Source organism: Pipistrellus kuhlii, unplaced genomic scaffold, assembly GCF_014108245.1.
Source record: "Pipistrellus kuhlii isolate mPipKuh1 unplaced genomic scaffold, mPipKuh1.p scaffold_m20_p_13, whole genome shotgun sequence".
Taxonomy (NCBI): domain Eukaryota; kingdom Metazoa; phylum Chordata; class Mammalia; order Chiroptera; family Vespertilionidae; genus Pipistrellus; species Pipistrellus kuhlii.
This window is the reverse complement of record NW_023425438.1, coordinates 26,230,076-26,302,164: the sequence shown is the minus strand read 5'-3', so window position 1 is coordinate 26,302,164 and position 72,089 is coordinate 26,230,076. Positions and strand designations below refer to the sequence as shown.

General features: G+C 38.0%; 1 long non-coding RNA gene across 1 annotated transcript; it reads left to right on the top strand.

Annotated features, from left to right (window-relative positions):
• The first annotated feature begins 52,262 nt into the window (after positions 1–52,262).
• LOC118717382 lies at positions 52,263–63,664 on the top strand. The gene is made up of 3 exons (XR_004987453.1): positions 52,263–52,401; positions 61,865–61,967; positions 63,420–63,664. It is a non-coding gene; the product is annotated as an uncharacterized LOC118717382 (long non-coding RNA).
• Positions 63,665–72,089: the final 8,425 nt, after the last annotated feature.

Below are 72,089 nucleotides of genomic sequence, written 5' to 3'. Positions count from 1 at the left end.
GACACCCCCTAATTGCCTTTTCCCTCCCTGCTCCATGAGTGATCCCACCAAACAACCCCACAGAAAGTGTTCACACTGAGGCTCTTCATGAGGAAGAAGGAGTTCCCACCTCGCCTAAATCCAGCCCTCAGAGCTCAGCCCTGAGGAAGTTCTGTGCCCAAAAGGCCCCTCCACCTCTGAAACCTTAAAAATCCCCCTGGGAGGTGCATTTCCCGGCTTCCAGGTTTGCAAGTTCCCGTTTCTGATGGCACAGTTGTGCAGTGAACTTGGAACTGAATTCATGGTCCATACTTCAGAAGCTTGTTGCATTTTTAATTAAGTAGTTTAGCTGCTGTCAGCATTTCCACAATCATTTCTCATGCTTCTTCCTTCTGCATTTTACAGTGTAGCAGCAGTTCCCTAAAGATGATGCCAATAAAGCAGCAGAAAGCAGAAGGAGAGCATGGCCACAGTCTGGGGGGCCTGGGTTCAAATTCCAAGTTAGCAGCATATGGGCCACACGCAAATTATTCAATCTCCCCAACTTCTAGTGTCACGGGAATGAAATGGGGGTGATACAGGTACCTACCTCATGGAATAGCTATGAGGATTAAGTAAGAAAATGAACATAAATATTCATCCTGGGTTTGGAGCAGCACTACCCAATTGATATAAAATGTAAGCCACATATGTAATTCTAAATTTTCTGGTAGCTTCGGGGGTTTTTTTAATAAAAAAGGAAAAGAAGCAGGTGAACTTAATTTTACTTATATAACTATACCAATAAAGGGGTAATATGCTAATTAGATCTTCTGGACATCCTTCTGGAAGTCCTTCTGGAGAAAGCCCTGGTGTCAGGGGCCAAGGCAGAGGTGATTAGGAGTAACCAGGCCAGCAGGGGAGGGCAGTTAGGGGCAACCAAGCAAGAAGGCAGAGTGATTAGGGGCAATCAGGCAGACAGATAGGTGAGAGGTTAGGAGCCAGCGGTCCCAGATTGTGATAGGGATGTGGGATCAGGCCTAAACCAGCAGTCAGGTATCCCCTGAGGGGGGTGCAGGCTAGGCTGAGGAATGGAGAGCATGCAGATTGGGCTGAGGAATCCCCTCCCATGCATGAATTTTGTGCACCAGGCCTCTAGTTATAAAATATTATCATTACATAACACCAATATAAAATATATAAGTGAATCTATTTTTAAACTCTTTTGGTTGTACTAAATCTTTTGAAATCTCCCATGTGTTTTTAGATGGCCATGGTTATGAGAAACCTCTTTTAGAAGCTCCTTCTTCTCTGTACCTTCTATTTGTTGTCCTAATGACCAACCACTGGAGAGAGAACGGTCAAAGTTGTCCTCCATATGACAACTCTGCGAGTATTTTAAGTTGGCTCTCGGGTTCTCTCTAGTTCCCACTGGGTGGAGGATAACCAGCCCCAGTTATTTTCATGGTGGCCGATAGGACAGTATGTGAAAGCCCCTCTTCATGCTACGTGTATGTGGTACTTGTTACGTGTCCTTTGCAAAGGGCAGCCCTCAGAACTAAACATAAAATGTGCAATCTGGGCCTTCCAGAGAAATGATCCTGATGGTGGTCAACCTCCTCACCACTGCCGTCTTTGCCACAACCCCACTGTACCCTCAGCACCTGGTGGCAGGCAGCCTCTCAGCCTCAATGAAGCTCTGCATGCCCAGCTCCATGCCAGGTGCCAGGCACTCTTCACCTACCAGCTGGAGTGCCGCCCTGGGGCTGGCTTCTCTCTTTTCCAGCCCATTGCAAGGAGAACCAGTGTCACCGCTCCTCCCACACGCCAGGGTCTCTGAGCCCTCTCCAGCAATGTCACGGTTTCACACAGAGGCAGGGAGCCTGGAGCTGCCTCAAAGAGTCCCTTCTCTGGGGGCTTAAGGTCACATCCCTGCACTCCTCTGGCAGTGGGCAAGCCCATGGCCAGCTTCCTTTATGTGATAGAGAGATTCCTGCCTTACCAGGATCCCAGCACTGCAGATTTGGCCCCTCCTCTTTGCGGGGAGGGCGGGTCGGTCTCTAGGTAGCTCTCTGCCACCATTAAATTCACACCAAACTTCTAGGAAGGTCTAGTTCAAAGAGTGGGGTGAGCAACGTGCAGGGATGTTGGATGAAGCTAAACACACTTCTTCGGAGATGTGGAAGAAAAGGAGCAGCTGCAAGAGAAGATTAAACTCAGCCTCGCTCCCATCAATCAATAAATCAGTCAATCTTTATTGAGCTCCTCTGCCTGCACATGCTCATTAGCCAGCATGGGCCCAAGAGTTACAGCTCTGACTCTGGGATTTGAGGGGGAGGAGAAGGCCTCCAGTCAAAATATTTCCACTTCCCAAAGGTCAGTGGTTTCCCTGTAAGGTCATTAGTTAATTCATGCTAAGGTGTTAATGACTTATACGCTTTCATTCTTTCTAAAGGGCCTTCATCTAGGGGGTGAGGGGTCTGGGTAAGGATAAAGGATGGAAAAGTAAAAGCTAATAGCAAATGTCTCTTTCTTGCCATTTTCTCTGAGGCTTGGCATGCTGAATTTTAAGTAGCATCAGAAACAGAAAGTAGGATCTGGGCTCTGGTACCAGTACTGTTTTAATTTTCCAGCTCTTCCCTTACCACATGTGACTTACAGCTGGCTACTTAGATTTTTCAAGCCTCTGCCCCTAACCAGTATAAAGGGAGTGTCTGCCAAATAGAGTTGGGAGGATTAAGCACTTAGCACGCCTCTCAGTTTAAAATAAGATATAAATCATGGTGGTTACTTTTGTTCATATTGAATTGAACCCAGACTAACAAGAGCTATGACCTTCAGAAAAGGGGATGGATTTTGGATCTTCCCTGGCCTTCACCTATAATAATTCCTATCATCTAGGCCTCATTTGATAGCCTTTTGTGATACTGCCATTTGCAAAATTGTCCAAATCTTTTTTTATATTCATTCCCATTCATTTATACATCCTCCTTAGGTTGCCTCTTAATTAATGACTCGAAAGTTTATTGTTCTAAAATCAACTCCCTGAAATGTCAAAGGCAGTTTTCCCAGCCCAGTGTTTTGGGATTTGGTAACCAAACTGCAATTTTTAATTATTTATAATTTTATATATTCTGCCAGTGTCTTAGCTCAGGCTTTTCCCTTTGCAGAATTTCAATGTGCCTACTTTATATTACTTATTCTTCATTCAGTAAACATTTAACTGGGTTCCCTGATAAGGGAAGGACCATAAAGGCAGTCCCTTTCCTCAAAGTCATTACATACTAGTAGGCAAAGATAGATAAGAAATAGGTAACAAGCAAATGAATAAAATAATTGCAGTGTAATGAAGGGTAAAAAAGTATGATGAAGAGAACAAACAAAAGGCTGAGATGGAGCCCACTGGAGAGAAAGTTGTCCCCTCTAAGGAAGAGGTGAAAGAGCTCCGGAGACACTGTAACTCAAGGGCGTACATCCCGATGAACTTGGGGAAGGAAGACAGTGAGTGAGGTGAAGGAATGGGCTGAGGCCAGCTTCCAAACAGCTTTGTGTCCAGCTTCACTATTTATTTTTCAAAAGAAGCCTGAACTTTATTTTAAACATGTTGAAAAGTTATCCCACGTATAAATGAATGGAAATGAATATAAAAAAGATTTGGACAATTTTGCAAATGGCAGTATCACAAAAGGCTATCAAATGAGGCTTAGATGATAGGAATTATTATAGGTGAAGGCCAGGGAAGATCCAACATCCATCCCCTTTTCTGAAGGTCATAGCTCTTGTTAGTCTGGGTTCAATTCAATATGAACAAAAGTAACCACCATGATTTGTATTACTACCATGATTTCACTCATGGTAGTAATACAATCAGATCCGTGCTCTGAAAGATTAGCTTGGCCATCAACTGGAACACGGGTTAAGTTTGAAAAAAAGGAAAACATTGTAAATTTGGGGTGTGTAAATGAGAGATGATGGTGGCTGGGACCAGGGAAAATAGTAGGTAGCTTTCCAGGCGCACTCTGAATCAGGAGAAGACTGACAGGATTTGCTGATGGAAGGCCACCAAGCAAGTAGGATGAGGGGAAAATGATCAAGGATGAAGCAGGATGAGGGAACAAACTATCAAGGGTGATTTCTGAGTTTCTCCATGGAGTCAATGGATTAGTGTACGGCGGTGTTATTGATGAGATGGGAAAGATACAAAGCAGAGGATAGAGAATCAAGTGTCCTTTTACAGACACACGCTAATTTTGCAATCAAGGTGTGATGTGTCACAAAGGTGCATGGGTATGTGAGTCTGGTAAACATTTCAGCTCCTCTCCCTCCCGAAGACACAATCCAATGCTATTATATTTGTTGAGTGGCCATCAGGACTGGGCTTACAAACCTCAAGGTCTGACCAGGAAGTCTTGCTATTACTTAAAATCAGTTTAAATACCATATAAACCTTAAGTCTTTGTATTTTCCCTATGAATACGTTACTGTTTCTGTTAGAAAGATTTAACTTCTCATTTATTTCTTTGCATGTAATCTCTGCCCTTTAGATATTTTGTAGCTTCTGATGTTTGGTAAATTGCTTACTCTCTAAGAAGATTCCTAATACATGCCAATTTAATATAGAGATTTCTGATGTATTGATTTTCTAGTTAACACACAAAGAAAATGTGGGTGAAAGAGAGATTTCTTGATCTTTTTCTTATGGTAGTACATGTGCTTAAGCAAGCCAGAAGCTAAAATTAGAAATGTTCTCTGACTCCACAAAAAGCACACAAAGTCTATAAGAGGCCTGGGAATTGAACAGAATGGGAATAGAAAACTAACAAGCCATGATAAGGAAACATTTGATGGCCAGTTAGTTATCCATTTGTGGAGATAGTTGGGTTCACTCTAGTTGTGTATAAATCCCTCTTGCTCTCCTGGTTTCTATCTGAGATGTTGATTACAAAACAATAATCATAAAATGCAGGTGTCTCAACATAATTGCAGGCTTTTCATTTCAACTCCATTAGGGGAAGATTTTTTTTTTTTTTCACAGACAGAGAAGAAGGAAGCATACTATCTAAATCATCCAAAAGAAAAACAAACAAACCCTTTAAGAAATATCTCAAGAAACTTTTCTCAGAAATGCTTCTTGACACAAAACATTTAATAAGAATATCAATTCAATAGTGGGTCAGAGATAAAATGATGAAACGAAAGTATTAAGAAAAAGAAAATGAAGACCTATGGAAGCAAATTGAAAACCAAAGCAGTATAATTAAAGGAATAACCAATAGATTGGAAAAGCAAGGAGCTGTGTAAATACCACTGATAGTCAAATTATGGCAGAGAATAAAGGCTTGAGATAATTAGGGTGCATGCATATTTAAAAAGATAAAGCAATAAAAATGTAATTTATATAAAAGACATAGGATAACTGATATTACTGAAAAAGACTAATATGTGGACTAAATATTAAGCATTAAAAATACAAAATTAAAAAGAAAGTTTATCTGAGTTGAAGGAAAAAACTTTAAAGTTACCTATAGTTGGAAAGAACATGGGTTCTGAGAAAATGAAATACAAGACCCTCTTCACTAAGAAACATTCTGGTTAAGCTCCTGAATTTCAGGAATAAAACAATTTCAGGCATCTGTACAGCAAAAGAAAATAACGTACAAGGAAAGAAAATTAGGCTTCCTTTGATCAATCAAAGCTGTAAGGCAATGGAACAATTGTTCTGAGGTGAAAATAGCATGACCCAATAATGTTATACCCAAGATGAAAATCAAGTATAAAAGCATTATGAACTGTGAAAGGACTAAGGGAGCGTGCTGAAAAAATTTAGGTAATGAAAACCTGCCAATTCATTTGTAGTCAAAATTTAAAACTCATAAATAGAGGTCTGATTAAAAAAATACTAATGGTAAGCATTCAGTCCACCTAAATATTAACTAATAAACTAATAAACATAGGTAAATTAAAGTTACAGGGGAAAATGTAAAAATAATAAAACACAAAAATTTTAAAAAACCAGAAAAAATTGTGAAAATGTGTGATAATATTATTTTCCTATTCTTTCATTGCAAGGAGTAAATTTAAAATGTTGAAAATTAAAAATATGTAACTAATATTTTTTAATTCCAACATCATTATTTTTCATGTTTTCTTAACTTTAGAAAGACTTCTTGTGAAATATTTCTTGAGATGAGGGAATGAGTATTGTAAGTTCAATAATTTCTCTAGTCTTAATTTCTATAGATTTAAGTAACATTAAATTAAATAATTTTTATTTTAAAATAACATTTATAATTTTATAAAAATAATAAATTAATTTTATTTTTAAAATGACTGGAAGTGTATATGCCGAAACATTAATAATTCATCTTTTTAAGTAATAAAATAAAGATTATTTTATTTTATTTTGCCCTTCTTCTGTAATTTTTTTAATTAAAAAAAATTAAAGCAAGAGTTAGAACTATATCAAAAGTATCTGATAAAAATTTTCTCTGATTTTCCCAGTTCTAGGAGAATTTTTGTCTTGAGCAACTAAGGAACTTGTAAAGCTAATTATATACCTTATCATGCACATATTATAATATGTATGTATATTTATATAAATGTTTTTACTACTAGAAAAAATAATTTTTCATTTAATTTCTGTTCTTCCTACTCTCACCTGCTCTTCAAATCATGACTTATGCCTGTTCTTCCCTTTGTCCAGTGGATTGAAGGTTGGTTTCCTATTTCCTCACTTAGCCTTAAGTTAGTAGCGTCTCTTTCCAGGGGTTCTGCCTCATCTATAACAACGCCTGATAATAGGACTTCAGTAAACTACTCTGAAAAGACACTTGGGTTGGAATTGGGGAGCATGAAAAAGAATTGAATATTCTCAATCAAATTACATATCCAATCGGCCATAAGTGGGGCACCAAGACTATTGGTGAGTAGCTGACTTGTAGCTGAACCAAGATGCTACAAGATGAAGCCAACAGCACAAACACATTGGTTACTTTTTAAACTCTTAAATGTTCCTATTATTTTTCTTTCTTTTTTAACTTTAGTACTACACTTAATTTCCTATTCTTTTTGAAGAACTTACAAGGGGGTAAGACCGGGAGGGCATAGTACAGAAAGCAAGAAAGCATATTCCATAACTTCATTATTATGCAAAGAAAAGAGAATTTGGGGAGGGACAAAGGTGCAAAGTAGCCATTTGAGAGCTCATTCAGTAAAATATTAGCTCAGCTCAGGACTTCACCCCTGCACCTTCCTTTATCCTCATGACAAAGAGTTAAAGAGAAGTGTCATCATTGTGGTCCCCATTTTATGGTATAAATAACAGGGGCTCAGGCCAGTCAGGGATTTCTCCAAGGTCACTATGATAGTGAGCGAGATAGTAAGGATTCCAAGCCAGATCTACTTACACCAAATCTGATGCTCTTTCTTGTACTGCTGTCTTTCATAGATAAAGCCATTACAGCCCTAAGTTCATTTAGCAAATGAACAAAGCAAATGAAGAAATGCATGAAGAAAATTTTCCCAATTTCCTAGTCCCGTGTAGTGAAACCTCTCACTTCTGACTTGACCTGTACCTTTTTCTCCATGGAGAGCATTCCATCCACCTGCTGGGGAGTCCTCCACACGCAGTACACAGGACTCAGCTGGAGCTGATGCAGAGGAAGCGAAATCGCTTGTGGGGAGGCTGTGGAGTCGCACACATGAACTTGCCCCTGAGAACTTCATTCCCTATATCCTCTCATGTCCATATGTATATGACTTAATTGATCTGCTTGCAGCCTCGTCAGCTCACCAGTTGGTGCCATGGAATTGTTCTTACATCTAAAGAAAATTATAAAGTTTTTAGAAATATTGATGTGCTATCTATTTCTAGGATGCTGGGGAGACTTTAGTGCTCTGTCTTTCAAGTATCCCTTTTACACAGGGGTTTTTAATATTTAAAAAAAAAAAAAATAGATCCTAAGGCCACAATACCAAGCTTCACTCACACCATGGCTTTTGGAGATTAAAAACCAGATTAGATTAGATTAGATTAGACTCATTACAAATAAATTCTTTTAAGAAGTTAAATACCCATTATTTAATTTCTAGTTGGATCCCAGGTGAACAAATGAGCTTTGACCTTGATTTTAGCACCTCACCACCATAACACAACTAATTTAAATTGCACAATTTTAGAAGCTCAATTATGCTTCCTTATATTATGTAAGTACTTAAGAATCTGATCAGTAAAGACTTTTACTTATTGTCATTTCCTTCTCTCTCCCTTTTTCTATTATAATTGTTTCTAACTTGTGGCCTCATTTCTTAGCCAGCAAATGGTCTCATGTTCAGAAACACCTATCAACATTAAGATATTTTCTTTTAAATTTTTCTTTTGGTGCCCAATTGATAAGGAAAGGCCAGCTAGAAATAGTGATGAAAACAGAATGGAAAGAGGATTATACAATTCAAATTCAGGAAGGGTAAGTGTGAGACAAAAATCCAATGAAAGGCAGAAAGTTTGGGGTCCAGGTATAGCCAGCCCTTAAGCTCAGTGTACAGAATTAGCATCATCAGTAAATTGAGCTGAAGATGAAGTTAGCCACTTAAAAATCTATTCCAATCAACTTTTTTCCTTGGCCAGATAAGCACAAGCTGGTTGAGATTGCTATGAGGTTTCCTTCCCTCCATTTCTCATTTTCTACCTAATTTCTATCTTTGCCCAATATATTTCTGAGAATTGCTTTGGCCATTTTCAGATAGAGAGTGCTCCACTGGATCCTATTCAGCATTTCTCTGAGTGCTTTGAAAGAAAAGGAGCTGGTTCACAGGGCAGAGTCTGGATTGATCTGGAGACCTTGGACTCATAATTGTGATATTTTGCTCTTGGTGATGTCAGAGGAGACACTTTTTTCTGACACGACAAATAGAGCCTTTCTACCTTTAGTGGATTTTCAAATGTCAATTGTACATAAAGTGGCTAAAAACTAAGGCTGATAAACTCTTTATTTTCCCATAACAATAACAGAAGTAGAGTACTCATAATAAAAAACTTAAGCATTCAAATGTCATTTACTAAGAATACTATATCCTTATAAAAAAAAATTAAGAAATGAACAGTACACCAGATCTATTTCTTCTTCTTTCTTCAAATTTTCCAAATGTAATTAAAAAAGACTTTCATGTTTAGGTTTGCCTTCTTATAATCCTGAAATGATTCAGTCTGCCTGGTTTACACTCTCAACACCACCTTCTGGAACTCCCCCCCCCCGCCCCCCCCCCCCCCCCCCCCCCACCATAGAATGATTGAAAGGAAGTTCTGTTGCCTTTAATCTATTTAGAATGTTACATTTGGTCTCCAGATCTGCAGTATTGCATAGATGATTCCATATATGTGTGTCTAATACAAGAGACAAACCATAGAGCAACACCACTAGAAGTGTACCCCATATTGATAGGAAGCCAAACAAATCTCATTTCCTCTTTTACTTAACAAGTAAACATTTGACAAAGATGAAAGTTATTGTTCCCTTGGATGGCATCAGCAAGCTACATATTCAGGGAGGAATGCATTTGTATAATGTGTGGTTAGAGGTTAATCAATATTTCATTTCTATTTCATGGCAACCAAATACTCACATAGGTTATTTGGTTGTTCTTCAGCATTTTTTAGTTAAATGAAATTAATTTATTCCACAACTATGTATTAAGTGCCTACAACAGTCATTGTTACATAGTAGGCATTTAGTTGCTGTTGATTCATAGAGCATTTCTTGAGACCTTGCTAGATGCAGACTCAATACTGAGTTCCTTGGCTGAAATCATTCATAAGCAGGCATGGAAATGTTCCCCTGTCAGAGCCCAGAATCTATGACTATGAAATCATTTGCATATTGAGCTTTTCTGGCCTCTTCCTTCTTCTATCCATAGCGATTCTCACCACTGCTAATAAGACAAGTGATCTGATCGCTTGAGCAATGTGCCCGTAAATCCATCTCTAAGGCTCTGCTCTACTGTCTGTCCTCCCCTGGGCCCACTGCAGGAAAATAGGCACCATTTGAAACCTGAACCATCCGCTGCCATAGAAAAGCATATGAATCAAATGCCCACGGCAAAGTCTGATGCTCGCTGGCTCACTCTCTGTGTAAGTCCAATCATGGGTGTCACATTGGTTTGCTCAAGAAAGCAGACTCATCAAAAGCTACCACCCCAACAGCTCTTGTGCTACTGGGGAGCTTAGAGATGAAAATAAGCCTACTACTCCCCTCAAGGATCTCCTCACCTGGACGCCTTCCTGGACCCTCCTTTTCTTCAGCAGAAACCTATGAGTTCTTTGTGCCTCCCCCTGCACTTCAAAAAAACTCTCAGAAATACCAGTCATCACAGCCTAATAAAATTATTTGTTTGCATGCTTCTTCACAACAGGCACTTTGGCTTATTCATCTTTGAAGCTTCAGCACCTCACATGCATGGTTTTTAGATAGATTTTCTTTGTTCTCAATAAGCCAATGAACAAATATCTCTTAACCAGAGCCCGTGAGCCACATAGACATTGGAAGTATCTATTCAACCTGCCGCCTATCCACCTAACAATCCTAAAGGTCCTTGCTATCTCATCAAATTATGTAAAACCTAGAAAATATTTTGCTCAATTATGCTATTAAAATTAAACCACATAACTTTTGAACAGGCATGACCTTGGATCTACTACAAATCCCTTAACTGCACAAATGAGGAATCTGAAGACCCAAGAAGTTAAATTAAGGTCATACAGCTAATAGATGGCAGAGAGAGTATAGAATGCAATTCTCCCTGCTCCCTGCCCAGTGCTTGGCTTACGGTCCACAGTCCACAATCAGCCTGTTGAGGTTCCATTTCTGAGAGGCTTATGAAGGAGCTTGGGGAAGGCACTGGCAGTTCAGCTAGATTCGCAAAGAGGGAGACAACCTCCGCCTGCTTCTCTATTTGTTTTTCCTTCCCAAAGGCATAAACACTGGCCAAAAAACTGTCATGGTGCAAAGAATAAGAAAGAGGAGAAATCATGGAAATTTACATGATATGCAGCTAATGCACCTTAGGACAGTTTCAGATTTATAATCAAGGATCAAGATGGGCTGTCTCCGAGTCAGATAATCCGTAGTAACTGAGCTCCAGAAGAAAACTTTGGACCTGCCCTGTCACAAAGCTGTGTCCCTGCGATGGATCTAAAATGTAAATAGCCCATAAATTTTGAAAAGTGAGAAGGAAACACTTCCTGAGGCTTTCATCATACAATACTTCATCCCTCAACTAACCAACTGTTCATGGAGTACATACTAAATGCCAGGTAAGGAGCTGAGCACTCTGGCTACAAAGACGAATAAAACAGAATATCCCTCTGCTCTAGGGTGCTCATGATCTGTGATATCTCCCACCGAGAACCTTTTAGAGGCCTAGTGTAAGTCACACCTGTGCACTCACATGCAGTCACATACATATGCACACACCTGCACACACCTACACACACACACACACACACAATGTATTAGAAACACATTAGAGTCTCGCTCACAACTCACTATTTGATATTCAACACCTACACCCAGAACCTAAGCTTTCTGTCTCACTGCTTAGGCTTCTCCACATCTCCTGTCCTATGTCATCAAAAAAAAAAAGGCTAGTATGTCCGAATGCTGTGAAGGTTTATGGATTATGTCGCTGCAAAGGACGAAATGGACACTGCTTCAGAACAGAGGAGGATTTGAGCAGCGAAAGTTCTTAGGCAAGCGAAAAGGCAAGTTAATTCTCTTATCAAACCTTCCTTCTCAGACAGAATGAATGTGATCTTAACATAACTGAGAGGTACTGCTTCTCTTCCAGTACCAAATTGTGATTCTGGAGGTATTCACAATCAACACTGTATTTGCAATAGTCGCAGACGGAAGTTGAAGAATATTTCATAATATTAAGCAATGCTTGTTACTGTTGAATTTATCCTTATGTAGATATGGAAATAATACATATGAAGTATAATAAAAATTATATTGGCAACCAAATGAACATTATGGTGTTTTTATATTTACAAAAATAGCCAAATGTACCAGGACTGGTTTGGCTCAGTGGATAGAGCGTCGGCCTGCGGACTGAAAGGTCCCAGGTTCGATTCCAGACAAGGGCATGTACCTTGGTTGTGGGCACATCCCCAGTGGGGGGTGTGCAAGAGGCAGCTGATCGATGATTCTCTCTCATCGATGTTTCTAACTCTCTATCCCTCTCTCTTCCTCTCTGTGAAAAATCAATAAAAAAAAAATATTAAAAAAAATAGCCAAATGTACAAGTAAAATTTAAATGCCAGCTTTATCAAAAATTTGTTATTTTCCTTGGTTACAATTGGTTTTTACCTATTATTTTTAATAAATCTTGAATATTTTAGGGTGAATATAATTTTTAAAACATATGATAATTTTAATTTTTTATCTTTACAATTACTCTGATATTTATTCAAGATGTAATGAATGTTACACTTTTGAGGAAAAATATATTTTATCTCTAATCTTTTAGTTTATTTCTATAAATATAATTTTAATTATGAAAAATATTAAGTAAAACAATATAACTAGTGATTTTGCTATAAAGAGAAAGATATCTTACAGGATAAATACATTATAATTGATGAAATATGCATGTGTTTTATTCAATCAGACATCATTAGCCCATAATATAATACACAGTAATAATTAAATTTGATCATCTGTAACATCATGCCAACTTTTTTATTATATAGAAACCATGGCTTCACCCACAGTCACTTTATTCTGTCATTGTGAAGGTATATCTGTCAAAGTAGAAAGAACAAATTTCATTTCACAGCTTGTTAGCTTGATTTGGAACCTCTATGCATATATGGTTTGTGGGCCTCTGTTCTCCCGTCCCAAGTGCTGAAGTGTTAGGGCAGCCAGTGTATAAGTCACCAAAAGTTAACATGAAATGATTGAAGCTCCAAAGTAAGACAACAATGTCAGTAGGAAAACAAGCCTCTTTCCTCTTCTTGAAGTCAGGACTCCTTTTCTTGAATACTCAGCATCCCAGGTGGAACCTCACAGGCACGCAAGGCCACGGAGGCTGTCACGTCATGGAGCCAGGATCAGAGAAAGACTGACTGGCTTTGCCTAGTGTTCCTGGGAGGACTGCTCTCTGCGGACAGAGGTAGTGTGTGTGTGGTTTAAGGGTTCCACAAAGTACAAAAAAATGCAAATATAACTAAGGGATTTTCAGGTTTAGAGGCTCTGCCAGTGGTTGATGTGTCTGATTGCTCTGGGACTGAGGGGTGATCAGCCTGGAAATCCCCAGCTTGGCTCTAATTGGATGGTCATGGTGGGTCTGCTCCATTGTAGCGTTCACAATGATCTAAACAAGGCTATGGTGAAACACAATTATCCTATTTTTCAGTTTTCATTTCAGAAACCTTGGAGAGAAATACATTAATCTTCCATTCATAATGTCTTACACTTTCTGTACCTTTTATGAAGCTTTTGGTATGTTTCTTGACTTCTCCATTTAACCTCCCAAAACAACCTTACTCTTAGATTATACCTCATTCCTCAAAAAATAGACATGATTAAAGTCTGGTACATTTTTCTCTCTTTGGCAATTTTTATACAGTTATTTTAAAGTTAGTTAAACTGTCTCTCAATTGACACAGGGCTGCCTATGTCTGTCTTCATGCCTTAACCACCTTCCACATTACAGAATAGGATCTTAAATTATCAGACACCCACTGACCTTATGAAAAATTAAATAAACAAACAAAAGAGGAAGAGAATGGCAGCATGAGTAAAAGGAAACCCTATTTAAATAGTGCAGGCAACATCCACCACCTCCCCTCACCCCTTCCACACACACCCCTACTCTACCCCCAATCCGTACCACCCAAAGAACACATGCTTGAATGAGCCTGAGTTGGGAACCTTGAATCTGCCATGTCTCATGAACTGAATATGATTCTGGAAATTATTTCCAGACATTATCCTTAAATGCAAGCCAGCCACACATGAGAATCAACTGCAGAAGCATTATTCTGTTCCCAAGTTGGAGGAAAATGACCTGCGCTGAGGTAAACCTTTATGTAAGCCATGACGTATAGTTCTTTTTAAAATATATTTTACTATGTGTGATTTTTTACAGAGAGGAAGGAAGAGGGAGAAAAAGTTAGAAACATCAATGTGATGTGCCCGCAACCAAGGTACATGCCCTTGACTGGAATCGAACCTGGGACCCTTCAGTCCACAGGCCGACGCTCTATCCACTGAGCCAAACCAGTTAGGGCTGAAGTATAGTTTTAAGTGCAGCCCTACCTGCCTTTAGGTGCTTAGTGAATAGTATCTGTATTAGATCCATCCTTTGTGTCCCCTGCAGCTAAACACAGTGTCTTGAACTGAGAGGTGTGTGTTTAGAGAAACTGTTTTAAATGAATGAATAAAAAATAACTTTCCAAGTATTGAAATGTGTGCCTCTCTCCTGGCTTCAGTGATCCATGTAATGAAATGAAATGTTCATCAGATAGCTAATACAATATTGATACTATTTCTAAGATCCTGCTAAAAATAGTGTTTCTCCAAACGTGGCCACCAGATCACCTGCTTCAGAATGAGTCAGATACACTTAAAAGAAAATGCATGGGTTCCATCCTACGTCTCTTGATTAAGCATCTCTGGGAGTGAGGCCCAGAGTTTGCATCTCCTCACTCTTGCCAGGTGATTGTGGTGCACTGCAGAATGTGAAGCCCAATGTGTAGGTGGCTCTCAGCGGTGTCTGTGCCTTAGAATCACCTTGGGAGGTTTTGTTAATTGGCAATACCTGGCCCACCACAGACTAATAAATCAGAATTTCGGTGATGGGCCTGCTATCATCATCTGTTTAAAGCTTCTCAATGATTCTAACATGCAGTCAGGTCTGAGAGCCACAGCTTCAGATGCATTTTTCTTTCACTGCAGCCCACTTACAGTCTACAGTCTCAGCTACATTCAGCAAACAGTGGATCCTAGGAAAGAACCAGAGTGGAACAAGGAAAACAAAACCGACAAATGTCAGAGTCTGTGGGAAAGCTAAACTCTGCGGGAAATGCCTCCCAGCACAGGCTTTCAAAAACAGTCAGCAAGACAGTCAAAATCACTGTTTCTCACCAAGCCAGTAAGAGAGTGACATTTGATGGAAGCACCATAAAGAAGTTCTTTGATACTGTATGCATGTTACCTATTAATAATTAAATTGAATTCATGTCACTATTCTTTGGACTATTTCATGGTACATCTCATTGAAATTAGAAAAGAGGAAAATTTAATATATTTTGAAGAACAAAATGTTTAACTGTTCTCTGAAGAAAAGAATACTTATTTTACATAAGCAATTGGTATAAATCTATGTCTGTTGCTTCTTATGAATCTCCCAAATACTATAAAGAGGCTCATAAGAAGCAATTGGTATAGCAGTTGGTATAAATCTATGTATATTGCTTCTTATGAGCTGTAAGTAGGAAATTATTGCTGTCCTCATTTTAGACATAGTAAAACTCAAGTGGAAAAGGTTAAGTATCCTGCCCAAAGCCACATACTTAACAAGTGTAAGAGTCAGTATACAACCTATGCTTCTGACCCAAATCAGGTTATTACTTTATTCCATTCAAGTTCATCAATACTATCTTTCCACTAAAAAAAAAAAAAGGACTCAAATTATATAGAAAAATCCCACTTGCCTACATCACCCTTATAATACTTATTACTTTCTGTTTTGCATTTTATAATTACTTATAGAGCCAAATATGTCTTGCTGTTCTGCTTAAAGAGGAATGGTATATGTCTGATTCATATTTCTGTTTCCCCACAATACCTAGCTCTGAAAAATCATAGGTGTCAACACGTTTTTTCAGGTAGTGTCTTCATTCCAAGTAGGTTATGAGATCAAATATATGGAAATTATACTCCAAATTTAAAACAGAACTTTCATGCATATGAGTAAATGCTTCTTCTCTAAATTAAGATCTGGGGGAAGTTTTTGAATTTCAGATGGATGTTTTCCCTTTTGATATCAATGTCTGCCAGTAAATAAAAATTTGAGTTGCTCCAAATCAATATATTGGACCTAGAAAACATTTTACCTCCTTCTCTTTCTCAAACCTATTGAAAGGACAACGAAGATACACAAAAATAATAAAAACTATAAAAGTTATAAGAACTGAAGAATAAGACATAAGTGGGTCAAAGATGTGGTAAATTATCTTGAAGATGAATGGCATATGAGATTACACTAATGGAAAAAAACAGAAAGAGAAAAGGGTACAACTTGGAGAATAAGAAAAGGCATAAGAGAAGGTACAGTGAATGTGGGAGCTACTACTCCACAAAAGGACCTCTGAAATTGGAGGTCTGGAAGTGAGCAGGCACTAATGCAGCCGATTGAAGAATTTATGGTCTGGGCTTTTAGGTGGTGCATAATGAAGAAGGCTATCTTTCTGATGTCAACAAGAAAAATGAAAGGAAACAAGAAATTCCAATAAAAATAATATGCTGTACAAAACATCATGGCAAAAATATGAAGCACGATTACAAGACATTTGTAGAATCTAAGAAAAGATAATATTGAACTTGGAACTTGAAATATTCTACTTCAAACAGTCTTGACTTAGGAACATAAATTATATTGCCTCTCTAGCCACACTCTGATTCTGCAGTGAATTAAGTAATATTATAATGTTGTCAATGATGGTGATTGCTTTTTGGTTTTCAGAATCAATGTGTAGATAAAGCAGGAAACACTTATTTAAAGTTACCATTCAGAATGTAAATGTTGTCAACCTTGGCAATGTAAAGATAATGGAACTGACCGATGGTAGGTGTTGCAGGAGGGGAAGAGGTGGGAAAGAATGTAGACGTGATCCAATGCATCACATCTTACACCATGGATAGTTATTCAGTGATCTAAAGCTTATGGGAACAAGAAATGTATAAATAATAAAAGGGCAATATGCTAATTAGACTGGATATCATTCCAGGCGTCCTTCCTGACGGAGCCAGGGCAGGAGGAAAGCCACCTCGGGTCCCCGATGCCTGCAAACGGCCTGGGGAGAGCCATCCTGGGTCCCAAGTGCCTGCGGGTGGCCCCGAGGAGGGAAGCCAGGTCCCAGGTGCTAGAGGGAAGCTGGTGCCAGCACCGGGGTGAAGAAAGGCCTACTCTTGCATGAATTTTCATGCATCTGTCCTCTAGTAAAAGTATAAACAGTAAGAGATTAAAAAAAGGGGGGGGGGGGGAGAAGGTACAGTGAAAAGAAAAAGGATGATCAATGAGAGCTGATTACTCATTTTAGTTATTTTTTACAGCAAGGACTTAAAGGCAAGCTTGAATTTATAAGCTAAGAAATAGATATCTAAAGTTCCATGAAATAGATATTTAGAGATATAGTGGTAACCTCCAGAAGGCTAAAAACAGAAAATATCACAGCTGGTGGCCTCCTGGGAATTGGGCTATAGCTAATGGAAAGACATAGACATTTCATTAGGCAGCCTTATCTTAGATCAAAATTTTATTCCTGTGAGCACGTACTTTTAAGATTCTCATTCACATGCTGATTTATAACACCCAACGTTTTCCATTTTAAGGCCCTCAATCAATGAGAAAATGACTCCATACAATGATAGAAACCTGACAGCTGATAAAATTCCCATGGTCTTCAACTCCAAGGTCAATGGCCACCTCACTGGAATTCTCCAAGTCTGGTATGTGTAACTTTCTGGGGTGAAGGATCAGATCTTCTGAATATCACCAACTGCCTGCTTGTTTTTTCTGCCAGAATCAGCATTTTTCTATGGATGCCATCTTATCTTACAACCAAGCATCATAAATCTCTTGGTATTTCTCTTTAATAATGTGTGCTGTTCAAGTCCAGGAATTCCTCATTTTTGAACTACCAGAAAAGAAAAAGCTGCCAGAACTGACATCCTAAAAATAAGACATTACTGCTTGGAGCCCTAGCAGAGGTACACTTCTGGAGCACTCTTCAAAGCTTCTGAATCCTAATGACAAGGATAGGAAAATGGCTGTTAAATTCTAGAAATAGTCCCCCTACCTAGTATAAATGTGCTAAAGAACCAAAGGACAAAATGAAATGCTATGCAATCTGCTTCAGGAGATGAGAGGCTGCCCTATTTTTCCTCCACTCTCCATCTTCCTCCAGTCTCTAAGCATACCCCTAACTTCACTTGACCTTGCTTGGTTTAGCATACTCCTAGCACCACTTCACCCCCTTGGTTTAATTTGTCTTAGCATCACTTTATCTTATTTGAACTGAGAGAACAAATTAAATTATCAAAATTTCTTAAAAGAATAGACATTCAATTTGACAAAGTTGTTTCAAAGCACATAGAATTTTAAGGAATACAAACTTATTGTGGGGTTTCAAATTAGAAAGTTTAAATAAGTTGGGTAAGGGCACACAGCCTGCAAGTATTGGAGTGCAGCTTAGAATTGTTGTCTTAACTAAATAATGATTAGGCAAATGAAGAGATAATAATCTCTATACACCTCAAACCAATACATCTACAACAGACTTGGCGAGCATTGCCTGACCTGAAAATCGATGATGGTACCAAGTTTTTCTACATATTGGCAAATTTCTACTGAGGTTTATTCTAAGCTTTTAGGGTTTACTTAAGTTCAGGGAAATAAAAATATGTGTTTTTCCCCCCCTTCAGATAAATCACAAAGAGATTGGGACAAAAAAATCATTCCATCTGATTATATCAACCCCTGAGAAAATTAAACATCGAAGTGTTCTACTCTGGAATAAAAAGGATTTTTTAAAAAGGCTAACCTATTTTCATTCCAGTACTGCAGAATTAACATAAAATATATATTTTTTTCTAAAATGTGTCAACCTTTTAACCCAATTTTTCTTCTCTTTCTATGCTTAAATGTAAACACATAATGTCTTTATTACGGACAACAGTCAAAAATTTTAAGAACACTGCCTTAAATCTACACTGACCATTTTCATAATGTATCTCTCTCTATTTTACTTTAAACCTCATCTATATTACCTGGGAATTTATATTGCTTGCTAGAATTAATCTGAAAATAGATTACGTTTTACCAGGCAATACCAAGTGGTAATAATAGTTTGCTTGGAGCACTGTGTTAAGAAGGATTTTAATGTTCCAAGTTCAGTGGTAAGAAAGACCCTAATCAATTAATATATTTACTATGAAAGCAAAAAGAATAAAATGACATTATATGCTTGTTATTCTGTCAGGTGCTCAACACAGTTTTAAATGTGAGATAGTTTGTATTTTCTAAAATAGAATATAATTTCATAAGTTGAAATTCTATAATATAAAAATCTATACTGAGTCTTCAGAAATTACCAAAATTGTCAGTTATCTAACTGCCCCCAAAATAAAATGGAAGTAATCCAATATAAATATCAACTTGTCATTCAGAGTCCTGGAAGTTAAAGTCATAGGAATCATCTGACATAGTAACTTAAGTCCTCTAACTTAACACTGTCTTTTTCTAAATCTAGTTGATTTCTCTATGAATTATTACTATACATACACTAGAAATATTTTCTTTATTTTTAAAAAATATTTTCTTTTGAACAAATAGTGTTGCCTAGTAACAGACCCATGTAAACTACATATGATCAAGGAGATATCACAGATCAGTGAGAAAAGGGAGGATGATTCTGGGACAACTAATTAACTACTAGCATTTTTTAAATGTTTCAGTTAGATACTCATCTCACAAAAAAAATTATTCTGGACATTATGGACAACAGTCAAAAATGAGTGAGTCTGCAAGTTGATACTGAGACGGTTTGGGGGTTCACAGTGAGAGGAGAAACAATTTAAGATATAAGTAAAAATCCTAAAGACATACATGTGAATAATATGTATACATACAAATAAATAGCTCATATTTGATATTGTTTGTTTCTTCCCACTCAGGGTCCAGAACAGAAATTACTTAGTCAGTAATTCTGGCTTTTAATACAGTTCTTTAGAACAAGATAACCTAAATCCAATCCTAGTGGTGCTGGATACTTATCTACACCTAACTTGAAAGTTCTAGTCTATTTGTGTATATGGTAAATTCTACAGCCCGGCCAACTCAGAATTCATCAGAACCAAATTGTGAAGCACCAGATTTTGCTTTGCCTTTCTCTAAATGACTATCTGTGCAGTTCTTCATTCCCCACAACACCTTGTACTTTGTGTTTAGTTACAAAAAATATTTCTCCAGCAACTCCACGCGGGAGCCTTCTGATAGAAATTATTTTGGGTGGCTCTCCTGCTTCCACAACCTTTCGAGTACAGCAGACCCCGAGAGCCGGATGTCCAAATTATAACAGTTAAATCCACATGGCCGCAGGACTCATACAGCAGTGGCTTCCGTAAGCTCTTCAATAAAATATTAAATGTGTGCCTATTGTTTATGAGCTGTCCACCATCCCTTGTTCAGCTGGCTGGGGTTAAAGGGTATTTAGATTAGTTGGCAGCTGTTGGGTAATTGTCAAAGCCAGTTACTTGGTAACCCATAGAATACCGTTCTCTGGAGGTAGAGTCTTTGTTGCTAAGCAGTAAATCCAGGTAAAATAACCTTTCCCTAATTCTTATGTCCAGTTTTAAAACACAGGGTATAGGTTGGCTTGTCTACCCTACAGGCTGCCACCTCTTGTTTTTTTGCCATGAAATGAGTTCTGATAACTTGGTCAGCCCTCGTGTGCTGGAACTAGTTTACTGTTGGTGCAGGCTGAGAAGCAGGCAAATGGCAGGGGGCAGATTTTGAGGGTCATGGTATCTTCCCTGCCAGGTAAGTACGGCAGGGGACAGGTTTTATTCAGCTGTGCTCACAGGTTGCCACTGGAATAATGTACCTTCCAGATCTTGGTCTGTGATTGGCCAATATATCAGTCAGGTGGGCACAGAGAAGATCAAAACAATTACAGAGATTTAATGAAAAGAAAGGAAAGTGTGTGCCTGATGATAAAACAACTCTGTTGCTGTTGTTATTATTTGTTCCATTTTAAATAGCTATTGCCCTCAATACTTACATAAATGTTTTTTTTTTCTTCTTCTTCTTCTTTTAATAAGCAAGAGCATTGAGAAGGAGGGGACTCAGGCAGGAATCCCACACTTCAGCCTCCAGAGACTGAACCAATTTCCACCTCTAAGGGGTTAATTGCCTACGAGATAATCAACCCCCTTCCACAAAACAATGATACCTCTTACTACCTCAGAATTTTTGAGGAGGTCAGGAAATAATGTTACAGGTGAACATCTCAGGTAAATTCCACTATTTTTATTATCTCATCTGCAACATTTGAGTAGAAGAGATATGAGAAAGTGGTGTTTTGGTTTCCTTAATCAACTATGAATTCAAGGACATTATGTTAACTGAAATAAGTTAGATATATGTGGAATATAAAACAACAAAGTAATAAACTAACAATATATATTTAAAAAAAAAACCATCACTGATACAGACCAACAGAATGGTGGTTGGGGGATCAAATATATAGCAGCAGTTGGAAACTAGATTTTTTATTGTGAGCACACAATAGAGTACATATATATGTATATCTATGTATATGTATATGTATATGTTTATGTATATGTATATGTATGTATACTAGAGGCCCAATGCACAAAATTCATGCAAAAGTAGGCCTTCCTTCCGCCGACTGCTGGCACTGGCTTCCCTCTGGCACCCAGGACTTGGGCTTCCCTCAGAGCTCTGGCTTTGTCTGAAAAGTTATCCAGAAGGACGTCTGGAAGGGCGTCAGTTCTATTGATAATTAGCGTATTTTGCTTTTATTATTATAGATATCAAAATATAGTGCTGTATATCTGACATTTATATAATACTATTAACCAATGTTATCTCAATAAATTTAACTAAAATAAAACCTATGAATTCAGTTGAACATACTTGCCACTTACCTGGAAAGTCACTGTTCTCAAAGACAGTGTTTGGATGCTGCCTGAAATTCTCATTTGCTGGGGCCTTACCTTAGATAGATCCCATTCATTAGTACCAGACCTGTCCTAACAGATAATTTAATAGGCAAACATTTTCTTTCCCAAAAGTTACATTCATATTCAAAAGGATTCGCAAAAATTCCTTCCAATAGCAATTTCCACTAATAGGTTTAAAATGTGTTTCCTCTTTTTTTTTTTTTTTTTCATTATAAACTAAAATGTACACAAGGGTATGAAAATTATGGGCTTTCAACATAGTCAGGGTCAGTACAGAAGCCATTTCCACAGGGACAGCCTCTCTCAGGACACCCAGCTGGAAATGAAGGGCCTTTGCCAGCTGCCACTGTTACTCCACACTGGGTGACAAGTTAGAGTAATAGGTACTGAAATGCAATTCCCCCACTTATTACCTGGACGGCCTTGAGCAAGTTACTTGACCTCTCACCACCTCAATGTCTTCATCTTTAAAATGGGCATAAATGTTTTTATTTTTTATTTTATTTAAAAAACAGGTTGTTGTGAAAACTTCATGAAATAATGCATGTAACCCTCTCGCCACATAATAATTGTCAGCTTTGATTATAATTACTTCTCCTCTGGTGGCCACATTGTGCCAAACTAACACTAACAGATGCCTATTGGTGTGCACTGTGGGCAAGTCTCTGTGCTGGTCACTCAGAATTGTGCTAGAGTTAATGAAGATAAGACATTAAAACAAAGACTTCTTTGGCATTCATTACTTAGTGAAATTGCATTTTTTGTTGTTGTTGTTGTTGTTTTTTTGAGACATGGGACTGCAGAGAGCACAAAGGAGCAACACAGCAGAAGCCTCGTCGGTGAGTGACACTCCTCCAGCTGGGCAGCAGCAGCGTGGATGCCTGTGCTTGCTCAGCAAGTTCCCTGTACTGGGAGAGGGCACCAGCACTTAGCTTTGCAGCTTCCTCTCGCCCAGGAAATCACCAGCCCAGAGTAAGTGGTCAATAAACATTTGCTCAAGATGTTGAGTCAGGAAAAGATGAGGCGGAGAAAATGAAGAGGCCAGGTTCAAAGGTTTTCCTATAGCTTTTGCTGTTCTTTTCTTGTCTATTTCCCTTTAGGATCTAAAATGCCCACAGTCCTTTATGGACTCCTTTGCAATATGGGTAAGCAGAGAGGCATCTTACTATCCCCAGTGCATGGAGGTAAGATTATTGAGGCAACATGCAAATGGACTGAAGCCCCAAACTCTTAACTACCACATAAACAACAAAACATTAATTTTAAAAAAAATTCCAGGCAGTCCTCTTCCCATACTTCACACAGAGTTTCCTCTGAAATGGCAATTTACATAAACCAGTGCTTTGTGCAAAATAAATAAATAAATAAATAAATAAATAAATAAATAAATAAATCAAACTCATAGACTTTCAATAAAAGGATCTTAACCATAAGAAGGGAGAGAAGTATTTCTCTGAGCACAGAAGAGCCAAATGCCCAGATGGGCTGACCAAACTCCACGCGGACACGCCCCTTGCAGCTCCATTCTACAGAATCTTCTTTGGACAGACCCTATTAAAAACCTGGACCAAGGACAAGGGCCACAAAATAAAACTGACAGAGGAAAAAGTCAGAAAGAATTCCCAGCATAGAGTAGTTGTTTTGGGTTAAAAGGAATTATCCCAGCCACAAAGTAAGCTAAAGAAGCCATTGTACTTCTCATCTGCAATGGGTGCAGGGTGAATGGGATGGTTCATGACTCTACCTAGAACACAAATGAAAATATCCTGTCACCTGCATAACGTGCTCAATTGTTTTTGTTCCAAAACTTTTCCCTTTGTTAGATTGATAATCAATTGTCACATAGGATACAAAAAAAATTTTTTAAGGACTTTTACAGCCTTTTCATGCCTTATATTTGCATTATAACCTTCTTACAACAATTTACTCATTGTAACAATCTCTTTGTATATCGGGATGAACCTTTGAATAGCATTACCTCATAAAGAAGTCACTTCCCTATTTCAGGAATTAAAACTACCTTTGGATAGAGTCCAAGAGCCACTGCCACTTTAAAACAAATTGGTCTTTGTGACAAGCCATATATTAAGACTCCTGTGTGCTTTAACGTGCGTCCTAAAGAGCACTCTGTCTCTGAGGCTCCCAGGTCAGAATCCCAAACTAAGATGTTCACTTTTTGCTATGTCCTGTCTCCAAGCATTAAAAGCCACACTATCTTGACAGAGGAGGCACATTCTATATTTACAATTCGCACAAACAAGGCACATGTGCATGTTTTAACACAAAACAAACCTAGATAAATATCCCTTTCTGCCTTGTGCATGTCATTCAACCAGGAGGCATAATTTTTGTCTCCTTATGCTAGTTTTTTGAGCAAGTTGCATTTTCACTAAACTTTTTCCATTTTTTTTTTTTCCTGGAGTTAGCAGTGTCTCCTCACCCTGCACAGAGAGCATCCCCTTCTCTGTGTATCATTTCTACTTCCTGAACCTACAGCTCTTCAGAGCTGGGGACAATCCGTTCTTATTTTGAGACAGGGCATATTAAGAGACAGTAAAGGGCCTCCCAAAAGTGGGCTCTTTTTCAAACATGCGTACCCTTTGCATGTTACAAATCTGCCTGATTATTTTTACCTAAACAAAACTCTGATAAGGATATTTTTTGTGAGGTTTAGGTTTTTTGTTTTTCCTTTTTCTGTCTCACAAAAACCAAGTGTTCTCCAGCAATGAGGCAACGGAAAAAATCAATACTTGCCATGTACCATGTAACCAATAGAATAAGGGGAATGATTTATGTATGGATGGATGCAGCCTGAATCAGCTGGGGCCTCGCACAGAGAGTGAGAAAGAGAGAGAGAGAGACCGAGAAAGAGGATAGGGGGAGGTGGGGGGCGAGCCAAACTGCGGAGATTATTTCTACAGTGTGGCTAGATTTTTCCCCCCCCCTGCAGTAATAATCCCCCTTCTCCAGGTCTGCCGGACATAGGGAGCGCCTGCAATCTGTGGAATAGATGATGGTTCAGCTCTCCCTCCTTTCCTCAGAGTCCTGATGCCATGCTCATATTAAGGCACACTGAGAAGAAGAGCATAATGTATGGCCTGCAGCCCTTCAACCTTCCAGTCATCTCCACCCTAAGAAAGGCTAGTGATGGGTCACGAGCACTAGTTGACAGAGGCAAATTATCGAGAGGATTAAAGAAATGTTCCAGCACCGCTTCAGAAGAAGACCTGCGGGAAGAACTCACAGAGAACTACTCTCTACCCCTGGAGTTTCTGCTGGAGATAGAGTTTGAATAACTGGAAATCCAGGCGCTGCAGCATTTAAAGGTATTTCATCCTGAAGGTAACTTTTAGGGGAGCTGAGACTCTTGCTCAAAGCTTGGATATTAACTGAAGTTACATGCTTGTGGTCTGAATGTGCAAATAGCACCAAATCTAGCCACCTTCCAGTTGGATACATGGTACTAGTGTATATTATTCACTCTGTGGTTATGACTTTGAGCTAAACCTTTGCTTTAGAATTGAAATTGTGCATGTTTTTAAATGACAAAAATTCCTACTTCCTGCTTCAAACTCGGGTGAACCATATAAGATTTTGCAAAAGGCAAATTTGACCATTTCTTTGGAATAACTTTGCTTTCTTTTTTTAGATGTGTTTAAATAGATCTAAATGTATAAGTTACCCTTCTTTCTACATTGTACTTGAGACTACAGGAAGCCTGACAGCTTTGTATTTCCATCAGTCTGTTGAAGAAGACTGCATTACGTGCTTTGATGAGGAGGAGGATACTGTGTGATTTTTTTACAATGTTTCTGCATCCGTTTAGCCAGTTACAGTGTCAGTGTCACAGTTAGGCATTCCCCTAAAATATCCAGTGTTTCATATATGATTCATTACACTGTACATTATGCATAGAAATATATTACAAATATAGAGTGTGGCAAAATATGCCATCCCATTCATGAATGCTTATTCAGTACTGGTAGTGTTAATACCCATAAGCTATTAAAATAGCATTTCCTCCCCTTCAGTTGAAAGTGTCCATTCAACTCAACATTATTTGTAAACTTGCCTTACACAATGCTGTTATTTTAAAAATATGTATGTTAACCTTAAACAAAGTATTTTTGAACTCTCTTGATAAAATACCATCTTGTTTTTAAATATGTAGATTAACCCTATAAAAATTATCTTAAAGTCTCTTAACAAAATCTTTTTAGTACACATATTTAAAGTGTACTGGATGGTAATATTTAGCATTTTTCCTCATATATGTTCACTTTTTAACTTTTTCTTTCATTTAACACATAATTATCTTTTTTTGTTCCTGGCATATTTATTTAATTCCTTATTTACATTGCACATTTTGTCATTTTATTTAGTAGTTAAGTGTGCATACATAGGATTAAATGTAAAGTGTAGATAACTAAAAAATATATAAAGAGCTATTCTCTTCAGTCTGCATTTTTTAAAATGACTCTTCAGACTTTAATACATTTTTATAGCTGTTATTGAAGAGGGGTTAAGTTGAAGCACTATTAGTTACAAATGAGTAAATATTTTCATGTCTTCACCTAAATATCGAGTCAAACTTATTTTGGGAAGATTTCTATGGAAACTAAATAAACATATGATATCTTTCCTCTAAGTAAAAATAGAGTAATAAAAATGCACTCAACAAGTAAACTACATGTAGCAAAATAGCTTTCAATAGTTGTAATACAGAATAGATGTATTATAATACAAACCAGCAGACTCTACACAGAACCCTTTTGAAAAGGGGAGACCAAGTAGCTATCTGCTGCTTCCACTTAACAGACACAATTTTTTACCTTTTGATCTTGATATCATTTTCTCTCTCACTCTTCTATTGGCCCAAACAGGTAAAACAACAGAAACCCACTACCATCTTCACTTTTGGTCCTACTGCCTCCGACAAGCTGTCCAACGGAGGGTTAATAAACACAGGAAACCTGGAGATGGTCCAAAGAGAGTGAGGACCATGAAGACCAAGCTCAGCCCTTTGCCTGAAGGAATGTTCTTCTAGGTATGGGCTCACCGAAAAGCTGAAGGAAGAAGTGTGGTCCCAAGCAAGGTGCTCCCGAACTGTAAGGTAAGCACAAGCAAGACCTTTGTGCAGGTTCATTTTTAGAGAAGTGTTACTGCCATTAATGAAAAACTGTTAACTGTAGCAGAGAAAAAGGTTAAAAGCCTGCCAAAGACCACAAATAGTGCTTGATGAGTCCAGCTGCGACTGGTATATTATTTCAGGTGCGTTGTATGACTACCTGGCATGTTGGCAAACAGAGGGTCCTGGCCCTAACAATAGAAGAAATGCACAAAATGAGTGATAAACTAAGTGTAGGCAGGAGAGAGATAAATAAGAAGCATGGGAATTGTATTTCATTGGTAGTTAACAGAGTGTCAACATCATCTTTTTGTTTAAAAAGTTTAAGTCTATGAAACATAAGTTCCAAGTTCTAACAAAAGCCAAGTAATCCTTTCCCCAATATGAGATAAATTTCCTATAAATGTCTGGGGTTAAAATGTACAAATGAAACTCATGTTGGCATCTTCTGGCATGACAAAAAAAAAAGCAAACATTATTGTGAACAGGGTCTCCAGTGAACACCTGCTATGGTTTATTCTTTTCCATCGGTGGTTACAATTTCACTGATGAAACACCCATTAAAAAGAAAATCAATATCTGAGTTTAACCACCTGCTTTGTTTTAGTAACTCAAATTATTTTAAAAACTGATTAACATAAAGAACTCACTATTTAGGAAATATAAGTAAATGTTTCACAATGTTATCATTCCTTAAAAAGGAAGAAAAGATATGGTTATCATTTATTTAACAATTCATTCATTCACTTAATAAAAACAAATGAAAGAACTAATAAAAACATGTATATTTTTACCTCCCAAAGTCTAATTTCATCCTTGGATTAATATAAAATAAAAATGAACTAAAATGAATATACATAAAAATATTCTACTGTCAAAAACAGATATTATTACTTCTAAATGTGTCTGCTTATACGTAAGAGATAACTTGCAGGTTCTCCATTAAAAAAACAACAACACACATGCACACACTCACACACACACTCACACACACACACGCCTGCTTCCTACTCACTTTATTTCTTTTTCCTTCAATTAGTCTCTAGTAGCCAGAGCATTTGGTTGAGTGTAGTTTAATCTGAATATAATCGGATAGCAAGTTTCTATTTTCTAACCTAAATAAATTCACCTTAAAATGCATAGAATTTGGACTCTATTTAACAGAAAAGCTAAATAAGGACAACAAAATGTGACATTGCATTTCTATTCACGGATACACTGTTTAATATGACTCCCTGCACTTTCTAGACCTTACCCAAGCAGAGAAGCACAGACAACAATTTACTGACAATATTAACAGAAGGATTCCCAAGCCTGCACTTCAACCAGTAGCAGGACGTTTCTAGCCCCTTGGCCTGGCTGCTCGCATTTGCATCTTTATAGATTATATGGAGATATAGGTCCTTTCATCTCTCAAAAAGCTCTAGCCACAACTTACATGGTTTTCCTATATGGGCTGCCTCATGTATTCGAGCAGAATTTTTCTCTCATAAGATCTAAATGAGAACACATCTACCTCCTCCCCAGGGAATAATCCAAAAGAAAGGAGGTTCTTAATAAAACAATTAATTGTGATAAATTTCTGATTTTTGCTCCTTCGTCCAGAGCTATTTCCATGGCAACATCCTCTCATCCTATTGTTGGGTTGCTCTTCATTCACACAGCAGGTTAAGCCCAGGGCAGCCAGGGCAGGCCGATGGTCAGCCTTTATTTTCTCTGGCCCTTCAACAAAGGTTAGTTGAGGTCACCAGAAGCCAAAGGGTAATTACTTTTTCTCCACAGGGTTAAAGGTACACAGATTGCTATTGGGACAACTGTATGGATGACCTTCAGCTCCTAATGTTCAATCTTCTTTTCTTTCATCAGAGTGAATAAGTATGATATAACAGTGGCAATGCAACCCCCCTGTAATTTCTACGCCGTAATTCAGAATAGAAAGCCAAATGTCTTATTTTAGAAAGCTACTATGTATTAGCATAATATATTCTTGGAATCAATTGGAAAACTCGATGTATAAAAGGTTTCCTATCCCTGAAATAGAAAAGAAAAGAAAAAAAAAACATGGCAGAAAATTACAGCCATTTAGTGGTGTCCTTATTCAGTTAACCTGATATTCATAATTTCCCAGGTTTCAGTCATTTTCCTGAGAGCGTGTTCTTTAAGACTGAGAAGAAAATAGAAGCTTTCCTGGCTCCATGAGCACATGCGGCTCTAATTTTTTCCCTTTCAAACACAAACTGCGGCCTGTCCCTCTGAACTGATTAAGAGTTAAGTCAGATTAAAATTGGTTTTCTCCCTTTGCTTCTCTGTTCTCAGAGAAAGAAAGAAATTTAGGGCGGAGGGGATCTTTTGAAACTGAATACTTAAAACATTTTCCCCACTCAATTTGAAGAGCCATATGGAGATTTCAGTGCTTTAATTTAATCTGGGATCTTAAAAATGTAATCATTATAGGCTCCAAAAACAGAGTCAGCCACCAGCCCTATGGATGTATTTGCTATTGTTCTACCTGGACATCATGGCTTTGCTGGTGGTTCACTTCAACAGATGCTCTGAAGGGAGTATGAGCCCCTTCCTGAGGGAGGGACCAAGATGATTAGAAAGAGCCACATGAACCTAGCCAGCACAGCTCAAGTGGTTGAGCATTGACATATGAACCAGAAGGTCACTGTTCAATTCCAGGTCGGAGCATATGCCTAGGTTGCAGGCTTGATCCCCAGTGTGGGGCATGCAGAAGGCAGCTGATCAATGATTCTCTGTCATCATTGATATTTCTCTCTCTCTCTCTCCCTCTCCTTTCCTCCCTGAAATCAATTTAAAAAAAATTTTTTAAAGAAAGCCATGTGACCCATTCTACAGCTTTAGCCAGAGGGAACCATCCCCCTGAGTCTCATCATCTTTGCCTAAGAGGTTGCCTTGAATAAAGGAGCATAAGAGAAACTGAAGGAGACCCCTCATCCTGACCCTAAGAGATGGAGACATTGTTTCTGCCCATTTTTCAGATTCACCCATATGTGGTCTTAGAGCAACTGGATTCTGTTTCCTTCAGTCCTGTCTTCCTTAATCACACTGACCTCCCTGTCTCTCCAGCCCTTCCTTCACACTTCTGTGAAGTCATCTTTCTGCTTGTGAACTCACCAGGGACTCTCCAGATCCACTTCCCAAAGCTACCACTCCACATGTCACTTGTTCCCTCCCTTTTTCTTGAACTTAATGACTCAGTCTTCCCTGATAAGCTACTGGGACTAAATCAAGCAGTCTGTAGCCTCGTCTGTGAATTCACCTGCCCTGGGCTTATGCCATCCCCTGTAAGTGCCGATCCTCTCTTCATATTTCTGTTTCTTTTAAAAATTGTTCTAAAATTTAGTTCCTTCAGGAATCACTCCATAGTTTAACCTCTGCTGAATTTAAATAAATTAAATTAATACATTTAATGGAATATATATTCCATATTATATATCTATTGTTTATATCACATACATAAATGTACAATAGAGTGTAGAAAATGCATCTAAATATCTAACTAAATTAAATAGCAACTAATTAAATAGCAACTTTAAAAACCCAAAGCTTTAAATTACTCCCATATACAAATTCTGGGGCCTCTTATAACACTATTGTTTCACAAAAGACAATTTATTACATAGTGTCATCAGTATTTCAAAAATGTTTTTATTGATTTCAGAGAGGAAGGGAAATAGAGATAGAAACATCAATGATGGAAGAGAATAATTGATCAGCTGTCTCCTGCATGCCCCACACTGGGGAGTGTACCCAAAACCTGGGCATGTGCCCCGAACAGGAATAGAACCGAGACTTTCTGGTTCATGGGGTTGATACTCAACCACTGAATCTCACTAGCTGGGCTCATCAATATTTTTGTTTGTGGAAAGTCCTATTTTATTCATGTTATTTTCTATTATCCTTTCTACATCTCTACAAAATTCTCAGGGCTGTCAGTCTTGAGAGAGAAACATTTTGGTATTATATCACAAAATCCCAAGATAATCTCTTTCCTGTTCTCAATGACCATGAACTAAAATGTGCTGATAATTAAGGAAATAACAAAAAAGTAAAACAAAATATAACCACCCCCAGGGATATTTTGTTTAAGAAGGGATTTCTGAAGGCTTCAAGGCCCAGAGAGCACAATATTTGGAAAAGGAGATAAGAAACGTAAGGAGGCATGTATCAGAGTCTGGCATGTTGACCTGGCTGCATATACCCAGGTGAGGGAAAGATCTATAACTGTCCACAGCTGGGGCACAGCAATGCCCTCAATAGTAAAAGAAATTGTCCTTTTCTTAACTACAGACTATAGCCAAAACAACCAATTGCCTTCTCCGATTAGGGCACCCTAACCAGAATTTAATGAAGGCAAAGCTGTCAATTCCTAAAGCTGGCTCTAGGCTTGTTATCTGGGGCTTAAGGCAGTGTCAAGAAGAGTCTTGGGTTCACACAATGTAAATCTTAGGAAAACCATCCTTTTCCTTTCTGAATAATCTCTCCCTTTTCTGATTCTCTCCCTATCATATCATCCCCAGATGCCCCAAATCCCCAGACTTCTATCTCATAAGGGTTTTGTTTGTTTTTTGTTTTGTTTTTTTATCATCAATAGACCATATTTTTCTCAGATCTGTTAAGAAAGGTACCGATATGGAATAGATGTAAACAATGCATCTCTAAAAACACATTTCAGGCATTTTGGATTTTGGTGAGGGAGATATTCAGAAGTAAGTATCACCTTCCCAGATGCCGCCAGATCACCCTTGGAGTGCTCCCTGGGCCAGTGACACATTGAAAGCAAAGTACCTGAGATGTAGTAGGTAGAAGCTTCATGCAACCAAAAGGTCACACACTCCAAAATGTGTGAACACTCTCATGAAACCTAGCAGGAGACATTCCAAAACTCTTCTAATTGTTGTCTCTACATGCGGGGTGTAAGGGTGTATGGAACCTGCAGCAGAAACTTCCCCAGCAATTGTTAAGTAGGTACAGAGTGGCGAGGAAGTGCCAAGGTCCAGGGCACCAAGCCTCAGTGCCAGATGAGTGGTCAGTGCTCAGGGTTCCAGCATTGACCACCTGGCATCTCAGGGTGACATGGTATTCCAAAGCTCTTCCAGGCCTGACATAAACTGGGATCTGGGAAGAAGACTGTCACAGTGCTGCTTGAATTTTAGCACACTTTGAGAAACAGATTTCCAGATCTCACTTCCTGAGAAGCTGATTCAGTAGGCCCCATGTCTGCATCAGGTGTTGATGCTGCTTCCCAGCTATGGACTTCACGTGGAGTAGAATGCACTGTGGTTGATTTCGTTTGTCTGGGTTCCATGCATCACACCTCCAAAATGGACCACCATTACATTGGAAAAAGGGTTTCTGGCCTGTTCAGAAATGCTTATGATTTCTAGACACTGCTCTTTCACTTCTCTGCCTCTCTGTTCTAGCTTTCACTTCATTTTGACATAGCCCTTTCATTTAAATAGATTATATGGGCCCTTAAGAATAGGTACCTAGATGAGATAAACAATGCTTCTCTAATAAAGCCATTTCAGGCATTTTGGATTTTGGTGAGGGAGATATTCAGAAGTAAGTATCACCTTCCCAGATCCTGCCAGGATTTTCATATTTTTATTCAACCACAAGGCAACTCCTGTTTCCTGCCTAGACAGTCTTCACCAAGACGGTCTTCACCAATCTTCTGTATCCTGAGAACCCCTTTCCACCAATTCCAAATCCTCTCAATCAACCCTTAAGTGATCCTTTCTCTTCTTAATGAGGAATCTCCAGATGAGCTAAGAGATTGGTGAAACATTGCAGGAGACACCATCCCTTTCCCAGGAAGTTTAGACTGTTGGGTGGTAACTTGGTATAGTGGTGAATCAGTGGATGGGCCCCAGTGCCAGATGGACAGGTTTGGTTCAGGTCCCGACTCTGCCTTTAACTAGCTGTGACCCAGACAAATAATTTAGCTTTTCTTAGCCTATGTTTACTTTTCTACAAAGTGGGAATAATGATACTAATATACTGTATAGCATGGACTTATGACAATATTTGAATCATATAATGTATATGAAGAGTTTAGGCCTTATACCTGGGACACAGTAGAACTTGAATAATTGGTAGCTATTAGTTGTATAAAGCTCACATTATGAACAGATGGTATCAGCTTTAACAGTCCAACTCAGCAGCTTTCTTATTAGGTAATTTTAGGCAAACTAATATATCTTTGAGCCTCAGCTCTTCATTTTTAAATGGGGTAATTCATCCACGCTCCAGGATTGCTTATGAGGCTTGAATTTTCTAACACTGTTCCAGAAGATAACCAATGACTAATACAAACAGTAGTAGTAGTTAACATATTTTCCTTCATCCGGTTAGGGTCAGAATATAAGTCCTGCCTTTGACTTTGAACACCAGGCTCTGAACAGCTCCCTTGACGAGTTTCCTATAGCTTTCAGCCTCCAATTAAAGTAACATCACCACTTAATTCCTGTGTTCATGGGAGCCTAGCCAAGTCATTTCCATGGGTGGTTCCAGCTTTTGGGGTTTCACATACCAGTAAACTTATATGTGTATTTTTTGTTTTGTTTTGTTTTTTATCATGGGGCTTAAAATGGAGAACTGACATTTTTCCCAGCAAAGAGGTTTTATTTTTGTTTTAAATACCACTTATGAGAACTGTAGTTTCATGAAAGAAAAGACATTTTGTCATTAAGAAATGAAAACACAAATCAAGAGGGGGGGGGGGGAAGTCCACCTTACACACACACACACACACACACACACACACACACACACACATCCCTGTCCTACATTATATTGGAGCTGGCCTCACCTGCACTCTAGGGATTTTCCTTACTGTCCCATCGCATAGGTAAGCAGGACAGGGGCATGCTTCTTCTGGGTCCTAGACCTTTTGACCATCTGCCCTCTAGAGCCGAGAGGAAGGGTTAAAGCCCCTCTTCTCTGAAGTTGTGCAGTGTTCCCACATCCTCTCTGAGGTTGACTACCCTGTCCAACCAGGTGCATGCTGCTCCTTTTTTGTTTCCAAACACTTCCCATGCCTCCCAACAAGTCTCACATCTGCTCGGTAAGCATTTTGCAGAGAGATGCTCACTTAAATGCAGGATGTTGTCTATGTTATTATTCCCTTTCATGATATATAAGTTGATGTCCTAGGAGGTCAAGAGGCTTTCCACAGGGATCCAGAAATTAGTCCCTCCCTATTTCTGATCTGAGTCCCAGGACAGGGTAAAAACAATAAGAAATGGATGTCTAGTAGGCAACGGTGAGGTTGCATAAGCAAAACTTTTGTCCAGTGTCACCAGCCGATACTATTTTGTTCCATTCAATCGATGGGCATTTACTAAATCCCTGTTACATGCTGTGCTAGGCCTAGAATACAAATTTGAAGAAATATAAACTCTACCCTCAAGGCAACAGTCTATGGTTTATTTCTTCCAGTAGCCCAGGGAGAAACTTGTGTAATTTTCATTCAATATGCCAAAGACCCAGACTGGCAGATGTGATGTAAGTGCCTCAGGTAGACCAAAAAAGGAAGCCACAGTGAGTAGACTCAGCATGAAGAGCTCTCAGGAAACTTCTGTGGTGTTACTCTATGTGTAAGGACAGATTTTACATAGTTTTTTGTTTTGTTTTATTTTGTTTTGTTTTGTTTTGTTTTGTTTTGTTTTGTTTTCTGAAGGGCTCTTTCTTCTCCCTGAAAACACATGATTTTCCTCCCTTAAAGATATCTGAAAGATTTTTGCAGAGTTTTCTTCATATTAACATTTTTATCAAAAGCAAATCCTACCGACTGAATAAACAGAGAACAGTTGGAGGAAGCAGAAAGACATTAACCTGAGGTCATGTAAACAAGTTCTACACTTGGCCCTGCCACCAAGCAAATCGATGCCTTGTGCAAATCAGTGTACTGCTCCAGACCTCAGTTTCCTCATCTGAAAAATGGGTCCATTAAACAAACTATACTAGTAACAGTTACTATATACAAACATATAGCACTTACTGTGTGCAGATTCTCAGGGCTCTGCACATATTACTTTACTTAATCCCCACAACTCTATGAGATAGAGGAGACAAGAGCAGATAGAGCATTTTAGTCCCTACTTTACAGATGAGGAAACTGAGGCACGGAGATATTTTTTTTTAATAATAGTTTTTCTCGAAGTCATGTAACTAGTAAATAGCAGAGCTGGGATTTCACATCTCTTGATCATAATGATGAGCTGCTTTTCAACAACTTGGTTGAATTAGATGGTACTAAAGTCCCTTTTATTGTTTAAATTCTCTTGATCTATGAATTTAAGATGGCCCCCAAAGGCTCTGATTCTATATTTTAGACCAGTGGAGCAAAGAGCTTCTAAAAAACAATTTATAATCTAAGAATCAAAACTTGCAGCTCATATTACATTAGGAATAAAAATGTTCAAAGTACTTTCACAGATACAGTCACTTTAGGGTTTAATTGGGAATTACATACTTAGGGAAGGTAAAAGCACCATCCACCAGACCTGAGACGGAAGCCCAGAGAGGCTGGACTTAACTAAGGCACTCAGTAAATCCAAGGGATGAGTCTTATTCCAAACCAAGACTGGAGCTTTCAGGCTGGTGTCCTGAGCCCAGCCAAGCTGAGTCACACATTTCCTCTTGGCTTCAGATAGACCCACTGAGTTCTGAGAAATGACAGAGAAAGAAGCCCTTCCTTCAGAGGCTCTGCTCTTTGTCCCTCCAGTGCTGTGACCCTCACGAGGACATCAAGGTATCTGGCTCTGCAATCGGAGGGGGGTGGGGGTCAGCTCACACAACCCTTCACGATTCAGACGCAAATGGGGATCACTGCAGAATGAGCTGCTCTGGCCTTAAACTTCATTCCAGGCCTTTTAAAGAGCTGGCTAACCTCACAGCCTCTGCTAGCTCTGCTCTCCTTCCTCCAGGTCTACAAAGCAGCTTCTGCCCTCACCCAAAGGAAACTGCACGCTCAAACATCACCTGTGACTTCCTGGTTTAAAAAGCAGCTGCCTGTTCCCTAACCCCACCCGGTGCTTTCCCAGCACTGAGCTTCTGATCACATCTGCTCCTCCCCGGGAATAGGCATCCCACCATCCTGCCTTCAGATCCAGCCCAGGTCTGCAGACTTACCTCAGACGTCACCTCTTCCGGGAAGCCTCTGCTATGCCCCTTTCTTATCACTCACTCAACTTCTGCTTTTTCCTATTGCAGTTGGGCTTCTACTTTCTTATCTCCTTCACACTTTGGCTGGTTTTGACTTCTTGGGAATGCCAGGAGCAGTGCCTCCCACAGATAAATATCTTCTTGACCTTAAATTAATCTTCTCTCACTCCAGCGAAGGGTTTACTCTGCAAAAATATATGGCAAAGAAAAAGGATCATTCGACTTTAACATCTTTCCCAAATTTCACCAATTGATTTTTTATTTTTATTTTTATAAATCAATTCCTGACTGGCAGAGCTCAGCCCCAGAAGTGAGAACATCCTCTCAGTAACTGCCAGGTAGCCCGTCTCCAAAGAGGTTTCTGAGTGTGAACATGTCAGTCCGAGACTGTGAATTGGACCTGCAGCTGCTGTGTTACCCCAGAAACAGAGAGCTGGGGGTGATGTAGGCAAAGGAGACAGGACCAGGGAAATGTCCTCGCTCTTTCAGGCACTCAATCTTCACTTAACTCATTGTCCTTACAGAGGGAGGAGGTGGGACCAAGGAAAGGTTAGTGATGTGTTTCGGTCTTCTTTTTTCTCTCCCACACTTCATACTTACAATGTATTAAGAAGGGGGACTTTATTGGGAATGTTGATATTTGCAAGAAGTTTAAGTTTAAATTATTCTGGGGGGCGGGGGGGGGGAGGGAAACCCTTTCTCTTAAAGAGAGTAAAACCGGCCAGAATTCAAATGCTCCCAACACTTTCAGAAGTCTCTTTTTACAAATAACCATGTATGCTATTCTATACAGTAGCTGAAAACACCACGACTAGTATTTGACTGGTTTTCAGCTCACAGACACGTGGGTCTGGAGAACCAGAACCAGTGCTTAGGGGACTAGGTTTGCAGGAAAAGAGAGTCTCCCAGGTCTGTCTACCTGCCCACATCAAGGCGAACCCAGAGCACCTCTGAGACTTAGACACCATCCACCAGAAAGCGGGTGTCTATTGTTCACTTGATCAAATCAGGTGTTTGGAAAAAAGTTGAGGGAAAAAAAGGCAAAATGATCCCTCCTCCTTCCTCACAGAGTAGCGTGAGTAGTGTTTCTTCATTCTTTTTTTTTTTTTTTTTTTTTTCCTTTATCACTCCTCTAAGAAGTCTTTTTAAACTTTTATCCCTGGTTGCTCCTTCTTGACAATGTCATGCCACAGATATACTACATAGTTGTGTTCTGTGACTCTTGGATGCTGCAAGCCATTGCCATGCCTCAGAATTTTGTGTCCCTCAAACACTGATCCCCCATCCCCTACTGCCCGGGGACTGTGGGAGGGGGTTGACACCCTTCCCTTGAGAAGGTCTGTCATAGACCTGCCCTGTGGGTTGAGAAGCAACTGGACACTTCCTAGGGACCACCCCTGGGCTGCCTTTTCCTCTCACGCTTCCCTCAGACCCAGGATGGTCCTTGCAGACACAGAGCTAGAAGTCCAAGGGGACTGGGCAACTGCTCGATGGAACCCCCAAGATGACCGGGCACCTGCTCTGTGGAATGCCACGGCAATGTGAGGGCATCAAGGCAGAGAGACTAACACCAAGTCCAGAGAAATAGCATGCTTCAGTAAAACCCTGGGTCCCACAATAGCAAGTGTGCTAACAAACACAAGGCATGGATTAATGGATAAAAACTGGCATAAATTAATCCAAAGAATAGTATTACAGGTTTCAGAAGCTGGTTATTCTATTGCCCTTTTCAGCAAAAAATTATTAAATTGAGGTTTTTTTCTTCCATCTAATTCATTTTTCCAATATTACAATTAACTTGAAAAATACACCTCAACTCTGTGCCTTCCCTTTTGCCTGAACACTTTATAGGCATATCTTAATGATTCCAGTAATTAGCTCACTTTAGGCCAAAAAGAAGAAGGCTAACAATACATTAACATTTCCATTATCAATCAGAAAACTGCTGGTCAGCTCTTTAAATGATATATTGTTCAGCACATTAAATTCCTGAACTCAGCAAAAATGTATAAATACTTTTACTCCTGAAATTATGGTTTAAGAGAGACACATGGCAAGGTAAATGGGAAGTGAAGATAATCAATTTAGACTGGTCTAAATGGAAGAAAAATGGATTGCTATTTTTTCCTTTATCTACTATAGTAATTGAATGCCCGTGGCACCTATTTTGATGCCCATCTGATACCCATTTGGTATTAAAGAAGTAGCAATGAGTAACCAATCAAAAACGTCTCAGCCATTGGCTTTGTGCTAGTGGTTAAGCATCTGTTAGACACACGCCACCTTGGGGGAGAGCCAATGGATATTTACCAACTGATATCACTAAAACGGGGTTATTCTCCTCTCACCTGTGCAACAGAGGCCTGATTTTCCTGTTTGAAATTCATGCCAACTCTGTATCAGTCACTGCAGATTCCACAGGTTTATTAAACATTCCTTACTCTAGCATTGTGAGATCTCAGCAGTGCTTCCAGGCAAATCTCCTCCCTAATGCTAGCTTTCTTCACAAAATAGAACAAATAAATGTGGTTTGTTTGTTTGTTTGTTTGTTTTTTGGTTGGCATTCCCTTAATAGTGTGTGTAACAGGGGTAAGCAAACTAAGGCCTGTGGGCTAACTCCAGTCACCCACATTCGCTTCCCTATTGTCTATGGCTATTTTCCTTACAAGAGCAGTGCCGAGTAATTAAAACATAAACTGTTTGACTTTCAAAACCAAATATAATTATTGTCTAGCCCTTTACAGAAAAAGTTTATTTAACTCCATTTTGTGACATGGATTTTTTTTTTTTAAATAAAAATGAGGTGGGGGGATTAAAACCTTTTTCTTCTATAAGTTAGAATTCAGATTTTAGGATTAATTTTAGAGCAGAATAATATATAATTGTTTTTCTACTCCTGGGAAGAAATGAAATTTGGAAATATAAACCCAGAAACATAATAAAAAATTATTGGTTATGATATGAGTTGTATATCAGCCATCTGTTATTTTTATTGAAAAGCAATATTAAGTTTTCTCTTTGAACGATAACCATATAAACCCATTATAGAACAGACTGGCATTTTCCTAAAGCATAGATGTTCTCTTAAGCAAGGAAGCATGTTTGAGAAATGGACATAAAGACTTTTTTATACCTGTATATAAGTTTAACAGTAATATTCAAAATGATTTCTTAAAGAATGTCAAGGCAAAAATATAGTGCAATTAATGTTATATTGTTGTTGAATGTGATATTATTTAAGGAGAATCAGAGATCTGAGAACATGAATATAGCAGTCAGTGGTTGCACTCACCGGTACAAATAGTATGTTTACATCTAAATTTTTTTAAGCAATATATACATTTAATCTGCTAATCTTTATTAAATACCTACTATTAAGTATATTAAGTATATTAAATATCTACTAAATAGCACTAAGACATTCCCCTGCTCTCAGAAAACTTAAAATATAACAGAGATGCTAAGATTTGCAAACATATTCCTTAACTGCTATTTCACATACTTTTTAAAATTTCAACATTTTGAACAAAGCTAAAAAAGCTTTATGCTTGAGTTAAACAATTACTTGATTATCATAACTTTAACAGTTTAAAAAATGCCAACTGCATGTGCCCTTAAAATTTTTAGCTTTCCTTCCCAGGTGCTATAGTGACTAAAATTCTACTATAGTGTAAAAATTCACTTCTTAGACATATTTAGGTACTGGCATTTTTAAATATAAAAATTGTGCAACCAATTATTATAATAGATTACTTTTATTTTTTCTGATAACCTTGCCTAAAATGAAATTGCCTATAGATGACTTAACATGTTGTGATGTTATTTATCAGATCACTTTCCACTATGAGAAATAGGACTCCAGCTCCAGCTTTATGTGAGAGATCATGAAAGAGACAACATACACAAAGTGGGGGTGGGAGGGGGGAACCCAGTAAAATAAGCTTAACTCCTCACAATTTATCAAGACTCGGTGTGTGTAAGGAGTTAATGTTTCCAAGAAAATCAAGAGTCAGATGCAGAGAGAAAGGTGATCTTCTCAGTTACCCCCACTCTCCTAAAAATCAATCAGAATCAATAGTTGTATCGAAGTGGAATGATGGTGATAAAGGGATAGAGAAAAAAGAGAGATTTCCCATAAATTGTACGTTATTGATGACTGACCACACAGAGGCTAATATCCACAACAGGAATAAGCATTTATAAATCCATGCATTAAAGCTCTGGTCTGCTCTAATGCAAAAATAACCCTTTGCTAACTTAAGATTTTTAAGCCCAAAACATAATGCAAGGTACTGAAATAAAAATATAGTTATAGGAAATTCAAATGCCTTACTATTCATTAATAGGTATTAAATACTATAATAAAATAGAAGACTTCAATGAACATATTTTAAATGACATTGAGTATAAATATGACTGATTTAATGACTGTTAATTGCCTGTTCAGCTATCACTAATAAGTCTCCACCAAATCTTGCTTTCTACTTATTTGTTGTATTTATGCATATTTGGTTATAACATGTAATTATCTTGATGCCATTGTTGTTCTTTTTTTTTACTTTCCTTGTATCTATGAAATTTTGTCACTGTAAAGAGTGATGTAACTATCACCACAATCAAGATACAGAACCACCAAATGTTCCCTTTTCACCCTTCATAGTCACAACCTGTCCCTAACACCTGGCAACCACTGATCTTGACTCCATATCTATAACGTTGTCATTTTCAAAGTTATATAAATGGAATCAAACAGGAGATATATTTTTGTGAAGATTCAACTATTTTTTAAACTATATATATACATATATATATATATACATATATTTACTTGGTATAATATTGCCTCGGAATTTATAAAAGTATTGTAAGTTTAATTTGAGTTTATGTATAAGACATTACAGACAGCCCTGGGGATAAAATTGCCAGTGTGGACTGAAGGGCAAATCATTCACCAACAGACAGCAGAGCTCTGTGCTTTAAAAAAAAAAAAAAAAAAAAAAAAAAAAAAAAAATCAAGGAAGAGCCTGCAACAGAAGTACATGCCCTTGACAGGAATTGAACCCCGGGATCCTTTGGTCCCCAGGCTGACGCTCTATTCACTGAGCCAAACCAGCTAGGGCGGAGCTCTGTGATTTAAAAATGGCTCATGTGCTGGCTGAGTAGCTCTGTTGGTTAGAGCAGTGGTCGGCAAACCGTGACTCGCGAGCCACATGCGTCTCTTTGGCCCCTTGAATGTGGCTCTTCCACAAAATACCACGTGCGGGCGCGCACGTACAGTGCGATTGAAACTCCGTGGCCCATGCACAGAAGTCAGTATTCGACCTGGGTGAGTCTATTTTGAAGAAGTGGCGTTAGAACACTCAAGGGGCCAAAGAGCCGCATGTGGCTCGCGAGCCGTGGTTTGCCGACCACTGGGTTAGAGCATCATCCTGATACACCAAGGTTGCGGGTTTCACCCTCGTCAGAGTACATACAAGAAACAACCAATAAACACGTAAATAAGTGGAACAACAACTTTGTGTTTCTCTCTCTCCTCTGTCCTTTCCTCTCCCCATCTAAAATCAATCAATCAATAAAAATGACTCAGGATCTCTGAGAAATTGAATTTTATAACAAAGCTCAAAAGCACCTACTATCAGAGTATCCAGAGCAAACCTCTGGGAGGCATCAATGGAGAAAAGCAGCTTTGCTTCCCAAGTGCAGTGTCCACCTGCCTTCACTCGGATTCTCCAGCAACAGAGAAGCCCCAAGAGTGATTTTGTAAGAGAAGGTGACGATAAAGAGCTGATGACTTCTAATCTGGCCATAAATTAACATGTTTTTTTTAACAAATCTGGAGAAAGAGGTGCTCAGCAGGACTAATGAACGCACACATCTAAAAATAGCTCCTCATTTAATTAATGGGCCACTACACAGTCACTCCAATTAAAGCTCTGGCCAGCCCGAGGACAATCAGTTCCATGTTTTTTCACCTTAAAGCGTTCACTGGAACCCTGACATCGTTTGAATTTTGTGTGAAATTAGAAGGTAGGGGGCTGAAGAGAAGGGTCCCAGAGGGGGGAATTAATTTCATTTTAAGCAAGAGTCAGTAGACTGAAAGTCAAGCTGGGCAGAAGGTTAGGGTGATAAAGGGAGCCAGAGTGACAAAAAGCTGATGCCCATTTTTAAGCAATTCCCTTAGATGGTCTTAGGAGGGAGAAGCAGCCAGCTGACACAGGAAGTATCCACCTCCGCCTTTGAGAGCAGTCCTATGTGGAGGAAGAATAGGTAGCTTTTCAGAGTGGAAGGATTTCAAGACTCGATTCTAAATGACAATAGTCAACATTTGTTGGGTGCTTATTTTGTGCCAGGAATTGCATTAACCGTGCTCCATACTGAGTGCTTTATTGGGATTTTCACCCAATCAATCCTGATTTTTAAAAAATCAAGTAAATACTAGTCTCCTTGCTTTACTGATAAGGAAACTGGGGGCTAGAGACATGAAGTATCTTGCCCAAAATCATAAAACTGTCTAATGGCAGACAAGGCATTGAACCCAGGGCTGCCTGACTTCAGAGTCTGAGCTCTTCACCAGTGTCCACCACTGTTCCTCTCTTGCTCGGCTTGAAATGGGGCCAGAAGATGGAAGAATACAGTCCTTCTGAAATGTTGCAGGTGCTCAACCCTCCAGGAGCTTAAAAGTCTAGAGCTAGCTAAGGAAGTACCTGTTCTCTTTTCCTGACGGAGCTGAGAGTGATGTACCGACACGCCAGCATTCCAGCGTGTTGTGTGATCCTGGCCAGTCCACTGGAGAGCCTCTAAAGCTCTCGGGGATTGCTCCTCATCTGTACAAGGAGAACAATACTTTAATTGCTTGAATTGCCAAAGAAAGGGGCCCCCAAGAGTATTTCTCAATTCCATCCCAGCATATTTTCAAAAAAGGCAAATGCCAGCACTGCTAAATTCCTTCAGCATCCTTCTGTTCCTTTTGAATGTCCCCAAAGAGTTCACTGCAGTGTGCTCCCTACAGATTCCATCTGATTCAAGAGACCATAACCCAGTCATCGGTCACCTCTACATCTGAACTTTAGCTTTGCTTCCTTTTAATCAGAAGAATGGTAGGAAGTTTTACAGAGAGTAATAAAGGCGAGTGAAAAAGACATACGTGTAGAATTTGTTTTTTAAAACTTATTTCTAAAATTTTGCTAATTTTATTTTGCTAATTATATTTATTTACCACGTAGCCACCCTTGCTTGAGGTGAGGAAATGAGATTATCTGAGAAAAATCATTCTTAAATCAGCCAAAATTAAAGTCCTCAGTGATAACCCAGTATAATGACATACCTGAATATCCAAAAGTAGAAGCTTAACTAAATGCATGTTGGTGGTGATTAAGATAAGTAATATTAAAGTGGAGGGCAAAAATGAAGAGAGGAGAAGGGAAGCATATGTATTAAAAGAAACTTTGAGAAACATACAGAGTGCAAGGTCTACCAATGTCAATTAATTATAATTTTTAAAAATTAAGAGTCAAGGAAATTTAAATATTGTCTGGATATTTAATGATATTAAGGAATTACTGTTAATTTTTAGTTATGTTTTTTAAGAAATTTTAATCCTTTAGAGATACATGCTAAAATGTTTATGTATTCAATAATATAACATTCAAGTTTGCTTCAAAATCATCCTGGGACAGAGGAGAAATGTGTGGGAGTGGTTTAGTCATCACAAGGTTGGGTATGGACTGAGAATTGGTAAAGTGAGGTGATGGTAAGAGGGGGTTCTTTACAATATTCTATCACTTTTGTTTGAAATTTTCCATAATAAAAAGGAATAAAAAAAAACTTTTTGTCAATTAGGAGAGACATTTGAGAGTCAGAGAATTCTTATAAAAAAGGATGCCCCACACATTTTATATAACCTATGAGCTTCTTCTTTTGTTTTTTTTTTAAGTAACTTGGGCAGAGATTCTCCCTTTGGGCAGCCAACCTCCCAAGAACCTACAGATCTTCCCAGTGGCTGTTTGTGTATCTCCACTTGAAGGATTATCTGAAGGCAGAGAAACTCATGTCCAAAACAGAATTTATTATTTTCCAACCAAACCTATTCCCTCATTTCTTATCTTAATATAGTGAACTCTATCCACTCAGCAGCCCAATCTATATGCCTAAGAGTTATTGTCAATTTAGCCCTCTCCCTTATCTTCACATCCACTTAGTTGTTATGTCTCGTCAATTCCAGGTTTGAATATTACATCAACAATGGAATGGCCCAGCCTCTGAGAGTTACAGAACTAAAGGAGGAAACAAAGGCTCTGTTATTCACCTGGCCACATCTAAACAGCCCAAACCAGTGTAGCCAGCTGCAAGGACACAGAATAACAGGGAAGATCAGTAGTGATGATGAGCCTGCCACTTTGAGTGAAAGTACCCTCTCTGAAGGCTCTGATACTGTAAGAGCAGTTGGGGCATAACCCCACTCCCACCTACTAGAGAGCTCGGGATGAAAATGTGTATCATTCAGAAAGTGATAAAAGTATGACTCACTCAGAGAGAAAGAAAAAAAACAAAAACCCATCCCATAATAGGACTAAACATCGACCTGCAGACTAAAAAACAGAGAGTGAAAAATGCTGAGCTACTCCATCGGCAAAAGGAGACATTAACAAAATATAAAAACAGCAAGGAGAGTAATAGTCACAACCTAGTTGCTATCTACATGCAGCATCTCAATCTATGTGGCAATGCTACCCATGATTCATCCCAAGTCAAACTTAGAGCCAAATGAGCAAAAGAAAAAAAAAATGCTTGCAACACATTTAATTTTGCATAAGCAATGTAAATTTCCCAAGGATTTGACCTATAGCATAAAACCAGCACATATATTGTTCTAATCAATTAGGCTTTCCTGCATCAGCACTTTTTCATTACAAACAGCTAAAGCCATCATGTTCTCTTATCCGAAGGGGGGGAAAAAACACATACAGACTGGTTTATTTCCAATATTTTTTATTATAGTTCAGGTGGGGGGGGCGCAGAGAATAACCTCTAAAATAGATTTGGAGATCTCTTAAAATAGAAAGGATGAGTTGTCATTAAATTGCACCCATCTGAAGGGGAGGGATAGCTAGATGCTACTTAGTGTTGATCTTGGGGCTTGCCAACATTTTGAGATTTTAAAATGTGGATTTCCATATGTGAAAGATTCATTTAGAATTATCCAAGTTCAAAAAAATAAAGCCTTCAATGCCATTCTGATGCTTACATAGATTTACAAAAATTACAAAAGTGTATATTTTATAGCTAAAATAAGCTTAGAGATCACCTCTTCCATCCTTTTCAACCTCCCTATAGAAATGCTGCAACCTTTATGGTAGATCTTTATTAATTAATCAAGTATTTATTGAGCAGTTACTATGTGCCAGTTGGTATGCAAAGCTCTTTCTATATTTTATCTCATTCAGTCCTCACCAAACCCTATGAAATTGTTACAATTTCTAACTATTTCATAGGTGAAAAGATTGTGGCTGCCTATTAATGAATGTTCCATTGACTCCTTTTATAAATTCTATAGATATGAGAGTATAATAGTAATGAACACTCCAAAACAAAATCTTTAGAAAATTGTTTTAGTCCTAAACTTCAATGAAACAACAATTTCAAATTTTCACCTCTTAAAGCCTCGGAAAATATTATATCTTCATAAGGAACAAAAGGTCATATCCAAGTATTTTCCTATGAAATTTTGATTCTATAACCTTGGGCTTATTCAGTATCTCCTTCAGCATTTAGATCGCTTCATTGTTTCATTAAACTCTCTAGAATGCAAAAAAACCAAATTAGACTAATGTCTTAAGTGTTTCCTGTGTGCCAGATATCATGCTAGATATTTTATTTAATTTTCACAATATAACTCTGAGGAGGTATCTTTTATATTCTGCAGGTATAAATCCACAGCAAAGATATAAGGGGTTGTGACTGAGAGCAAATCCAGGTTTTCTAATTCCAAGAGGAGGGTACCAAACTAGGACTCCAGTTAATTAGCTTGCAAATGTGGGGGAAGGGGAATATTTTCAGCACAAAGTATATTGAAACACAGAGTCAACAAAGGATGGATAGATTACGGAAGGTTTTTACAAATTATTTATTCAGTTCCTGGATCTGGATGGCAAGACATAGAATGTTGTCATGATCCCCAAGCTTCTTTTCAAAATTTCAACATAGATTACATGAGAAGTGAATTCTAAAAGTTGACAGCCCAATCAATGCTCTCGCTTTCGGCAACATAGCGTCATCTTCTCATATTTCTATTCAGGTTGTCATTAGGAGATTTTTTTAAAAAGGTGACTCAAATTTAAGCGAAGAAAGGGGGAAATGAGAAATCACACCAAGAGGAACACTCATTGATTCCATTGATTGCTTTTTAATCTGTGACTGTGCCCAATACTATTATCACGAATTTATAATTCAACCATGAAGTCAATAATGCTAAATGACCTATAGTGTTGACATTTCGCAACAACTAAATTTAGCATCCTGCTATTCTAACGGTAGTAGCAGCAACCACTCAGAAATGTATAGTATGAACATATTCACAAGTGTCTTCTCATTCTGAATCTCCAGAATTGATCTCCCCGTTTCAAAAAGTATCGTTGAACCCCAAATACCAGGTGAACCATACAATGTAGATCAATAGATGTTTCAAATGCAATAATTGTTTCTCCCTGGGAGATTCCCATTAGTCCCAGAAGGAAAAATACTTTGATTGACCCAGAGGAACACAGCAGATGTGGATAAGCTGTGTGTGTGGCTGACCTTATCAGAAGAAAGCCAGGCCTTGAAAATCACAGGGGAACACCCTGGGCATGTGCATGTTGGCTGTGGGAAAGAAAACAGCTGGTCAAATGTGTGCTCTCTTTAAAAGCCAAACAAACCAAAAAAGGCAGACAGTGACAGGGGAAAGGATAAGAAGCAGGGTGTGAATTAACAGCACCTCTTTATGTTTAGAAACATTCTCTCAAGAAACAGTCCTGTGAAGGACAAAGAGGAGGTATGTTGTCAGCATCTGGGAATTTTCAACCCACCAATATGAAGATTTTCTAGATAAAATGTTGATGATGCAGTTGCTTAAGCTCCTAGGGACAGAAAAGTTAACTCTGTTACCTTTGAATTCTATATTTCCTGCTCTGTTTAGGGGTTTATGACCAAATAAGATGGCAGGAAGAAGGTGGAGAAGATTGATTTCTCATAGATAACTATAACCCAAAGAAACAAGTTAAAATTAAGAGGATATTGGGAGAAGGGTGGAGGGAGGAAGACAGGGAGGAAGAGAAGAAAAGAGGGAGGGAGAGAGGGAGGGAGGGAGGGAGGGAGGGAGGGAGGGAGGGAGGGAGGGAGGGAGGGAGGGAGGGAGAGAGGGAGACAGGGCGGGAGGGAGGGAGGGAAGGGAAGAAAAGAGAATCTAGGACGTACTCTGGGAAGTCTTGACTTTGCAATGACAAGAGTTTTTAGCTCCATTAAAATCACAACCCAACACCAGTGAGGCCAGACATCACTGGGCAGAGGCAATCCTTCATCCCCTGCCATGAACTGTAAAAAGAAACTGAGCACATCGCTAGCATAGAAGAATCACAGGCGACTGCACCCTGACATCTCTGAGAAAGCAGCAGGGACAAAGCATAGTGACAAGAGTCCATGAAACAAAATTTTACAATCTCGGGTTAAAATTATTCCAATGGTGCATCAAAACCAATGCACCACTGAACAGATGGCACAGATGCAGGGACTTGAACATAAGCCCTGGTTCACTTGCCAGGAGAGGACATAAAGGAAGTGCCTTCTAAGGACCCACGGCAGATGTGAACTCGAGAAATTCAAAATATCAATGTCTCTCTTAAAATTCCTCAGAACTTGTGTAGAGACCTCCATTCATTCAACTGGTATTTAAGGCAAGCCTACAATGTGTCAAGCAATATATTAGATTCTTTGAGACACAGTAACAAAATAAGACCAGCATCCTTGCTCACAGCTGAGCAGAGGGAAAACACCCTGGCATTTATACACCACCATGCAGTGTAATGGGCACACTGTGGTAAAGGAAAGGGTCAGTGTGGTGGAAATTAAGAGGGGGCAGATGGAAAAGCAAAGGCCAGACGATTGAATGGGTGATCTTAAAACACTAAGGGAGCTGCAAGGAGTTAAAGCCTGTTAAACTTTTATTTTGGAACATCTCTGAGTAAATCATGCGTATTTCCCTCACAAGCACAGGCCACAACACTCCCTAATCTCTTCCATCAGGTCAGATGAACACATTTATGTTATCTGACTAGCCTCTGGCACCACCTGCATTTGTGCATATGAGGGCTGAGCTAGGTCATGACCAAGAGACATGCTACCTACCTCTACAGGTCAATTGCAAACGTGTGATGGTGTTTTTCCTTGTTACTATAACTGCAGGTGCTACTGCAGTGGTTCTCAACCTTTCTAATGCTGCGACCCTTTAATACACTTTCTCATGTCGTGATGACCCCAACCATAAAATCATTTTCGTTGCTACTTCATAAATGTAATTGTGCTACTGTTATGAATCGCAATGTCACGCCCACAGTTTAAGAACCGCTGCTGTAGAGCCTAAGGCCATCGGGAAATGCAGATATTTACATTAGGATTCATTAACAGTAGCAACATTACAGTTATGGAGTAGCAACAAACATAATTTTATGGTTGGGGTCACCACAACATAAGGAGCTGTATTAAAGGGTCATGGCATTAGGAAGCTTGAGAACCACTGTGCTCCTGGAAGTTGAGACCCAGGACTAAGGATGCTCCGCGTCCGGGAAAGCCCTGGAGAAGTTGCTCACAAGGAAGACTTGCCTGTCCCCAAATGCCCACAGCACCTCCATTAGACACTCTGGGCCAGGTTGTATCATGCTACACCATGTGCACTTAAAACTCAATATTTCCTGTCTAATTTATAATGCTGGCTCGACATCAATTATTAACCATTTATATCGCTAACAAGAGGACACATACACAAAGGAAATAATTCCACAGAGCTTTATGTGTAATTGATGCTGAGAAAGAGAGAACGCATTTTACTACATGCGCAATGAGGGCAATGTTTTCTTGCCTGAAAGAATAGCAGTACCTGGTTTCATAATAAAGAGAGTCTTTGTGAACAAGATGTTCTCTTTCCACTATGGTTTTGTACCAGCGCCTTATTAGAGAAACCAGAGGTAGAGCTATACAAAACCACCTTTAAGGGGGGGTAAGCTTTTACATGTGAAACGTCTGGCATCGCCCTCCTTGGATCGTAGTAAATGCTGTTTTGGGGACGAAGGGCTACTTCTTGCACACATGGGGAACCAAATGATGTAATGGAAATGTTTCTGGTTGACCACGCAGGGCAAAGACCACAATGAGGATGGTTCAGAGCCCCTCACAATGACACTCACTATTTCTCTGATCTCTCCCCTGGTGTGAAACTCAAGAAAATAAATGACACTTGTAATGCTCTCAGAAGCTTCAAAGAATGTGTAGAAAAGGACAAGTGATGTTTTTCCTGGGATTGAAAGGCCAGTCACTGTACATGATGCTAAAGAAAGTGATAAGGGGAAGTCTGCTCCCCCAAGGATAGTCCTGGGAAATAACTGCCCAGGCGTACAGCCTTGGTTGACATGCATGAAGAAGGACGATAACCCTGTGGTCAAACCATTATTTCAGGTTTTCAGCAAATAATTGGGAAAATGAGACAGAGATGAGTCTTCACATACCTGTAACCATTATAAACCTGCAAATGGGCATTCTTAAGTTGCAAGGATGGAAGATTCCTATTGAAAGCATCCCCTCACCCCCTTACTGCCAATCTTTTTGGAAACTGAGCCCATTCTTAATATCCCCATTCTATCATTCCCACTCTTATCCATCTGGCTTCTGTTGCTGGGGGGATTCTCATACCATATTCAGTAGGGAATCATCCCCAACCAACAAGCTCTTCCATACTCACTGTCCCTGCTGCCTGCTCTCACTGTTTATGCAGTATTTATTACTATACCACTAGATGCAATCATTATTCTAGACCCAGATGAAAATAGCAGTGAACAGGAGAGGCAAGGCCAAGCCCGCATGGAACATACAGTAGGGTCTGATGGGGTGGAGGTGAGATAAGTAGATAGCAACTGAACATAACAAAAAATGCAGAGTTTATCAACTAGCAAGCAATGCCACAGAAAACATCAAATAGGGCCCCAGGCTAGACAATCACAAGGGAGGAGGCTATGAAAGACAAAGGAGCTTCTGAGTACTAGGCCAGATCACCAGTGTTCATATCCTGGCTGTGCCACTAACCAGTGGTGTGACCCGAAGGGAGTTGGGTCACTTTCTTGAGCCCCAATTTCCTTGCCTATGAAATTAATAATAATACATGCCTCTCAGAGTGGTTTTGAGGGTTAAATGAGTTAATAAGTGCTTTCTATAAGTGAATAGAATAGTCCCTGGCATTAAGAGTTTAACTGCTGGTCTACCACTTCTATTACTATTCTCATGATTACTTACACTAGAAGCCCAATGCAAGGAATTTGTGCAGCCCTAACTGGTTTGGCTCAGTGGATAGAGCATCAGCCTGCAGACTCAAGGGTCCCAGGTTTGATTCCAGTCAAGGGCATGTACCTTCATTGCAGGCATATCCCCAGTAGGCGGTGTAAAGGAGGTAGCTGACTGATGTTTCTCTCTCATTGATGTTTCTAACTCTCTGTCCCTCTTCCTTCCTCTCTGTAAAAAAAAAAAAAAAAAAAAAAAAATCAATAAAATATATTAAAAAAAAAAAAAAAAGAAAGAAAGAAATAAATTCGTGTAAGGGGGTTGGCCCTGGCAGCCCCTCGCAGCCCCGGACGGTCCTCACAGCTCCAGCTTCATTTGGAAGGTCATCCAGAAGGTTGTTCAGCTGTCTGGTCTAATTAGCATATTATACTCTTATTATAGATTGGATGGTAAAGAGAGACCTGTCTAAGGAGGTGGCATTTGAGCTGGAATCTAAATGGAAAGCAGCCGAGGAAAGATATGGGGGGTGATTATCCCAGGCTGAAGAAAAGCCAAGATGAGGAAGAGCTTGAGAGGCTCCCAGGAACAGAAGGAAGAGCAGTGTGACAGGGTCCTGGATGATGGGCATAGTGGTGAGAAACAAAGTCAAAGTGGCGAGCAAGGCCAAATCAAGTGGGGGCTTATAACAATATAGAATGCCTCTCTGTTATGTAAGCAACTGAAAAGTTTGCCCATCCACGTGGACATTAGCAGGCTATTGTCCCCACAAAGGCAACCCAAGTAATATAATCGCCAGCATTTGTGTACAGTTTTGCTTCTTACTGGCGATCATAAAACACGAGATAGGTGGTCAAGGAACTTTGACGTGGTCCTTACTGGTTAAGTGACGGAAGACAAATGAGTTATTTCTATACATTTATTTCTCAATCTGCAAAATCAAATGGATTGAATTAGAGGTCCTCTCCAATCTGTGATTTTATATACCCATTCTTGCATCTCTGATGTATAATGAAAACAGATCTAGGTCAGTTTAACTACAACATACTTTACATAAAGCTACATCCTTTCTTTACTTTTTTTATTAATGGGTCTGTTAATTAGAAAATAGTAATATTCTCAACTTACATGTAAAAGTAAACACCACCACCAAAATCTGCCTTCTCTAAGATTCTGATTTTGTAAGAAAATATTACCTTCTGGTAAATACAAGAGCTGACTGGAAGATTTTTCACTCCTTTCTATGTGCAATTAACAGCAAACACCTCGTCATAAACATTTTTGAAAGGTCAGAGATGGCAATAATTTGCTAGAGAAAATAGTCAAATAAAACACTGCCCTGGTAATTCCTGAGCTTCAAAAACCAGCATAAATCTGATCAATAATGAGACACACAAAAGGGATTGTGGGATAAAGGGCGGGTCCAATTTGAGGTATTAAAAACTTGCTTAAGTCATTTTCCCCCAAATACATCTTGTGCTGCAGCAGATACTGAAGCCATTAATGATAAATTCATATTTACAATGTTAGAAAAATAAGATTCTGATTATGAAACAAAAGATTGTTTTTAGGCTGAAGAAGTAAATAATAGTAAGAATAAGAACTTCTGCAAAAGCCAAGGTAAGAACATTTTACCTCTATAATAAGTCAGCTATTGAGCTCAAATTCTAAATGTTATTTTCAATTGTATTTGTTGACTTTTACCCTTATCATAGCACAAACCACAAAAATTCGAAGCATGCTAATTTATTCCTAAAATGTATACGTATATATTTTAAGTGTGCCTAAGTAATAGCATGTTTTATTAATATGTTCCTATCGATTGCTATTGTCTTAAGAGTAAATTTAATTTTTTATACATTGAAGAGATAAGTTTCCTTTTAAAATTTTTCATAGTAAATATTATTTTTTTTAATCAAAGCTTTCATTTCCAGTTCTTAGGGAAGATTTTTATATTCCCGGAAAAAAGTATTTTATCACTTAAACTGCATTACACATTGATTATCTATTGCCTGCTCATATTAAGAAGCCTCTATTGTCACTTAATGTTTACTAAACAATCAATAAAATCTAACTGAAACCAGAATAAACTCAAACAAATAAGTGGGTTGAGATTCAAAGAAAATTGAGACCACATCCACTTTAGAAGGGCAGCCTTTGTGAGAACTCATTTCTGCCTAAAAGAGCTAATTTATCTTTTTTAATGCCATCAAATTTAATAATGGATGGCATGTCTTATAGCTTCAGTGATGCAGCAACTTGTCGATAACACAGAGAACTTAGAAACCAATTCATCAATTCAAGATTTTTTAATTGGACCGTGGATGGTTAATTTTAAGTCATTAGACTATCCGATAATAAAAACCTAGAAAGAGAGAGTTAATTAATACAGAATTGGGTAGCTGTCCCCTATCTCTTCAATGAAAACTCAGAGTTCCTGTTCTGCCTCAATAACAGGTGGCACTTTTCACTTTGAGCACTTTTGGGGCAGGTTGGGGATAAGTTGTGTGGAGTGGAAAAAAGTGAAATAGAGAAGAAAAAAAAGGAAGGGCCTGTATATAAATATATATATATATATATATATATATATATATATATATATATATATATATATATATAATTATATATGTGAGTTATTTATACTTATAATAAATTTACATTTGTATTTATTTTATACATTTTACATATTTATTTATATATAAATATATATATTATGATACGTATACACACTTAACAAATACTCTTTTTCCAGACACCCACAAGGTGTCCCATATATTTTGGGCAAAACAAAAGGGATACAACTTTCCCTGACTTCTTTATTCAGGTAGGATAGTTCAGAGATTTCCCCATGTCTCAGTTTGGCACTTATTGATTGACAAAGGGAATCAGAGGCTCAAGGACATTAAGAGACCTGTCAGTTAGAGACAGAGTCAGCCATCCTCCAGACTCCCACACCCAACAATCAGTCCACTCCACCAAGCTTCTCTCATCTCCTCTGGCCAAGAACCTATCTTCTGGCACTTGCAATGGAGAAATTAATGAGTCTGCACGTTAAAGTTTCATTTTAAACAAATTGGTTCATTATTATTTAATTGAGGAGGCTTCAGAGCAATAAAAGCCTTGCTTACCAAAACTAGATAAGCACTTCATGAAACATTGAGCTGAAGAAATGCAAAAATTGTCACCAGTCAATATGTGCTGCCTTTCTGTTTGATAAATGCCACCCAATAGCTTCACAAGTATCAGAAACTAATGGCATCCCAGCACTCTGCAGGCATACATTAATGGGATCAGGAGCATAAAATATAAACAATAATGTATATATTGATTATTCCGGACACTTGAAGCCCAACAAACATTTGAAAGGTCAGTCACTCTGCTTGCATAAAATTACAGTTGAGTCATTTGCTCAAAGCTGGAAAGTTGGCTCTCCATGTAAATTTAGCTTGTGACCTATACACTTAATCATGCCATGCCTCTGTTAGCTCCCTTAAGTTGCCTGGCATGAAAAAATGTACTGTAAAAAATATATTGTAAAAATATACCATAAACTATATACAAATAAACAACAATATACTACACCTTACCAGAAAGGATATTGTCTGGGTGAAATCTAGTCTATAGGCTGAATAAACAGCATCGTGAAACAGCATTTTACTCTGACAAAACATACTCAAAGGTTTCTGAAAGTCAGTTACAATATGGGCTTACAAATGAAAACATATGCTTTGAGTATGTTTAAAAAATATACGCTTTTAGGAAACACAGTGTCATAATTATTTTTTACTTTTAGCTAAAAGCTAAAATCTGGTCACATGTGTTTAGGCAATTTTTTTCTACATTGAAAGATTTACTCCTTTCAGAGCTCCTCTAACACATCTTAAAGGAGACTGTGTGGGTTCTGTGGAGAGGGAGACTTTTGCTGGGGCGTTCACACCCAAAGGCTCCTCTCCTCCAGAGTTGGGCTTCTATCTAGCATGCTCACCGGTGCCTCTACATCTGGACAAACTGAATAGCAGGAGACAGCTCACAACCCCACAGCCCCAGTTCCCTTCCTGAGACAATAGGTCCCTCTAAAGTAGGGGTGTCGAACTCAATCAGAGAAGGGGCCAAAATCTAAAATCCAGCCTAAATCGAGGGCCGAATGGTTTACTGAACAGTCATAAACTGTCATTGTGATGGAAACACAGCGGAGTGCAGTGATGACAGCGCGGTGCGGGCCACATTGCAAGGCCTGGCGGGACGGATTTGGCCCGCGGGCCTTGTGTTTGACACATGTGCTCTAAAGAGTCAATATTCCCTTGCCAATATTTAAAAGGGCAAGAGGGACTTGAGAGGTTGAAAGAAAGACTTGCAATGTATGTCTCCATTATGAGAATAGGCAAGGGCTGGAAGTATTCCACCTCTCCTTTACAAGGGCTTCAATTATCCCCAGCTTGGAGAGTTCCCTGTTTGCTGCTAAGGATCACTGTCAGGGTGAGAACCAAGCTTTCAGAAAGGTCTCCCACTCAGTAGGACAATCCCATCTGCAAGAGGCCTTGCTCTATCTGTAGAAAGAGTGAACATATACCTGCCTTTAGCTGACAGTTTTAACTCTAAGTGTATGCAACTGTGCCCTTTAAGTAAGGTGTCCATATTTCTTCTTTCTGGGTTTTACATTGATTCATCCCAAATTCTACAACAGTTAAAACCAGCCGTTTTGAAAATCAGATTTCCTTACTTATGATTCACACCAGTTTTAAAAACACTTTTAAAATTCATATTACATTCATTAGCAATGGATATACATTGCAAAATCATATATTTGAAATTTATATTAAAATGTCAAATCCTAATAACACAGCAGAATTAAAAACTCCAACAGAAAGTAATGGTGACTTATTTGGGAGCCAAATGACTTGATTTTAATATTGAAGACATCATTTTATAGCTTACTAATAAAATATTATCTATAAAAGAGATTATTCTATTTTAAAATATACGTAAAACCTTAAATGAACCAAAGAAATTAATAAATATCAATTTAACCAAAATTCAATTATTATACTGGTCAAAAATGGGAGAGCATTTCAAAGACAGACCTTTTGTTTCCTCTTAAGGCAAATTCACTGTGAATAAAGTTCCTAAATGTACATTATATTCCATTAAAGTAAATAAGCTTACACTATATTTTTCTGGCTATGTAGCTTTTAAAAGGCTCCAAAATCCTGAGTGTCTCTAATATCTTTTATCATAATCAAAACTCAATTAGATCATTCATATTAATATTTTGAGGAAAGGAAATTTGGGATTTTCATTTTTTATAAATGTTATATTCTGAAATTCAGACAATAACATCCCTTTGTTCTAAAGCCATTAGAATGGTAAAGAAAGATAGCAGCTTTTAATTGCTAACACTATTTTTAGAGCATTAAATTGCATCTTTTTCTGAGCAAACTTGTAATCATAAAGATCTAACTAATCATACCCTAAAAAGTAGTCATCTGTATTTCAAAAACTATTTTCTGCATTTTAAATTTTAAATCAAGACTTTGATGATCAATAGAGAAAAACTTTCCTACTTCCACATTGCTTTTAATATATTTAAAAAAAAAAAACAAAAAAAAAAAACCTGTTCACATATCCAAAAATGCAGGCTTATAATGACATGTAAGAACAGAGCCCTTTGAACTATCAAGCTAAAGTAACTGCAGAATTCTACCAAGGACGTCTGAAGAACAAAAATAAATAATAAAAGCACATTTATTACATTCTCCCTCTAAATGTTTCCTCAAAAGCTATGCTAAGTTTTCAAAACTCAGGTCTAATGGACAGACTATTTTTTTTCTCTGCTCCCAACTTCGGAATATCTCTTTCTCATGGACAACGCATCACAGGGCCCAATGGCTGTGTACCTCCAATTACTGATCATGACGTTTCAGTTCTAGAAAAATGAAACAAGGCTATCGATGCCACCTGAGTTGAAAGGACCCTCGTCAGCCACAGTACCTAAAGACAAAGGATTTCCTTCTGGCACGAGGCTCGTGGTGATGTGAAAGGGAAATGAGAGTCCCCACTGGGACCTGGAACATGATCACATTTGTGAGGCCAACTGCCACATTCCTGCTTTTCTTGTTCCCTGAGGAGGTTTGTCCCAGTCCTTTCTCCTGGGAAGCCTTTGACGGCGATTGCAAACAACAGAAGCCAGCAGGACCGTGTACCAACAGGTGCTGGAGCCTCCCGGGGCAGCCTGCCTGCAGAGAAAGGGCCTCCTCAGTGCAGCCCTGGGGCACCCACTGCGGAGGTGCCCTCTTGGCCCCAGCCACTGCAGGATCGTGCTTCTTTTTACACAACAGATGTTTGGAAAGATTGGCGACAATGCGTTATGGCTTCTACATTGCTGCTGGCAAATTTTCTCGGCCATCTTTTAAAGGGACTTTGGTGAAAACTCCAATATAAAATAAGGATGGAAAAGGTCGTTCATGGGTTTGTGTTCAGAAAAAGCAAATGATAATAATGAACACCTAGGACCTTCCCCTAGCACTCCATTATTCAAGGTTGCTGCTTCTCACTTCCTTCCACATCTCAGCAAAGGGGACATTCCTAGGTCCGGGCGATCTCCAGCTTTGGACAGGAAACATATTGATAGCACTTCTTCCACACAGTAGATCCCACTTTAGGAATATTCACACACTCCAGCATAGTAGACCCCACTTTAGGAGCATCTGGCCAACTACTATGAATCTTTAATCTTTTCCATTACTAAAATTGCTTTGTGGTCAGTGTGCTCTGTACCATGGAGACAGTCACTTGTACAAGCGAACAACCACTCAGATGGCTGCTATGGCTGCTTCTCAGTGTGGTCCATGGATCAGCAGCAGCAGCAGGTGTCACCTGGGAGTTTGTTTGAAATGTAAAATCCCAGACCTATCTCAGACCTACTGAACAGAATTTAAGGAGATCCCAGGTGACTCATATGCAGATTCCAGTCTGAGAAGCACTACACCACAGTTTCTTACAATAGCTCCATACTTGGGATTTAGCGAGCAAGATGCTGCCCTAACACCAACACAGTGATTCCCTCTACCCCAAGAGCACTCGGGTGTGTTATTTAAGCCTCAAAACCTCCACACAAAATACCAGCAAGAATCCATGAATCAATGTTACAGTTGAAAAGACCAAAGTTAGGCAGTAGATGATTGTTGGTAGTAGGAGTCAACTCAGAACTTCCAAATCACACACACTGCCCTTTCTGCCGCCTCAGCTAGTCCCTACGGAATGATTGTTTCTTTCCCATCTGGGCTATGAACAACCACCCCTCCATCCCAGCTCCCCCTGCTCATTGGTATCTTGTTATTGTAGGAAGAAGACTTCAAGTCTTGGTTCTGAATTACTCACCCCATTACCTTGAACACATCAACTTTAAAAAAAAAATAGTTTGGAAGATAAATAATACTATCCAGGTCCCTCCATGCTATCTCAAATGGTAAGCGATCCTTCTTTTTTATAATTGCATAGTATTCCATGCTGTACTTGTAACATAGTTTTTTATCCTTTTAGCTATAGATGGGCACTTGGGCTGTTTCCAGATCATGGCTATTGTAAATTGCACTGCTATGAACATAGGGATTAAATGACTGAATGAATGTTATCATGTGCCTCCCCGCAGATTATCACAGACCCATGTGACTAACAGATGCTCAATGAATCCAGTAGACATAAGTTGACTACAAACATAACAATGATATGACATTTAGATTCTTCTCCTGTAGCAAAAAAAGAAAAAAAGAAAAGGTATTATGCCAGATCAATTAAGAAAGTCAATGCAAAAGAGTATGTTGTAAATTCTAAATTTTAGTGTAAACCTAAGGATCTGCCTCCACTCTTTTTAGAAACAGCTGCAATAATAAATATACTAGTGGCCCAGTGCATGAAATTCATGCATGGGGGGCGGGGGGAGGGGGGCAGGAGTGGTGTCCCTCAGCCCAGCCTGCATCCTCTCCAATCTGGGACCCCTCTGGGGATGTCCTGACTGCTGGTTTAGGCCAGATCCCTCTTGTGATCCATGACCTCTGGTTCCTAAACACTTGCCCGCTTGCCTGCCTGCCTGATTGCCCCTAACCACTCTGGCTGCGACTTGATTGCTCCCAACTGCCCCCCACTGCCGGACTACTTGTCCTCAACCGCACCCCCCACACACACTGGCTGATCACCCCCCCCCCCCAACTGCCCTCCCCTCCTGGCCTGATTGCCTCTAACCATTTCTGCCTCAGCCCTGCCATCATGGCTTTGTCTGGAAGGATATCCGGGAAGGTCTCCCAAAAGGTCTCCCTCTAATTAGCATATTACCCTTTTATTAGTAGAGATACATAAAATACAAAATATAGGGTATTTTTGTTACTGGCAGACTATAGAGCAAATTAATGTTACATTTTCTAGAAGGATTTAAACACAGTCAAATCCTATTAAAATATGGCTTTAAAAAACAAACCAACCAAGGTTTAGATAACCAAGAGTAGACTTGTCTGAGCCTTGGTTTCTTCATCTCTAATGAAGGAATCCATGAAACAATCCTTACCATCCCTCAAACTCTGAGATTATGACACTATAACAGTGAAAAATCAAGAAAGTCTATACATGCTTTTTGCAAGGCAAGTATACTCTATGCGCACCGACCAGCTCCGTAGATGAAACCCTGAGGAAGCCCAAGTTCATCTCTCTGGTCTACACCCTCTTCCATCTAGAGGTGCCTCCCTTCCTGCTCCCCTCAGCTCCTCTTTGCTCTCAGAATAACTGGCAGCAAGATTAATGTGAGTCCTTGTGCTCCTTTCCTTCGGGGCATTTGCCTTTGAATCTCCTCTCTCAATGCGGTGAGAGTTGTGTCCTAAGCCTAGGGGAAAATATCATAGTTCAGGCATTACCACACTGGTGGAAGATGTGGGTACAGAGCAGAGACCCTGTCTGCCAGCAAAGGCTACTTCCTTCCTCAGCTTCCAAATGAGATCAGCACCTCTTAGGACAAAGGGCAGGTGAAGAAAGCTCAGAGAAGGGGCAAAGCTCCAACTCAAATATTACCTCTTCAGACTTTGTTCAAATGCATTCATGCGTATGTCCACGAAAATCTATATGGCTGAAGTCTCTTGTAAAACAGAGGCACAAAAATCCATTCTTGTAATATCAGAAACTATTTGTTATCATTTAACACATTTTGACCTTGTAAACTAAATCATTTCTTGGTCACTTTAAACAACAAAATCACCATCTGGGTGTGCAATTTAAAAAAAAATGCATAAAGTATTCCAAACATTTATATAGAGGACTCTCAAATCTTTGCAAAATCTACATATGAGCAAAATGAAAATTTTAAAAGTGCACACTTATCTAAACATAATCATCAATTATTTAAAATACTTATTTACAATATCTTCTTGACAATGATATTATCCATTAAATAATTAATAATTTCATGCTATAGTATAGTATATCTAGTACGAATAGTAAATATTGCATTATTATCATGACATTGTACTTAAATAACTATTTTCAGCATTTGGGAACATTGGAAGAAAGATTAGATAAAACAAAGAATAAGTCCAAATAAAGTACAAAATTTAACTGAAAATTAAAATTTGGAATAATTCTACTACAAAAGACCTCACTTTTTTCAACTTTTAAATTCTAAAATATTAACATTTTATGATTCTGTGTTTGTGGAACTTCCTCTACATTTTGAAAGGAACTGTATACACTAGAAATGGTATTCTAAATATAAATATTTTAAATAATACCTAAAAGTAGTCATTAAAAATACAAAAAGTTTAAGTATAATGCAAAATAGATTCACACTTCTAAAAATATGTAGCATTTTGATAGCATTTCGTCACAAGCAATGCCTTTCTAATTATTTTATATTATCAATTGATATATTGTCTTCTATATAAATGCAGCATGAGCTGCTGTACCACACTTAATTTAATTGATTTTATTATGATTAGTCTTGTTCATTTTTTAGAATTGACTATGCTAGAAAGAAGAGAGAAAGAGGATGCTTTGAATGAGATTTCTTTTTATAAAGCAAGAGCTTAACACATTAAAACCTTTATTTTTTGGAAAAAAGTAAATTTGTTGTTTTTATACATTTAATTAAACTACATTAAGAAAAAAAAATCCTGAGAGTTGAGAAATTTCCAAAACATTTATCATTTTAGCTATGACGTTGACAAAACCCATACCAAACGACGTGCAATTTCCTTATTTTGTAGTATTAGTCATTTGGAGTGTAATTATGGAGTTCCTCAAACCACACTTTCTTCTGTTGATAACCATTAAGAAAGGACCTGGAATTCCTCATTCAGTTTACTCACATTTGATAAATTGCAGAGTAAATTTCTTACCCCAACATTAATGTTACAATGCACAGGAGTTTAACTGTGTTTAGCGACTTCCATTCAGTGCTCTTTTTAGCATCTTATAGTAAAGGCCTGGATGAGAAGGAGGGGGATATAAAGCTTTGACAGATGGTACTCAGCATTTGACTCCTGCTGAGCTCAGCAGGACCTGTGGTTTCTAAGGTTATGGCTGTCAAAATGGCTCTGTCTATCAAGTGAATAACAAAGTGTAGACTGCCTGTCTGTTTCCTACACAAAACTTAGATTACATGTGCCAACATTGTCGATCTTTCTGCTGATTTAATCACTTCCAAGGAGAAGGACTGAGGGCTCACTATTTAAGAAACTACATGGAAAGAAATCTCCAGGGCTCAAAGAGGTAGGCTCAGATCTCATTTCTTTCTCTTTAGTTTCTCTCTAAGTTTTCACAACTTGAAAAGGATTCAAAAGCCACCAAAGGTTCACTTTAGGCTAAAAGCTAAATGTGAAACTTTCAAAATGAACGTAAAGATGACTCCTTCTCAAAAGGGTAAAATGTTTTTATTAAGAACCCTTGGGGTGGTTATTCAACTAGAAATATTAACAATGAAAAGGAAATGTTTCTATTATTAAATACATTTATGTGTTTAGATGTGTTTGTCAGGGCTTGATTTTTCACCTTTCATAGCTCTTAATATTAATACCATCCGCTCTTTTTCTTTCATCTCTGTCTAAAGTCTTCAGATGATCAGAGAAAGTATTTAATGGTGAAAGACAGAAAACTGAATAATGTCATCAAAATTTGCCTTTTGTCTTGGGCTGTTGCAGCTAGTTTTCTTGGTAAGTCTGTTTTTCTTTATGCATATTTTATGATTTCAAGATTGTTATTGACCTCTTGGGATGCTAATAAAAGGCCTAATGGTGGATTCACAAACCCAGGCTTTTGATTAAGAAGATGCTAAAATTAGGATTGTGTTAGTGCCCTTGAATAAGATACTTATTGTATTTCAATGTTTAGTTTATAACATATAAAATGAAATTTCTGATTGTTATGTAAAAAGGACAAAGTAAAATTAAATGTGCAATTTTGAAAGTGATAGAATTGGACATGCTTTAGTCTTGTCCTGTTACAAAGCTATCCATTGCTATTTTTGAAAAGCTGATATAAGTACACATCTTGTCTCTTTTTTTTTTTTTTTTGCTGGGTTGAGCAGACACATCCACTCATGTGGTGGTTGTTTCATTTAGCATGACTCAGAGAAGACATTCTTGCTATATACTTTCTTCAGTTATATTCTTATTATAGCTGAAGAATTTTCCTCTGCAAATAATTTATATTGGTCCTATGATCATAATGGCAATGTTATTTAGATGAATAAGTATATATTAATATTCCTAGTACATTTAGTTACTTTAAAAAAGTTTTGAAGTATTTATCTTCTTTAAACTTAAAAAAAAAAAATCCAACCCAGCAGTCTCCTCTCTAAGACACTACTTAGAAGATATTCAGGAAATGTTATTGAATTGAAATAAATAGAATGTGAAATATTTAAAAAAAAAAAAAAAGTATTCTTAAATTAAAATAAAAGGGTACAACTTTTTCAACAGATTATTATAAGAAATTATCAAATGCCAATTGAGCATAAACCCTTTCCCAGGTGTGCTTTTTATCTTGGAAATGTATGATGCTTTTAATCAATTCTGTAGACAATAATGATAAACAGAAATTTGGAGAAAAAAAATCCTAAACCAAGATGAAATTTTCTTCTCTTTTTCTTTCTCTACCTCTTTGCTTGCTTTTTGAATAAGGCAGTTTCTAACTTTATTTCTAACAACCTATATCTCCCCAAAGGAATTTTTATTAATGATAAACTTGCTGAATCATATTTGCTTTTCATGTGTTTGCATTTTTGAAGTCTCTGCGGGGTTTCTTCATGTGTCTCTGGGGAAAGTATGATTGTGTAATTTCATTTGAGTTCATAAACTACAGGCCCTGGAAATTAAATCCATCCTTGGCAGAAAGTCAGCAATCTTAGAGAAAGGAAACAGAACCAAAACAGATATGATGTTTGAGAACTGTTATCATTCACTTAACCACCCACCAAAAGCATTTTGGATTTAGCCTACAGCACTGGCCCAGAACTCTGAGGCCAAGAAGTCAAAATGTCCAGGCTTAATTAATATAACTAACATGCTCTAATTATACTAGGCCCTTCAGTTATTTCTATTTATTTTTTAATTTTGGTAAAATACACATAAAATTTACCATCTAAACCACTTTTTAATTTACAGGTCAGTGGTGTTAAGGATATTCATGTTGTTGTACAACCAATCATCTCCAGAACTCTTTTTACCTTGCAAAAGAAACTCAGCACTCATTAAACAACTCCCCATTGCCTCTTCCCGACCTCTGTCAACCATCATTCTACTTCTGTCTTTGAATTTGACTACTCTAGCTATCTCATACAAATGGAATCATGCAGTATTTGCTTTTTTGGTGACTGGCTTATGTCATGGTTCATCCATGTTGTAATATGTGTCAGAATTTCCTTCTTTTTTAGAACTGAATTGTTCCAGTGTATGCACATATCACATTTTATTTATTTATACATCCACAGATGGACACTTGGGTTGCTTCCACCTTCTGGCAATAGTAAAAAAAATGCTGCTTTGAATATAAGTGCCCTTTTGGTTGCTTTATTTTTTTCATTGTTATTTCTTTTAATCCTCACCCAAGGATATGTTATTTTTAAAATTTATTTAAGAAAGAGAGGAGAGAGAAAAAAACAACACATTGATATGAGATAGAAATATTGATCAGTTGCCTCTCATTATGCACAAAGCAGGGATCAAACCCGCAACCTGGGTATGTGCCCTGACCAGCAATTCAACTAGTGACCACTCCATACTTGGGACAATGCTCCAACTGAGTCACATAGGGCAAGGCACCTTCCCTTGTTTTAGAATGTGATTGTTAGATGCTACAGAGTAAATAAAGATCACAGCACACACTGGACTTAAAAAAATCACATAAAATTGCAATAATAAAAACATTAGCCAATGTTTGTCAAGTGCTTACTATTGTGCCAGGCACTGAACCATGAACATCACTGCTATTAACTCTTTGAGAAATGTACTATTATTATCCTTATTTCATAGAAGTGAAAAATGAAGCACAGAGAGGTTGGTTAACTTGTCCAAAGTCATTCAGCTAGTATGTCACTAGGATGCAAATCTGAGAAATGGGAGGCAGGTGTCTGCCCACTTGGTGGAGGAAAGAAATCACTGCCAAAGCCAGGTAATGTAGAACTCCTTGACCACTGCAAAGGGTGTGGCCTGGCCAAAAGAGCATGCAAACAGGAGCCAGAAAGACCATTTCTATCCCCACCTCGCTGTAGGACTCCTAACAGGAATACTACTTTCTATGGGCTCAGTGCTGTGAAAGGGAAGTTGAATTGGGTGCCCTATGATCTGCGGTTTCTAACAATCCTTCATTCAAATGAGATCTGCTACCTAATACTTTATAACTTGGAGTATCATTTCACCTACTTGGAGATAATGATGTAATTTAAAATTTTTAAATGTGTGCTTAAATCTCTAAGTTTTGATAATGAATAGTTTCTGATTCTCATTCCACTATATCCAAGTCGTACCTCTCTAACGAAACTAACATGTAAGAATGCAATGTCAGGACCCACAAGAATGTATGGAGTAAAATGAGGTTTCTCTTCTGGAGGGTCTCTAGGTGTGTCTACCCCAACAAATGCAAAGTAGAGAATTGTGACCAGTGCTCATTTAATAGATAGTCACCTAATTAGGATCATATAATCCCCAACACTCTGCCACTGAGTCCCCAATGTAAGGACTGAATCTAAATGAATCCGCCTTTTCCTCTTCACTGTCAAAATGTGTTACTTTATGGTATCTCTTAAAACACAGATTGTATATAAGTACCCTAGCCATCATAAATAGTTTTACTAGCTCTTTCGGATCTATGGTTATGAATTTATGTAAAAGATCTTTCTGTGTTCGTTTTCAGAGCACAACCCTAATTCTTATTGTAGTGATTAAACTGGACCCGAGGAAATAAAGGAAAAATATTTCTCAAAGAAAATTATTTAAAGCCTTTTAAAAGTTCTAACGTCCTAATAAAGAGCATTTGAATGCCATTGATCTAATTTATAAGTAGATGCATGTTTGGAAACTCATGAAGAACACTTGCCAGCAAAGGCCTCGTAAGCCAGGCTCAAAAGCAGCCTTGAGTTGTTTGAATTCTGTGCAAACCAATTGACAAATACTTATTTAACCAAAGCCCATGAATTTCAAATAGAGTTCAGATAAGGGATTGATCAGGTCTGTATTTTCTATAAGTGATATCTGCAGGTAAAGTACAATATTAATGTTTTTAATGTTTTCATTTACTTTCAGCCAGCATTTACAGCAGGTTGATGACTTTATTTTAAACCAAATTATTACAATGGAAGCATCCTCCATATTCTAATTCATGAATTGCTATTTGACAGTAACTACATCCATCCTTTAGCCAAGCTAGAAAATTCTGTTACATATACTGTATCTTCCATCTGTGGTTTCAGAAGGTGCAAATTCTCTAAATCAGACAGAAGAGGGAGCTAACCATCTGGAAATTAACTGATCCTTTCAACTACATGTCAAATAAATATAGAAAAAAAATTCTAATATGATCAAGTCTTACCTTTTTTTTTTTTTTTTTGGCCTTGTATTTTATAGCAACACTATAAATTTTCTGGTACATAAAAACAAGAAGAAAAAAAAACAACAAAAACCAGCCAGCAATGGCAAAAAACAATGAACTAAATTAATTAATGAACAAAATATACAAAACACTAAAAGGTCAATTAAAAAGTTTATGACTTGCTCTCACATTTTATAGTAAAATGTGGAGTTAGAATACCTCCCCTAAAAGGCCGAAATAATATTGTATTCCATACACATCGTCAATATTTCCTTGCAATAACTCCTATTCATGAATGGAACTCTCACTTTAAAATTGATAACATCTGGAAATAATGGCAAAATTGAAAAACTCTTGGGCTGCATCTGTCTTGAAAATGCTATGTAATAAGATTTACTTAATATATTTGAAAGGGAAAAAAAATGTTTTGTTCCCCAATTTGTTGCAACATCTGAAAGTTCATGAGGTTATGACCCCTCTTTAAGAAAGCATCTCCCACCACCTGCAAATACCCCAGGAAAAGCAGTTGGAAACAATAAAACACGTGCTAGTTAACTGTTACCAAGGAAACGGTTCTGGTTCACCAATCTGAGCGCCTGCGCTTCCAGTGGCTTTGTCCGAGGGAGACATGTGCCAGCTGTTCGTGAATAGCCATTGTTATAGATCATCAGGAAATCACAGTCAGCAGGCAACCCAGCCCCACTGGAAATTTATTTCTCATATTTGTTCATTGCCAGGGCAATCCCCCATCTTTAAAACCTCCCCTTAGGCTGGGTTAACTAAATAACACCCTATACCAGCAGGGTCGTTTAAAGGAGCAAGTTGCAATGTGGTCTTTTTTGTGCAGCAAACAGGAATCTAACTTTGATTCCAATTGCATCACTCTCCGGCTCCCTTTACTTTCCACTGGGATTACAGAGCAAATATCTGAAGTCAGTACCCCTTGCCTTGATTGGCCACTTAGATACACCAACTGCCCCTCCCCTCCCCATGCCCCCCAAGAGCTTTCAGACATCACTGGCTTAGCCCTTGCTAATGAAGGACTCCACAGAGGCAATTTGGAACGGTCGTCAGGGGAGGGTCTGAGAGGATAAAACTCTGGGTCTCTGCTTCACCAACATACATGCTTCAAACAGAACCACCCCACTTTTATGAATATTGTATTTTCTATTACTTAATAAATTCATAGATTTTCTTTGAAATAAGATGGCATTGCTTTTTTAAAGTTTAAAAGGCAATGGGCTCCAAATCCACCCAATTATCAGGCTCGTCTTGATCAAGAGACTTCAGAGACTTGCAGTTTTCCCTGTGGCATCTCAGGAGCTTAAAGTCCCCGATCCATCTTTACAATAAGTAATAACTTGAATAAACCGAAAAATCAACAACTCATCTCAGATTCATCGGAGAAGTGAGTTCACTACCCCCCAATATTGGAAAGACGGGTGAAATGGAGAATCACAACTTACTAGAGCAGAAACCTGCACAGGAACCAGTGCCAGGGGAGGGGGGAAATGCAATTGATGAGTTGCTGGAGACTCAGTATGGACAAGTCCGAGAGTTAAACACTCCAGTCATAGAGGGGCCCCCACACTTGTGAGGGAGCTCAACCAGATCCTACCGTGTACATCAGAGAAAAATGTCCTCATGCTTCCAGCAGGGGAGAGGAACCACTTTGAAATACTGCAGTCCAGAGCATTGTGGTCTTCTTAACAAGGCCTACCCTCAGGAAAACTATTTTACCAGAGGTCTAAGCGGTTGCTGTCTTATCAGAGCCCAGCTGAACTGAGGAAAAGGAAATTGGATTCCCTCTAGCCAACATGTTCCGCCTGGACTGGGAAGCACTGGTGAAACTCAGAGTTCAGCGGGACAGACTCACCAAAAGTCTGAGTTTTCATGACTATAGAATACTTCTCTCCCCCGACACCTCACCCTCATCTTATAAACACCTAGTTAGCACAATTTCGTTTATCCAATACATTGTGTCTACCTTTCAACAACAACAACAACAACAACAACAACAACAAAAAATGACAAAGCATACTAAAATGTAAAATATACAGATGGGGAGACTAAACAACCTAGAACCAGAGTCAGATATAACAATAGTGTTGAAATTGTCAAACCAGGAATTAAAAAACAAACATGCAAATAATCTATGATAAGGGCTTTACTGTAAAAAACAGACAACATGCAAGAACATATGGTTAATGTAAGCAAAGAGATAAAGATTTTAAGAAAAAAAATCAAGAAGAAATGCTAGAGTTCAAAAACACTATAGCAGAAATAAAGAATGCCTTTGATAGGTTAGTTAGTGACTGGACACAGCAGAGGAAAGGATCTTTGAGCTTGAGGATATGAAAGTAGAAACTTCCAAAAATGAAAAGCAAAGAGGAAAATGACTAAAATAAAAAAGAACAGAATATCCAAGAACTGTGGGATAAATACAAAGAGTATAACATATGTGTAATAGGAATACCAGATGTAAAAAAAAAAAAAAAAAAAAAAAAAAAAAAAGAAGAAGAAGAGAAGCAATATTTGAAGCAATAATGATGGAGTAATTTCCAAAAATTAATGCCATAAATCCAGGAAGCTCAGAGAATTTCAGCAGGATAAATGGAGGAAAAATAAACAATTATACTGTCGGCTGGTGTAGCTCAGAGAATGAGCATCATTGCCCCACTGACTAAGAGATTCTCAGGTATAGGCACGAGTTGCAGGCTCAGTCCCAGTAGAGGGTATGCAGGAGGCAGCAGATCGATATTTCTCTCTCATTGGTGTTTCTATCTCTCTCTCTCCCTATCTCTTCCTCTTTGAAATCAATTAAAAATATATATTTTAAAAAACACAACTATACCTAGGCATATCATTTTCGAAATTCAGAAATCAATTGTAAGAAAATCTCCAAAGGAAGATAATAATTATATTTCTTATAAATAAGCAAGGATAATAATTATATTAGGCTTACCCTTAGAAACTATACAAGCAAGAAGAGGGTGGAGTAAAATGTTTAAAGTGTTGAGAGAACAAAACACCAACTTAGCATACTGTACCTGTGAAATTATTCTTCCTACAAAAGATAAGGAGAAATAAGACTTCCTCAGACAAACAAAAATTAAGGAAATTTACTGTAAACAAATTGCTTTTGTTTCCAAGAAATGTTAAAAGTTCTTCAGGGATAAGGAAATGAATATAAGCCAGAAACTTAGATCTAACTAAAGAAAAGAAGAACATCAGAAAATGAATAACTGAAAATAGAATAAAAATTTGATATTTTATTCTTAATTAACCTAATATATAACAGTTGTTCAAATAATAATTATTAAATTACATATACTTATGTGTACTATATCTGTATATATATATATATATATATAAATATATTAGATATATTATTATGTATGCTCATGTATATTTGAAATGAATTACAACATTCTTAAAGAAATAGCCTGGAGGACTTAGGAACATTTTGTTTTTATAAAGTACTTACACTGTCTGTGAGATGGCATAGTGTTACTTGAAAGTAGACTTGGATTAGTTGTAAATGTATATTGCAAATTCTAGGGGAACTGTGGGGAAAAAAAAGTGAAGAAAAAAACACACACAAAATAAAACTAATAGTTTTTAAAATAGTTTTTTTTAAATACTGTACTAAAGGAGAGAAAATGGAATCATGAAAAATGCTCAGTTAAAATGACAAAAGGCAGAAAAAGAGTGGAAGACAAAAATAGGAACAAAAACAAGGGCAAGAAATTTTTAAAAATACCATATATGGTAGATATTAACCCAACTACATCAAAAATCACTTTTAAAAAATATATATTTATTGACTTCAGAGAGGAAGAGAGAGAGAGATAGAGATAGAAAGATCAATTATGGGAGAGGATCACCAATTGGCTGCCTCCTGCATGCCCCACACTGGGGATAGAGCCCGCAACCTAGGCATGTACCCTGACAGGGAATCGAACCATGACCTCCTGGTTCATGGGTCGATTCTCAACCATTAAGCCACATCAATTAAAAGACAGAAACTATCAGAGTGTATAAAAAAATAAGACCCAGCCCAGCCAGTGTGACTCAGTAGTTGAGCGTCGATCTGTGAACCAGGAGGTCTGGGTTCCATTCCCATACAGGGTCATGCCCAGGTTGCAGGCTTGATCCCCAGGATGGGGCACGCAGGAGGCAGCCAATCAATGATTCTCTCTCATCACTGATGTTTCTATCTTTCTCTCACCCTCTCCTTTCCTCTCCAAAATCAATAAAAATGAAATCTAAAATATATCATCTATAAGAAATCCACTTTAAACATAGATATACATATAGATTAAGAGTATAAAAGAAAGTGAGAATAGCTATATTAATTTTAGAAAGAGCAGACTTAAGAGAAAATAAAGTTATCAGGGGGTAAAGAGCGATAGTCATAAGGATAAAAGGGTTAATTATCAAAGAAAACACAACAATGTTTAATGTGTGTGCATCTTACAACAGAGCATTAAAACACAAGAGGCAAAATCTAATAAAAATGCAAGGAGAAATAGATAAATATACTATTTTAGTTGGAGACATTGGCACTTTATCAGAAATAGATAAATTCAGCAGCCAGAAAATCAGTATGGACATTGATGAACATAAAATCACTATCAATCAGTGGGAAATTATTGACATCTGTATACTACTTTATTCAAAAAGAAAAAATTACACATCCTTCTCAAGCTCATGTGGACTTATCACCAAAATTGACCACGTTGTGGGCCATAAAACACACTTAAAATCAAATTTAAAATAATACAAATGTGCTCTCAGGCCACATTGAATTAAACTAGATATCAATAACAGAAAGATAACTGGAAAGTCACAAAACACAAGGAGATTAAACAACATACTCTTAAAATATGAATCAAAGAAGAAATTTCAAGAAAAATCTAAAAATATTTTGAACTTAAGCAAAATGGAAACAAAACTTATCAAAAAAATGTACAGCTAATGATAAGAAACTTTAAGTTTTTCTAAGATCAGAAATAAGGCAAGGACCTTTCCTCTCATCATTCTTTTGAACATTGTACTGGAAGTTTTAGCTAATGCAGTAAGACAAAATAAAGGAAATAAAAGTACACAGACTGTGTAGGTGGGGGTGTGTGGAATAAAACTGCCTTCTTCGTTTGCATATGACATGATTGTCTACATAGAAATCTGAAAGAACTAACTCTTGGAACTAATAAGCAATTATAGCAAAGTTGAAGGACACAAAGTTAATAACTAAAAGTCAATCACTAAAAGTCAAGCACTTTCCTATATACCAGTAGAATTTGAAATTAAAAATACATTGGCATTTACAATAGCACCCCCAAAAGTGAAATACTTAAGTATAAATCAACAAAAAAATCTATATGGGGAAAAATATAAAAAACTCTGATGAAAGATTTCTAGAAAGAATGGAAAGAATGTAAAGATACTACATGTTCAAGGATAAAAAAATTCAATAGTGTCAAGATGTTAGTTCTTAACACTTCATCTATAGATTCAACATAATCACAATCAAAATCTCAGCAAGTTATTTCATGTGTATTGACAAACAGATTCTAAAGTTTAGTATATGAAGATGCAAAATAGCCAGAATAGCCAAGTCAATATTGAAGGAGAACAAAGTTAGAGGACTGACATGATCCAATATCAAGACTTACTATAAAGCTACAGTAATAAAGACAGTGTGGTATAGATGAAAGAACATACAAGTAGAAAAATGGAACAAAACAGAGCCCATAAATAGATCCACATAAAGATAGCCAACTATCTTTGTGCAAAGGCACAAAGGCAATATAATAGAGCAAAGGTAATCTTTTCCACAACTAGTTTGGAACAAGTAACTGAATATCCACATGCAAAAAAATTAATCCATAAATATACCTACACCCTTTATAAAAATTAACTCAGAATGAATCACAGAAGATAACACAGGAGAAAATTTGGGTGACTTTGGATAGGACTTTTAAGATACCGTATTTTCCGGCGTATAAGACGACCCCCTAATTTTACAGTTAAAACATAGGTGTAGGCCTATTTTCGCTGTATAAGACTATCCCCCACTTCCGAGGCAACACCAGTTCTTTTTAAATTAAATTTTTAATGAATGACATCTTTCGAACGTTGACTTTATTTCGTTTTAAAAGTCGTCTTATACACCGGAAAATACGGTACAACATCAAAGGCACAATCCATGAAATAAATAAGTGGGCTTCATTATAATTAAAAAC